At 40.2% G+C, this 54,692-nt stretch overlaps 4 protein-coding genes across 14 annotated transcripts; 1 reads left to right on the top strand and 3 right to left on the bottom strand.

Moving 5' to 3' along the window:
• Nucleotides 1–405: 405 nt before the first annotated feature.
• On the top strand, nucleotides 406–12,258 carry tube1 (tubulin, epsilon 1). Of its 3 annotated transcripts, none has more exons than XR_005072411.1 (12): nucleotides 406–584; nucleotides 834–907; nucleotides 3,478–3,530; nucleotides 3,607–3,664; nucleotides 3,894–4,009; nucleotides 6,653–6,774; nucleotides 6,936–7,123; nucleotides 7,232–7,404; nucleotides 7,824–7,964; nucleotides 9,605–9,745; nucleotides 10,939–11,076; nucleotides 11,906–12,041. XR_005072411.1 is itself a non-coding variant. In XM_037085870.1 (12 exons), the coding sequence occupies exons 1-12, from the start codon at nucleotides 560–562 to the stop codon at nucleotides 12,062–12,064; spliced, it is 1,425 nt and encodes a 474-aa protein (XP_036941765.1). In that variant the 5' UTR covers nucleotides 408–559; the 3' UTR covers nucleotides 12,065–12,258. The 3 variants fall into 3 exon arrangements, 2 of the variants coding, with proteins under 2 accessions (XP_036941765.1, XP_036941766.1); XM_037085870.1 differs by having other exon boundaries at nucleotides 408–584; nucleotides 10,902–11,076; nucleotides 11,906–12,258; XM_037085871.1 differs by lacking the exon at nucleotides 3,478–3,530 and having other exon boundaries at nucleotides 419–584; nucleotides 10,902–11,076; nucleotides 11,906–12,258.
• Nucleotides 12,259–12,450: 192 nt separating this feature from the next.
• ccn6 (cellular communication network factor 6) lies at nucleotides 12,451–26,976 on the bottom strand. 3 transcript variants are annotated; one of them, XM_037085882.1, is made up of 5 exons: nucleotides 23,120–26,976; nucleotides 18,728–19,004; nucleotides 14,458–14,694; nucleotides 12,852–13,045; nucleotides 12,451–12,756 (listed from the first exon to the last, which is right to left on the bottom strand). In XM_037085882.1, the coding sequence occupies exons 1-5, from the start codon at nucleotides 23,165–23,167 to the stop codon at nucleotides 12,475–12,477; spliced, it is 1,038 nt and encodes a 345-aa protein (XP_036941777.1). In that variant the 5' UTR covers nucleotides 23,168–26,976; the 3' UTR covers nucleotides 12,451–12,474. The 3 variants fall into 3 exon arrangements, with proteins under 3 accessions (XP_036941777.1, XP_036941776.1, XP_036941775.1); XM_037085881.1 differs by lacking the exon at nucleotides 23,120–26,976 and having other exon boundaries at nucleotides 12,852–13,024; nucleotides 18,728–19,661; XM_037085880.1 differs by lacking the exon at nucleotides 23,120–26,976 and having other exon boundaries at nucleotides 18,728–19,661.
• Nucleotides 26,977–27,710: 734 nt separating this feature from the next.
• Nucleotides 27,711–46,832, bottom strand: LOC119012243 (E3 ubiquitin ligase TRAF3IP2-like). 7 transcript variants are annotated; one of them, XM_037085873.1, is made up of 10 exons: nucleotides 46,754–46,832; nucleotides 46,185–46,233; nucleotides 45,563–46,066; nucleotides 32,123–32,270; nucleotides 31,849–32,033; nucleotides 31,651–31,739; nucleotides 31,499–31,567; nucleotides 31,308–31,412; nucleotides 30,958–31,032; nucleotides 27,711–28,789 (listed from the first exon to the last, which is right to left on the bottom strand). In XM_037085873.1, the coding sequence occupies exons 2-10, from the start codon at nucleotides 46,198–46,200 to the stop codon at nucleotides 28,643–28,645; spliced, it is 1,338 nt and encodes a 445-aa protein (XP_036941768.1). In that variant the 5' UTR covers nucleotides 46,201–46,233; nucleotides 46,754–46,832; the 3' UTR covers nucleotides 27,711–28,642. The 7 variants fall into 7 exon arrangements, with proteins under 7 accessions (XP_036941768.1, XP_036941767.1, XP_036941772.1 ...); XM_037085872.1 differs by having other exon boundaries at nucleotides 46,672–46,819; XM_037085877.1 differs by having other exon boundaries at nucleotides 46,185–46,230; nucleotides 46,754–46,803.
• A 2,326-nt stretch (nucleotides 46,833–49,158) lies between these two features.
• On the bottom strand, nucleotides 49,159–52,156 carry LOC119012627 (probable G-protein coupled receptor 139). Its single transcript, XM_037086618.1, has 3 exons — nucleotides 52,078–52,156; nucleotides 51,102–51,219; nucleotides 49,159–50,404 (listed from the first exon to the last, which is right to left on the bottom strand). The coding sequence occupies exons 2-3, from the start codon at nucleotides 51,178–51,180 to the stop codon at nucleotides 49,380–49,382; spliced, it is 1,104 nt and encodes a 367-aa protein (XP_036942513.1). The 5' UTR covers nucleotides 51,181–51,219; nucleotides 52,078–52,156; the 3' UTR covers nucleotides 49,159–49,379.
• Nucleotides 52,157–54,692: the final 2,536 nt, after the last annotated feature.

The raw sequence follows: 54,692 nt of genomic DNA on the forward strand, positions 1-54,692 counted from the left end.
GCCTGTCTGACAGACAATGAACAACATAAATCATACTGACAAGTGCCATGCATTCACACTCCCCATGCAAACATTTGACCGATAAAATGGAGTCCAGGGCACATGGGCTGACAGCCCTGAACATTTGTTTATTTATCGCAAGTCTCATCATCATCGCGATTTTGAACAGTGTTTTTGCACATCACAAGTTTTCCTCATATCGTGCAGCCCTAGTCTCCACCAGTGGAGAGCAGCCTCTGCTGCACCATTAGCTCTGGTGAAAGCCTTCACTGTCCAAGATACTGTGCGGACACAGCAGTGAAACAGACAGAGCATAGAGTTATTTTCTTTACTACAGAGTTGGTTTAAGTTGTTTAAATGTTAAAACGGCTTGCCATATGCCGTTACCATCATCGACGTTTCCATGGTTATGCGTCATCAATACTCGACCAAACAGAGTGGAGGCGCGAGTCCAAGGCGCGAGCCTAAAGACGTGATCTGAAGTCCGAATAGACAGCTTTGAGCAAGTATTACGATAAAGTATGCCTCAGGTCCGCATTTTAACTGTATTGTTGCAGCCATGACGCAGTCAGTTGTTGTCCAAGGTGAGTAAAATCCGAGTGCACTGGGTAAGTTTGTGTCCAGAACCAAACTTACAGCCGAGCTAGCTGTCATTTGCTGTGTTGTGGTATTGTAGACATAGTAACGTTAGCTCCACTATAGGTTGACCAGTCAGAATTTAAATATAGCGTATCGACTGGTTGAGTAGGTTTGCTGCTGGTTTAACCAGTTGTTAAAAGATTAGCATTTCAGCTAACCTACGTTAACTAAAGTATAAATATGTTTTTTTTCAGTTGGGCAATGTGGCAACCAAATTGGCTGCAGGTTTTGGGATCTTGCTTTGAGAGAACATGCTCATGTCAATAAAGTAAGTGCTTACTCACACAGTGCAGCAAAGGCAGTCTGTCTGCCTAGCCGTTACAGTCATAAAGTACCTTCAAACAGAAACCCATGGACAGTTTACTTGCAGCCTATACTATTTTTGCCTAAACAGTGTTTGATAATCTGAGTTGTTGGCCAGATCTTTTAACAGCAGACATTTTGATATGTCATAGCAAGAAGGTAAATGATATTAATGATGGCAGAATTCCCTTTTTTCTCATATAGTTTATGTGCATGAGATCAACATGCTCATTAGCCACTCCACTCTGGTGTTTCCTCTTATAGTCCTACGCATTCTTAACCTGGCAGAATTAAAATTAAGTTGGACAGAAATGTGATACATCACAGTGCAAGTTGAAGATGACATGGGCCGCTGGGAAATTAATGAACAGTTTTCTGAATTTGTTGGAGACCAAACAATTAAACAGTAATCCACAGATTGACAAAAATGAAATTGTGTCATTTACATTATTGCACATGTATATAATGAATGTACACTAAAACAGATCTCACTAATAACATGTGATGATGGTGAGCTGATGAGAGAAGCTGCAATTTAAGGGCACCAAACTCTAACCTGACCTACGTCCCAAAAAAGTGTAGTGCCGGCCTTCCTCTCATTGTGCTTGGAGCCCTATGATTTCCGCGATCACGGAATCGCTGAATTGGCCGATTAAAACGGAATCTAAGGCGTGTAACAATATACACTTTTTAAGGCAGAATATCGCGGAATTTGACATAATTTCACTGACATGCTGTTTTCGTGTGGAAGTGGAACGTATGTCTCGGGAAAACTGCACGGAGGAAGCAAATATGGGTGGCACAACAAGTCGCCGTCGCCCCCACTGACAATATAATATACGCCTGATAGACTGACGCTGCCTATTCGAGCTGACGCATCAGCGCGGCCGCCATCTTGGATGGGTCTCCAATGCGACCTCCCTGCATTCATTTCTACTGAGGAAGGTGTTACCCCAACTACAATAATCATCACCTCCCGAAATTTACCGGATTTTTACACGGTTACAAACGGCACGATTTATTTATGATACTAGCCTACAGTGAGGAGCATAGACGTATGTTAGGTCTATGGTGAAGAGACCCAACCAAGATGGCGGCGACGCGGGATTACGTTCCAGCACGCCATGAGGCGTCTACGTATGTTATGTCTATGGCCGCCCCTCTCCCCACACACTGAGCCCCTCCCCCGTCTTGATGGTGGCCCAGTTAGTTTACTCACCAGTACCAAGTCTGTAGCTTTGCTTGTTGAAATATGCGTGTATCAGAGACTAGTCTTGTTGCAGCAGAAAGTAGCATGTCACGATGATTGAGATATTAATACAACATGCACACGGTCTGAAATGGTGACCAGCAGATTTTATTCTGTCTTGATATCGAGTTTCCTTTTATAATTATTTAAATGTGAGGTCTAGAGCTGTGAATTTTCACTGGCGTGACGATTCGATTCAATTACATATTAAAAGCAAAATGATTCTGTGATGCATTGTTATGCATATAAGTGTATGGCATGCTCAATGATGTATATCACTGCTCATGGCTCCTTTTCGTCATTAAAACTCCCTTTTATTCATATAATCCTACCAATAATCAGACTATAGCAGTCTAGAAAATAAAAGCAGCATCTTTTCAATACATAAACATTACAGAATCAAAACATTTATCCATTTGTAGTGGACAAGTTTGTTGGTATCTACAATAATATTGTTTTAACATAGCTTTATAGACAAGGCATGTATAGGATGCGCACACCTTTCTCCGAGTTGGACAGCATAGTTGACAGAACCGCTGCAGATTTTGGCTGATTAGCTGGGCTTGCCATAACAGTTATTATTTATGGCTGCAGATGTTAGCTTCAGGTGGAAATGGTTAACAAGACTCTTGATTATGCTCTGTCCCTCCATCACTACCAGAATCTACCACCTCTGCATCGCATTGCATCTTAGAATCAAGAAATTTCCACACCTCTAACAAGTTCACAGTGTAGCATCCTCAGGGATAAAATCAGGTGTGTTTACTGGAATCACGGAAAGTGAGTTCACTGTAGCCTTTAGGATTTTGATGTGTCAGAGACACAAGACACATCACATAGCAACATCAGTGTAGAATACCGAAACATCAGAGTAAAAACAAAAAATATAGTTGCAAAAGGAGTAAATGCTGACATCAATGTCTGCGAGAATAACAGTATAAAATAAAAAATGATACATTTTGTGAAAAGAAGTAAACTCTGGCAGGCTGCTGCCCTTGATGGTGCCGAAAGATACAAGCATATTACATGATTTAAACTGATGCAGGGTTATTACAAACAGCTTCTTTAGTAGTTTTTGTGGTTGTGTTCTTTGGAATTTGTGTGTGTTAATTAATAATTCTCAAAAGTCAGAATTCTGAGTTGTGAAAAAAAGTAAGAACTCACATAGTGGATATGATGATATTGTACTCAGAATAATTGCTGAGAATTGAGAATACCATCTTTTTAAAATCACCTTCCATGACTTTTAAGGCCACTTCTAATACCCTGTGTCTTCTCCTGTTCAGAGAGGATTGTATGATGAGGCCCTCAGTAGCTTTTTCCAAAATGTGGACTCCAGGTAATCACACCTGCTTTCATCCAATAACTGCTATAAGTGCCTCTGTAGCCCTTTCATATTTGCTGTGCTTTTTCAGGAAAAATGAGGGGGTAACCTGTGGCGTCGGTGGCAGAATCCAACATCTGAAAGCCAGGGTACGTTCACCCCATGACCAGAAAACTGCTTGAATGAAATGTTTATTTTAGAATTGGGGTCAAGATCAGGGTCGGATTCTGCTCAGTGAAATGTTTGGCGTCTGTCCATGGGGTTAGGGTCACAAAAGAGGAGTTATGTAATGATGCCACAGGGTCAAAGTTGTGTGCTCAGTGTATAATAAAACAAAATATATGTGATGTCCTCATACTCACATATTTGAACCCACAGGCGGTGCTTGTGGACATGGAGGAGGGTGTGGTCAACGAGATCCTGCAGGGCCCATTGAGAGAAGTGTTCGACAGTGGTCAGCTCCTCACAGACGTGTCAGGTTCAGGCAACAACTGGTGAGAGACACACTAACCACAGGATGCTGGCACAAAGGTGCCAGAAAATAAAAATGGACTTCTGGTTATGTCAGCATAGGAGAATGATGCAAGGGCTCCCCCATTCCACGGCGATAACTATTTGTTCACATCAATAAACCACTTCAGCCACAGTAAATCAAAACTTTTACTGCTTACATTAAACACTGAAAAAGAAATATGCAACTCTAAACATAAAATCATGGCTGTGTAGCCACCCCACCTCACATGTGCTAGCTCTGTCACTAACAATCCACCAGCCATGGCGTCTGCTCATCCCAGCACCAAATCAGAGCTGACTGATGACAGCAGTCTCCTATCCCTTGACAAGTTGGAGGCTGTGTTGTGTTGAGTTTTGGACACGTGCTCAGTTGGCTCCATCTGAAACAAATAAATTGGAGATGGTAGAATTTACATTCCTAGGAAGGTTTAATTGTACTTTTCATCAAGGCAGACTGCTTTCTAAATACTATAAAGCAACAGTTGTACAGCTAACACAGTAGCATAATTGTAGGGGATCAAATGTATTTACTTAACTGTGATTCTGTTCAATAATCGGGCCTGAGACACATTTTTTGATACTCCCTCTGAGGCCCTCTCTTACATCCCAGTCTGAGCCATGAGGCCCAGGTATGAATGCTGGTCTTGCTGCGATAGCTATACAGGCATGTAACGGTATACACTGTAAAAATATACACATCAGATCTTGATGAAAATTAAATTTAACTTGTCAGATTGCTCGATATTATAAAAACAGATCAGTTTCCATATTGGTATTGATGAAGTGTGAACATAAATTTCATTAAATACTTTATGTTGCAAAAGGTGCCTTTTGTTTACAAAAAGTATGTTTTATCTCTGAAGATATGTAAACTAAGTGAAACATCTGCATGCATTGCATAGTAAACATGACATGTTGGTAGTTGTACAGGACATGAGGTGTGTATTGGCTGTCTTTGTAACACATTTTTGGCCAGGAAGACGAGCCTGTCTACTACCTCTGGCTTGAGACCCCATTGCAGCTTCGTAGCACAAACCTGGGGTCGAACATTTTCAGCATGTAGATGAACCTCTGGCTTTTCCACTGTATATACAGGCACGATATCTTTAGAGATATGCAGCGTGACTGCATCCGTAAAAACTGTCCACCAGGCCCCTTTCTCCTCATACGGAACACAATGATTAAATGATTCTGCTAATATTGGCTGCTTTATAGTGGGTGTTTGTGGGCTGCCGCACTCCTGTACATCTCGTACTGAACGACAAGTGTCTCACTGTGATACATGCGTCTGTTTGAGATGCTGAAATAAATGGTATTTTAAAAAAATCGTCCTAAACCACAAACTCGAATTAATAGATTTTAACAATTTATCTCCCAGCCCTAATTCCAGTTAAAAATCTTGAATGAACCTTCTTGTGACCATATGTATGGATGTGTCATCCCAAAGTAGCTGGACTACCTGTCTAGCCTTACAGGGCTGCAGGTACCACCGCATGCTGCCAGTAGTGACAAGGACACCAGGAGAGAGCAATTGTCTGTAGTCACCACATGCAAAACTATTCCCTTTTTGGTGGTTGTCTTGGTTTTGGTTTCTCTATTCGCCTGTTATCATTTAAATTTGCACTAAAACAGGTGAAATTGATTCACAATAACTTGTGCTTCCTCAATGGACAGATTTATATCCCTAAGTGTAACTGTCTTGGTGTTATACTGTGACAATCAAGTGAACCTCAAATTGCTCCTGATGAGTAGTTGCCATCAATGTATGACTGTGTGGATGTGACAGGTGTTGTAAAGTGCCTTGAGCGGTCAGTAGACTGGCACTATAGAATTGCAAGTCCCTTTACCAATTGCCAGTGCGTTTATTGTATTGACTGGATTGAAGGAGGAACCCTGTTCTGAATTGTTGTAGGAAACATCAAAATGTTTAGCATCATATGGGATGGCTTAATTTGCATGCAATTGGTCAGTGGATTTCTTGATCGGCTAAACTTGTACCGCAAAGACTAGAAAAGCTGCACTGGTGAAATTAGAAGCGCCCCCCCCCCGACAGAGGAGCTTGCTGTGCACGAGCAGGCTTGTAACCATGATAACAGAGAACCTTGTTCTATTTCTGATCAATATAACTGCAGTGATGAGTGCCTCATGCTGAGTCACTGTAATAACCCGAGTAACAAACAATATTCCTCACATCACGCTAGACGAAGTTACCAGCTAATCATTACTCGGTGCAACATTTTTGCCATGCTGCCTTTCTGAAGCATGAGTAACATTATTTCTCTAAATCAGTTCAACAACCTCAGAACGTACTGAACACAAACTAACGTTATAACTGCCCAGTCACTTGAAAGTAGCTATATAGATAGAGCTAAACTCTGGACATAACATACAAACTAAGAAGCTAGATTTACCAACAAGCCATGTAGCTCGACTTCAACATTGTAAGGCAGTATGCGGTGCCATACATACAGGAGCATGTAACTGCCACCACCTTTGCCTTGTGGTTAAAACGTGGAATGAGACATATATCAAGCAGCTTACTTGTCCAGCAGAAAAGCGGCCAACTCTGTGTCACTCTTGGTTTTACATTTTAGCCTTTCATTGATAAGCTTCTTCTCTCGCAGGGCAATTGGACACATGACGTATGGTTCAGCCTACAGGGAACAAATAGTGGATAAGCTGAGGAAGGCAGCAGAACACTGCGACTGTCTGCAGTGCTTCTTCCTCATTCACTCTATGGGAGGAGGTAAGACACAAAGACAGTTGACCCCATACATGTATAGGCTTATTTATAAATAAAGAAGCTTCCTTGTTTGCCTCTGTAAATGACTATTGCACAGATGGGAGTGTGTAGATGCGTTTACTTTCATTCGAGCAGAAAGTTAACACATTGATCTGAAATTTTAGGTACGGGCTCTGGCTTGGGGACCAGAGTGCTGGGCCTACTGGAGGAGGAGTTCCCTGAGGTGTGCCGAATTGTCACCTCCATCTATCCGTCTGCGGAGGATGACGTCATCACATCTCCCTATAACAGTGTCCTGGCCATGAGTGCCCTCACAGAGCACGCTGACTGTGTGTTGCCTGTTGAAAACCAGGTTTGTACATTTTGTAGATTATGTTTTTTCCCCTCTCTCTGCTTACATCTGTGCAGTTTGTGCAGGTCAGTTATAATGATTTTCTGTTCTCCCTCATCTCTCCTCCAGTCGTTGGTCGACATTGTGAACAAGATCAAACGTATGTCTCACTGTGGAAAGCTAGGGTCAGTGATCAAGACAGACAGCACCATCATCTCTGGGCAGGGTGGCTCCAGTGGGTCAGAGAAGCCCTTTGATTCCATGAATAACATTGTGGCTAACCTGTTGCTGAATATTACCAGGTAAAGTATCACTGTCTGGTCGTATACAGTTGACCCCTGTATGGTTAGGGAGAGGGGCCAATGCAGACTTTGTAACAATCTGAATTCCTATCTTTTTTCTTGTTTATTTTTGAATCACTGAAGGGTGTGTGTGTGTGTGTATATGTATATATATGTATGTATGTATGTATATATATATATATATATATATATATATGTATATATATATATATATATATATATATATATATATATATATATATATATATATATATATATATATATATATATATATACTGGGTGCATATTCTCCATGGAGCAGAGCAGAGAGCCAGAGGCATTGTTAAATTGGATTTTTTTTCCGGTACTTATAACTATATAATACTAGCCTTTTCCTGCTAAATTAAAAAAAATGTCTCTATATGTTTCCTTTGTTGTAGCTCAGCTCGTTTTGAGGGATCTCTCAACATGGATCTGAATGAGATCGCCATGAACCTGGTTCCCTTCCCTCGTTTACACTACCTCGTTCCAAGTCTCACCCCTCTATACCCGCTGGCAGACGTCAGTGTTCCAACCAGAAGGTCTGCTCTCTGGCTGTCACCGCAGCTGATTTTGCCTCACAGTTCTTTTGAATAGTGCAGAGGTCAGGGTATAGAGCTCACATGAGCACCGTCCTTCCCTCAACACGTGCCTCATGTTGACTGCAATGATGACTCTGGACACTAGTTAGAAGGATGTATTTACATTGTTACTTCATCTGTTATTTAAAGATAATATGAATGAAACAGCATTGTTCTTGTAGTTGGGGCGGGGGGGGGGACAAAATGTAGATAATGTATATTGTATCTTGTTCTTGCAGTACAATTATTGATTGATGAACTTGAGTTGAGCTTTAAGATGCAGTGTCTGGAGCAAGAGCTTCTTTCTTGCATGGCAGCCTCTCAGCTCATGTTGATGAAAAACACACTTGAGCAGCTTCTAATTCATTGCAGACTTGTTTTTTTGTGGTTTTTCAGTAGACTCTTTTTTTCAGCAGCAGGTGATTTTCTTCCTGATGGTGGCAGTGACACAGCTGGGCAATGCACTTTACAATTACCAACAGTTGATTGTACAGTTGATCTTGGGACTCATAACTGCTTTGAAAAGGCTCCAAGTGACTTTCCTGTCTTCTTCAAATCAATAACGGTCTCTTTCAGATCAGTGCTGAGCTCTTTAAACTTTCACATTGTAGTGTTTATAGCTGAGTCTAGTCGGTGTATCTGCCACGATATACATGTTCTTATATATCTGCAACTGAATCTATCACCCTTAATGTGTTGCAGATGGGGCTTGTTACTTTTTTCGTTTAGAATCATTTATTTAGGTTACTGAATATAGTAAAATGATAACATTATAGAACATGACTGATGTAATATGATCTAATCAAATACTATTTGAAAAATATGTACACTACCCTGATGCTTTAAATAATTACATTACATTACATCACTTTACTGTAAGGCAGCCTTTAAAACTAAGAACAGTTATGCCATAATGTGACATATGGCAAAGTTTAGACAGTAAGTAGTCTCATGTCAGAAAAACAGTATACATCATGTATATTGAACAGCCCTATGGCGTGCCCAGTTTTTCTTTCAGAGATGATAAAAATGATCTGAGGGCTCCATCGAAAAACTCCCAAAACATAAGCTTTTTTCATATTTTCTTTCTTGCCATTTATATAAAACATGGTCATTATTTTTTGTCTAATCTAAACCCTCCTGTTATAAACAAGGGTGGCATCTTCAAGTTTAGGCAGCAGGCTTGTGACAGGAAAAGCACCATTTCACCCTCCCACCTCCCCCCCAAAAACAGCTTCCATAAAAGTGGCCTTGTGTGAGCCATATAGACCTGCCACAGAGAAGGTGCTCATTGGTCAAAAAGAGCAGTGGTTGTATCGGGCAACTCCCAGAGGTGAAAATATGTGACTGTATGAATGCAGAGCAGGGTGTTGCTTAAAAATACCTTGCCCGCTCAGCAGAATGTGCCTGGGTAAACTAATTTTTTTTTAAATTCCAGTAAAGCCAGACATTAGGTGATAAACAAGCAGACAGCAGGCAGTTGTGTGTCATGATGTAAATCTAATATATGGAAAGAAGTTGCTGCACTGAGAATTGTTTTCTGTATTGTGAAGTCTTTGTCATGGTGTGAACATGATCTCTCCTCTGCCTGTGCCCTCCAGACTGGATCAGATGTTCAGTGATGCCTTTAGTAAAGACCACCAGCTCATACGAGGTGATCCAAAGCACAGCCTCTACCTGGCCTGTGCCCTCATGCTTAGGGGCAATGTGCAGATGTCAGACCTCCGCAGGAACATCGAGAGGTCAGAGCACTTTCTTCTCACTCTACCTTCATTCAGCATCAAAACAGCAGAGGAGTCAGTACACCCATCCTAATAGGTGCATAAATGACCTTCACATTCACTCTCCCAAATAGAAGCCCCATTCAGCACTGACAGCAATGATTCATGACTGCGCCATTCAGCACCCAGCTCTCCTCTGAAGAGAAACTGAAAAAGAAGCTGTTGTGAGAGCAGAGTGCGTGATCATGGTGTAATTAATGAATGAAATCACGTTTTGTCCTGTGTTGTTCGGAGTTGCTAGTCCGAGGAAAATGGACAGCAATTTGGTTTTCTTTGCAACAGCGGAATCATCAGTAATATCACTTGGAAAGGAGAGCAAGTTGTCTGTGTCATCATTGAAGGGTAAAGTTTACCCAAAAATGAAGATTCAGTCAGTATTTACTAGATAATGAAACAGTGCGGTATATACGATATATATCATTACCATGTTGTAAGACGATATACCTTTTAAGATTTGGGATATTGTTATGTCATGGCATAACTGTTGGTTTTAAACGCAGCACGTAAGTATGTGATATAATTTTCTGAACTTACCAGACTGTTTTACTGCTGATATGTGTCTTTAGTTCTTTAATCATTATATCCCCTTTACTGATTCTTATTGATCAGAAATTTCATTGTCTTAATATTTCATGAAAATACCAATAGAGTCACCCTGACAATTTTTTGCAACATGATATTGAAGAACGGCCTCTTTAATAAAACATTTTGTGATATTAAATTTTTTTCCCTGTCCTAGTGTTACTACGTTTTTGAGGTGATTTAAAAATATCAAGGTATATATTGTTTATCCCAATATGCCCTTCAAAATATTTTGATATAATTATAGGGTCATATTGTCCATCTACTTCAGTTGTTTAGGACAGGGGTTCCCAAAGTTTTTGGGTATATGGACCAGACATGAGCTATAATTTTCTACATCCCATGGGTTAGAAACCCTGGAATAGGAGAATGCTGCAAAGCTATTATGTGGTAAACTTCACCCAACTTTCAGTCAGCATGGGAGTGAGTAGATAATGACTGAATTGCTACTAAGACTCCTGTAGATAGTGTAAAATATCCTCTTTGCTGCATGATAAACACTGTAATTTGATCTGTAGTCATCTCCCTGCTCTAGACTGAAGCTGTCGCTGCCCTTTGTTTCGTGGAACCAGGAAGGCTGGAAGACAGGCCTGTGCTCAGTGCCTCCTGTGGGTCACTCCCATTTCCTGTTAGCCCTGGCCAACAACACCTGTGTGAAGGCCACATTCATGGAGCTGAGAGAACGCTTCACTAAACTCTACAGGAAGAAGGTGCATTTCAACTCAGTCCATGTTTCTAGAGCATGAGAATATTCAGCAAAGGGACTAATCATTCATTAAGTGAAACCATCATATTCTTTCTGGGAAAATTTGTCAAATGTAAGGATTTACTCTCCACTATCTCCACTATTTCTCCACTATCTAAAATTTCATGCTTTTGGCTTTTGGACAGATAGTTAGAACAAGTAGAAATACAACATAAAGTAGCTCTCTGCTAGAGTCAAACAGTTAGTATGAAATTTTATTAAAATCAGAGTATGGCCAGTGTAACATCTGTTTCACTAGAGCTGCATTTATTTTGAATAATTTAAAATGTGTCACAAAATATTTAATTATTTATTTATTATAAATAAAATTACATCATCATTTTTATGTTATTGTCTGTTGAAATAATACGCAAAAAAGCGTAGTAGTGCTGGTAATTTGTGGAGTACATCTGTAATTTGTAGACGAAAAACAATTAATTGGAAAATAAACAGGCACAGTAATTGGTAGGTCAGTAATGTAATGAATGAAAGGTGTCATTATTTGCAGCCCTAGTGGAAGCATGATTCGCAGTTCTGCATCTGTGTTTATGCCAATTTTTTTCTTATTTGAATAGCTTCCATAAAGTTAGGCTACATCACTGTGCAGCACCTATCCATGACACAACTACAGTCAGCGAACTCCACATTATTGTAACATTGGCCATTTATCTGTAACATTATCACAAGTGTACAGAAATTCTTGTGGGCCAAAATGGATCATTTTTGTAAGTTTGTTTATATTCTGACTGTATAACTAAAAAAAGCACATTTAACTCTTTCTCTGTTTTCTGAAGGCTCACTTACATCACTACCTGCATGTAGAAGGGATGGAGCAGAACATGTTCTCAGAGGCCATTAGCTCTCTCAGCTCTCTGATTGAAGAGTACAACCACCTGGATGGCACAAAGGGAAGACTCATGCCTGATGCACACAGACTCAGCATTGCCAGATGAAGGTCCCCTCTTGTGGTGTCGCTGATGGTCTTCCTCTGTCTGCTGTATAGCGTTGATTATCTTTCAAAAATGACTTCACACAACAAAATCTTTTGTACATACCTTTATAAGTTATATATCACGATTGCCTTATTTGTGACCTGATTGAATTGTGAAAAAATAAGCAGGAAAACAGTTCCTGCACTGGCCACGTTCCTTGTTGTTATTGCACATACATGTCCTTCATAAAAGCTTTTATTATCATAACTAACATATTTCTTCATTTATCCACTTAGCAGTTTTTGAGATTTCTTGAGGCACATCTCCACTGCTGAGAAGATCTTACTAACAATTGTATGTGTCAGTACTTAGACTGCCACAGCAGGGCTTGTGACCTGTGTCCCAGTCGCTGGACTTCTTTGATGGATCCGTTAGAGTAACCTCAGGTCAGAAAACATGTCACCTGGATCATTGCACTTCCTCTGACACACGCATGCTTTTATCCACTGCATCTTCCACTGTGTGTTGGAGCCCCCTTTGCATGTAAAGTTGACCTTGATCATGTGTGACGTGGTAGGGACACAGCAGCGCTTGTCTGAACAAACACCGCAGTATGTGGGCTTAAACTTCTTGGTGCTGGTGCAGCCCGAGAGTGTCAGCTTCTCTGCTTTCTTTGCCTGGAAATTAGGCTGGCACGTCTTTCCTTTTTGCACCTACATATATGAAGGGAAGACAGTGATATAATATATATATTTCTTGATATTATATAAAAATGTGTCACTTGAACAGGATTTGACGAGCTTGTCACCTTAACGCTCTTCATCACGCTCTTCTCACATGGCCGCAGCAGACACAAGCGTCGGTCCTTCCTCATGTCACACTTGCTGTTGTCATTGTTGACACGCACAGAAATGCCCAGGCCGCAGGTTTTGGAGCAGGGGCTCCAGGGAGTGGTCTGGATCAGACAGTTCTTCTTCCAGGCTAAAGGAGGATCCCTGTAAGCTTTCAGTATTACATTTAAAGGGCACTGTGTCAACAACATCCTGCACAATGAGCTAGTCTGTGTGCCAGCATACTGCCAAGCAGACCACCAAAAGACTCCAGGTATCAGTTTCCTTTAACAAGTTAACACTGCAGATCAGGGGTGGGCAACATTTGTTTCCAGTGAGTCATACTGACCAGACAGGGCCATGTACGCAAAGGGCGACAAATTGAGCAATTGTATCCAGGCCAGTATGAACTTTTAATGAACATGTCAGGTCTTGGGGATAATGGCACCTGATTGTCAGCAACTTATGGTGCCAGAAACTCAAAACCAGAGTCAATAGCAACAGCAGAAATAGATGTTTGGTGCTGGCAGAAAAGATTTGGCAAATTTTTCATGGGCACAACCCACATACTCATCGTTCATCTCATAAATGCATGTTCCTTACAAATGTGGCACCATTCAAAAGGGAAATGAACAGGTTTTTCATTGGTATAAGATTTATTGCCAAGCATTGTTACACCAAAAAAAATAGCAAACAAAATTGTCCTTACTTTTTGTGCTAATTTTATATAATACTTGGATAATAAACTTGAAAAATATTTTTGTATATAATGTAATGTTCTGTAATAATTGAATGCTTTTTATAAATAATACTTGGATAGTAAACACTTGAAACATAATCAATGTAATAATATAATGTAATATATATAATAATATATGTTATAATATATAACATAATAATAAATGAATGAACACAAGGTTTATGTTTAAGTCAGCGTTCATTTAATTAAATTTTAGTTATTGAGTTTATATGAAAAACTTTGAAATTATGTGACAAAATGAGATGAAAAAATGTTACTGAACTACTTTCTCAAAGCTTTTGGCTAATAACTGTATAAAATTACTCCAAATTACAATTTGTAAAGAAAAACATTTTTTAATTGCGCCACAGTAGGGCTAGATACAACAATCAACAACACAATATATAGTTATCTATATATCCATAGTTATTTTGGATATCACTATATGGCATATCTGGTCTCTTTTCCTGGTTTTAAAGGTTACATTGCAGTAAGTGTTATAATGTCACCAACTTACCAGATTGTTCTACTTGTTCTGATACTTGTCTTTACCACTTTAGTCATTATATCCACTTTAATGATGATTATTGATTAGAAATGTCATTGTGTTAATATTTCATGAAAGTACCAATAGTCACCCCTACAATATTGGTGCAATTTCAAAGTAGGGCCTATTTAGTAAAAAATATGATGTTTGTTATTTTCCCCAGTACTAACAGTTATTTACATGTATCAAGGAATCCAAATATGCCCTTAAAAATATTGTTTTATTATTTTAAGGTCATATTTGTCAAAACAAAATGAATAGGCTGGACCTTCTCCACGGGTTTACTCTATAAACACACCTGACATGTAGGTAGTGTCCTGCTGGTTCTTCTTTGGGCTCTGGGCACTGTGAAGTCCGGCTGGCATGTTGCCCATCAGCGAGGCAGGGTCTAAGAGTCCAGCAGGTTTCTCGATGAAAGCAGGGATACAACCAATGGCTCCAGCAATACAAGTGCATTTATAGAGGGCGCTGGGCTGGAAAGCTTCTCCGTTCTTATAGTGGACACCATTCAGGTCACAGCCTATGGCCATCATGTCTGAAAGAAGCAGGGAAATATGTCAGGGCTCTGTTGATCACTGATGGAGGCAGTGCTCCTCTATGGATGATCTTATTCTGAGTCTTCATGCATAAAAAAAGTTTGTCTTTTTGCGTTGAAAAGGAAGCAAAGGGGGGCATCAAAGCATTATCATTATCATTATAAATATGATTAATATAATTATAAATAATTGTTGTATTGCAGGCATTAGTTACACAAGTTGAATACAGTATTTGCCCTAAATTTAGCTTGGGATGCTATGTTATTAGCTGAAATCTAATATTTAGTTGCTCATAGTGACAAAATTTTTAGAAAATTTTCCTTTTTCCTTAAATTTAAGACCAGAGCCTTGTGAAGAAAAAGATACTCACAAAGCATTTCAGCCCTAAAAATGCTCCTTAAAGTCTGGACAAACTTTTTTCTGGGGATCCACATTTTTAAAAATGTCATGACTGATTCACAGTGGGCCTTCAAAGTGAATTTGTGCATAAATCTACATTCCTGGTCCCTCATTTATAAAACTGTGCATAGTGTTTTTAAGAAGAGATGGAGCATGCACGTAAAACTTGCTTGCTGTATACAAACAGACAGTAGAAGGAGAAACTGAACACAACAAGAAGAAGAAAATGGCTAGTCGGTTGTCCATAATCCTTTTTGCTCAGCGTAGTGGCAGAGCGCCATAACATTTTGCTCTAGTAACCCTGATAGGCTCAATATCTTCTGCTGCACGATAACAAGCACATAGTCCGCCGTTGTTGTTGTTGTTATGAGATGTCACAGGGTTAAGAGGTTGAAGGCAAGAGGTCGAGGGGTGGGGCGATGGCGTCATCGATTCGCAAAGTATGTGGATTCGCCATCCACATGAGAACGCAAGGGCAGCGTTTTCAGATGTTTTCACCCTGAAACCAGATTTCACAAAAGTGCATGTTTAGTATGCAGCTGTTTTTATCTTAAATAGTTAAGTTTCCTTTTGATCGAAAGTAAAGATAGTTGCTTGCATAAGCCTCTCGTTTACAACTCACAACACAAGCACCACCCGCTCATTGCATCTCACGCAAGCGCAGAACGTACACGCTACTGCGGAGTAGGCAGCACGTCCAAGCAGTGTGTTCAGTGCAACTTTTCTGCAGAGCGGAGTGGTTGGAGAGTGGTCATATAAGGCAGTTGGACGTCTGGGCGGTGTGTGGGGGCCTTAAAACATCACCCACCTACAATGAAGTACTGAGTTTTCTCCCCAGACAGCCTAATAACCATTCACACCTGGGCTCATCTGGCCCTAGCAACCCACATGAATGCCAGTTGGGTCAACGACCCACAAGTGGCCCTAATGACTCTGAAACTCAGAGCTCTCATGTGTCTTTAATGAATCTGTGAGGACACTCCTACACAGAGAATCCGGCAAACTCCTCTCCAGTTAAGGCCCCCACACACCACCCAGACCCCCAACTGCCTTATCCGACCACTCTCTGGCCACTCTGTTGCCTCTTGTCTGATCCGTTCAGCAGAAAAGTTGCATTGAAACACACCGCTTCGACCTGCTGCCTACTCCACAGTAGCGTGTACGTTCTGCGCTTGCGTGAGATGCAATGAGCGGGGGCGCCTGTGTTGTGAGTTGTAAATAAGAGGCTTATGCACGTGACTCTCTTTACTTTCGATCAAAACTAAACTTAACTATTTCAGATAAAAACAGCTGCATACTAAACATGCAGCGAGGCATTACCAAACGAACACAATTAATTCGTCCTGAACGGCCTTAACAACTAATCTCGTGCTAGGACAGCAAAGCATGACAACGGGGAATGATTGAACGGAGTGTGTAGAGAACCAACGCGCACCCAGTATTGCGATCCTCCAACACATCGCGCTGATTCGCTAGCACACCGCCAATCAGAGAATCCAATGGCTCAGACGTCCGACGGCCCTCCTCAGACTTCGCATGCTGAGTCTGAGCAGACAGCGTCCAAACGGCGCCAAAAGCTTCCAGTGTAGCTGAAAACACCGAACATATTTGTTCCCGACCTCGTCCAAGTCTCTCCAAGCGCTTCAGACGTCCAACCGTTGGGCCAGTGTGTTCCTGCCTTTAGTTAGAACTGAAGAAGCCTCTTGGATTAGAGGTGAAACATTTTGAAGAAACTGAAACAAGCCCAGTTGCCTACAATACAGCATTTGAGATCTGTCTAAATCTAACTGGCATGCATGATGTGGCTATCACCCAGTGCATCACGTGACTGTGTAATAACACAGTAAACACACTGCACAACAGGACTGGCTTCAAAACCTGCTGCTTGTCCTGGGGGCCTGCTCAGTGCCTGCCTCCAAAAACCACCTCAATTCTGTGAGATTACCAAGTCGATCACGAATCTAACCAGCATACATTATGCGGCAATCGCCATTGATTGATTCTGTGCAGTCCTGGCTGATCTTGAAGCCATTTGTAGGCTGCACTTAAATCTTCTCAGATAGTCCAAACCCACATATATCCAGTCCACATAGGCTCTCAAGTGGACTTCTTGCAGACTTCGAGAGAGCTTGCTTGGGATTCACTTATTCAGTTATCCACAATTTATTGCAAAATGGTGTGACACTGTAGAACTTTATGAATGTGTAAAAATATTTTTTGATTGATTGATTTTGATTACTTGAATTGTGTAGGCCAGAAATAAAAATGTAACCACACCATGATACAGGTTATAGAGGTAAGCAAATGTATTTAATTTTTGTAGCCTTTGCCTTGCGGTCTCACACCACTCACAGAGTTGATGAAAGTGAACACGTCACAGTATATACGGCTGAAGTTCATGAGCACTCAGTCTGCAAATCTGGAGGGTGGAGATTTGAATGCACCCATATAAATCCCAAACTTTGCTTAAAAAGTGGTGTGCACTACGGAAGCCAAGAACGGCCATGGATTTTTCCTCTTTTTTATGCACTGTTATCCCGTGATAACGACTTATTATCTTGTCATCTCGATATCAGTTTTCTCGTGATAACGGATTACCTACTTACCTACCAGTAACTTGCACTTTACGTTAGTTTGTTTACTTGACCGGGTTTGTTTAGGGGCTACCGGTTACCAGGTGAGAGGCTGACAAACTCCCATCTATCCAGCTGCTTCAGCTAAGGTAACGTAAATGTAGGCCAACGTTAATTTAGTAATGTAACGTGTAACGTAATTAAACGTTTAGTAATTCATTTAATATTACAGAACTCGTTAATTAATTTGTTATCACGATAGAACAATGTTTCTTATATGGGGCTAACAAAATAATTAATTCCTTATCATGAGAAAACAACCTTTGTTATATTGAGATAATAAGTCGTTATCACGAGATAACAGTGCATAAAAAAGAATAAAAACCCATGGCCGTTCTCGGCCTCCGTAGAACACTATATTTTGTGTGTGCACTTTTTTTTTGTGTGTAACATTTATAATTGTCCCACACCATTTTTTTTTTTACTGCAGTCTCCGTATTATCTTATATAGTGTTGAATAGCTAAGTCAGTTTCAATATATGTTAAATACTGTATAAATAAGATCAAATACATGGATTTAGGCAGAGTGAACAAGCTTGTTGTTTTAATTTTCTCTCAGTAAAACAGCAATTTTAAATACCCTAAATCGATTATTTGCCTGTTTGGGATTCATTTAAAATCTGTTTTACTAATAAATAAATGTGTGTGTGGGTAAATTCATTTGGCAACCAAAATATAGTCTTTTGGTTGCGACCAATGTGTGTGTTGTCAGGGACCCAGTCTTTGGGAATGAAAGAAGACAACAAGGATAAGACAATGTTTGAACGTTTGAATTTAAGGCATCTCACCTAAATAAAATCCACCCGGGGCTTTTATTTATGTGGGATGCCTTAAATTCAAACGTTCAACTTTACGTAATGACATTGCTCTCATGGGTGACCAGTCACAGCCTGGATAGGGCAGGACAATGGGCCCAACACATTTAGGTTGAAAGAGAAATTGCTACCTTAATATTACCATATTTGGACATATTCAAAAAAAAAAGAAGACAGGCACTCACATGCGCATACTCCAACCTCGTATCTTGGCTGGTCAGCTGAGAAGTCGCAGTACATTCCCTTGTGTGGGTCACAGATGTCCCTCTCATTGCAGGGCTGTCCAAACTGCCTGGCACAGCTCTTGCAGCAGCCACATCCATCCAGGACAGAGCTCACCCCCGGGGCACAATATGGTCTTTGCTGACATTTGCAGGGCCACTGACAGAACTGCCGCCTTTCAGCCGCAGCCCTCCTGTCTCCAGAAGCTAGCTGCCCATTGTTTTGAGGCTTGCTGAAGCACTGTGTGAGGAGGAGGACAGATATCTGTTTTGAGTGTCCTGGCAAACATTTGACTGGGAAATTAGAATGGAACATTTTGGAAAGCTACTAAGCATGCTAAACGTAACGGTCTGAACTCCACAGCACTTTCTGCAACCTTTGACCAGGTGTACTTAAATGTCAAAATTTGCAGAGTTTCAGGTGGTACTTGTAGTCTGTTATTCTTGACATAGGACTGCTGCTACTGTATTGAATTTCATTACATAACTAGCTTTGAGAAATAGAGATTTGATTGATATTTATCTGGATCGCCTTATGCTCACTGGCTAATCTTACAAGAGTCCATGTTAAACACATGTAAATGTACTTTAAAGAAATATTTTTCAAGTTTTTAATACTCACCGTGGGAGTGGACAAATATGCTTGCTTTATGCAAATGTATGGTTAGAATTATTGCCATTCAATCCAAAACAATGACAAAGACTGTCCAGAATATTCTCCAGAACAACATCAAAGGTACTGCATGCTCAAAAAAATATGCTGAAAGACATGGCAAACTGAAGCCAAGCAATCACCAACAGATGGACATATTGACCTGAATTTAACATTCCTTAGTAATACCAACACAATTAAGTGTCCAACGTTACACTTGTAAATCGGCCAACAATATGTTAATCGGCCTCGCAAGCTGTAGCCACCCATTTACCTATTGCTGTTGAAGGTTTGTCGCATGTAGAGCTGTCCCGGCATCTCCGCTGCAAACTATACAGTGGGGTCTGCCTTTAAGGGGAAGGAGGGCTCTTTATCAGCTGTGCGCTTGGACAACAAGTTGTAGTTGAAACTCGACAAATTCTTGTGGTTACTCAATTTTTATGCGCATTAACTCAGACAGGCTAAAAAAAAAAAGGGAACACTTTAATCACACATCAGATCATATGAATTCAAGTTGAAAATCTTTGCTCATGTGCGTTGTGTAATTTGTTGAGAACAAAATGACAGCCAGTCAATGGCATCAGTCCCTTTGACATCCAAGAACTGCCTATACACTCTGACCACATGAAGCCAGGTCTTGTCCTGCACCAGGAGGAACACGGGCACACCACTCCAGCATAAAGTCTGACAGTCGCTATGACATGAAATTCTGTGCGACCCTCCAAAGATATGTCTCCCCAGACCATCACTGACCCACTGCCTAACTCATGGTGGATGAAAGCAGCATAATCTTCACCACACCACATGTGCTCAGTGCAAATCTGCTCTTATCTGTGAAGAGAATGGTGCACCAAAGAAAGAACAATTCTGACATTCTCACGCGAATGCCAGTCAAGCTGGGCTGTCAGCACAGGTCCCACTAGAGCACGTCTGAGATCATCTGTAGGGCTCTGGCAGGACTCCTGTTCCTCCTTGCACAAAAGAGCAGATACCAGTCCTGCTGTTGGGTTGATGCCCTTCTACGGCTCTTTTTAATTTTAAAATTAGGACACCCTATGAAATCCTCTGTGTTTTTGAACATACTTGGACATATGGATATGTAATATCAATTTTAACAAATACTATATAGATAATACTGATAGATTTAAGTTATATAAACAATTATAGTTGAAGAAAATACTTTTAAAGTATTTTTTTTTGGCCTTTATGGCTTTATTGACAGCACAGCTGAAGATATGATAGGAAACAGGGTGACAGAGGGGGAGTGACATGCAACAAATGGTTCCCAGGCCTTTAATCAAACCCCAGGCTGCTGCAGCGAGGACAAAGCCTCTGCACAGGGGACGTCTGCTCTACCAACTGAGCTAAACGGCACCTCAAGAAAATACTTTTTAAAACTGGGCAAAACATTTTTTTAACCTTTCTTTTCAATGTATTTTTAATAAAATGCAATTTCTGGTGAAGAACAAATGAGGACATCCCCGCATTTATTCCCACTTAAAATGGCACACATCACACACAAGTGTATCACATCAGGTGCACATGATTAGAACATCGTTACTTAGCGTTTGGAAGGAGGCTTACCCTATTTGAAACTCAGACGTTTAGTTTGGTGTACTCCTGACTATTGAAGTGAAAGTGAATGCCATGGAGAGGTAAGAGGTAAGAGATAAGATCAGAAGAGCTGTCTGAGGCCTCCAGAAAGAAAATTGTAGCAGTTTATGAGTCTGGTAAGAGATTTAAAATTATCTCAAAAGAATGCAGCATTCCAAGAAAAGAACCTCATACCAACTATGAAGCGTGGAGGTAGAGGTTTCATGGTTTGGGGATGCTTTGCTGCTGCCTGGCCAGCTCACCATCATAGAATCCACCATGAATTCTACCGTGTATCAGAGGGTGCTTGAGGAACATGTGGAACAATCTAAAAAAAAAAATCAAGCTGAAGCAGAACTGGACCCTGCAACATGACAATGACCCAAAACATACCAGTAAATCTACCAGGGACTGGCTAAAGAAAGAGAAATGGAAAGGCCAACTCAAAGCCCAGATCTTAATCCCAATGAGATCCTGTGGAGTGACTTGAAATGGGCGGTACATGCAAGAAACTCCTCAAACATCTCACAGATGAGAATTCAGCATTGAGGAGTTGAGCAAACTTTCCTCAGACCCTAACCCTAACCCTAACCCTGCAGGAGAATTAAGTGGATAAGTTACATCTGAGGCTTACTCAGCTGCAGGAAGTCAGAGACTGCCGTGCGCATGTATTCACAGAGAGGCGGTTGACACCTAGTGCACTGGATCTAGCTATTGCTCTGGATGGGCAGACCTTGTTCAGAGCTCCTTTAACAAAACAGAGGTGTGCTGCCATAACTGAACAAACAATAAAGTTATTGTTCTACTGACAGGAAATAAGAACAAATAATACACTCCAGTTAAGCATGAAAGTATTCGGTTGTTGGTGTGCCTTAAAGGAAGGATTAAGAAATGTCAATTTGTAAAATACTGTTTCATCATGCGCCTCCTACACTTTGATCCACCCATTAAACTTGGCTACCTATGCCAAGTGCGTTACAGAATGAAAAAATACATAACTGTGAGGTGCCATACAACTTGTACAACGCACACACAAGAAATATTTGGAAGTTTATCTACAAACAAGGCAGCTGCTGCCAGCGTTTCTTTTTTGTAATGACTGGATAATTACGTTTGAGAGACGAACATCAAGCATACTTGAGCCGTTACAATGTAACATTAACAGAGTGGAGAAGCAGTCAGCGGTAACAAACAAGACCAGCTGACAACCACTGATGAGCTAACAAACACACAACGCAGCATTCAGCATGTTAAACAAACCCTGCCTCTGCTCAGAATCTTGTCCAAAGATAGACCCACCTGAGCAAGCAGTGCAGCAGAGAGGCTGCTCTCACTGATGGACTTATAACATTAATAACGCAGCAGAACACACTCCCTTATTTTGTTATTCCCATATATGCATGCATGATTTCAAATCAGTTCAGTCAGGCTTCAGATCATTTATCTTAAATTCCTATTGTGTTTTACATTTTATTTCAGTAGATTAAAGACCCAAATTAAGCAAAAAACAAAACAAAACAAAAAAAACAACAAAAAATGTTTTGTAGGCACTATATTTTTGCTTTTCTTTGCTTGGTATCTGCTATAATACAGTCTCCACATAGTGCTGCCTGAACTCAAATTCCCCTGACTGCTCAGTGCATCCAAGGGTCACTGAAAAAATCTGATGCCTGTCTGCGAGGTTTATTGAATGAGCTCATTTCAGGGTGTGAACATGGGTCCACAGGAGCTTTTCAATAAATGTCCTAAGACTTTGCTCCCCTTTTGCCAGCTTTTACTCTTGAAAGTATGGCTAACCTTGACCCCAATAAATAACACTGCCCCCCCAAAAAACAATCAAGATTCTAATAATATAGTTTAAAGAACTGATTAATGAAAAGACAAATCCTGAGAAATACACAAGTTTCTCCAAAAAACAAGAGAACGAGAGAATTTTTCATTTCGAGAAGATTTTAAATAGCTGGTTCTCTACTTCTGAGAACACCCGAACATCTCAGACATGTGTTTTCCACTTGCCCTATGTATGGCTATGGTTGCGTTCCTTCAAGTGTTGTCCTATCAGAAACCCCAGCTTTCTGTAGTGATAGAATAGAAAACAATAATGCTCTTACCTGTTGAGCAAGGAAAAGCAGGAGGGAATGGCAGAGAAGCGATGGCATCTCTCAAGTAAGAAGGTTTGTGTGAACTCCAGGAGGCGCAGGGGGACGAGGGATATGGAAGGTGGGATTTAGGGAGGAAGCTCCAGAGGGAGAGAGGAATGGGGGGAGAAGATTGGGGGAGCTGACCTGTCAGAGAAGGGGACAAAGCCCCCTCTGTCTCCACTCCAAACTCACCTTTCCCCGCCTTCTGTCTTTCCTTCCCCGCCCAGAGGGGAAATATTTGTCTTCATAACTGCTGGGCTACTCCAAGGCCTTGAAATCCTGCCCACTTGTTTATTCTTGTATGCTGGCTCACATTTATCTGGGTGCAACTAACAGTTAAATCTGTGGCAGGCTGCTACATAGCGCTCAGTAAGGTACATTTCAAGAAATACAGTTAAGTTCATTCATCAATGGACAAAACCTACATTCAGGAGTAGAATTCTACTTTGTCGATGTATTCACTGTGTGTTGTTTGTATAATTTGGTGCCTAAGCTGCATGGCCCCACTTAATGTGGACTGACATGTATTTGAGCTCACATTCCATTATTATTTACACTGAGTAAAGAGGTGCCTCTGAGAGCTAGCCCTCCACCTCCATCCACGTAAAGCCAACACTCCTCTGAGAATTCACATGGACCGACCAGAATGAAAGCTGCATATCTGCAATTATCTTATTGCTGCTATAGATACTATTATGACTGTGTGTATTACTAACAATGTGAGCCGTATGCTTTATTGAGTGAACTAATGGCATTCCAATTATCCCTTCATCGTTTTATCTTATTACACATTTCAATTAGGAGAGTATCATGATTGAAGTACAGTAAATATGTATTACAGCAGATGATATATTTGTGATAAGGACTCTTGTCAGTAGCCAGTCACATAAGCTAGTATTTAGGCTGGCAGAATGAATGACTAAAAATACAGTGTGTGTAATGTAATGTAACATAGTGTGTCATGTATATTCACTCAGTGCATTAAACACCAGTTTAAAACATATCTGTGGATGCCAATGATCACTGTATGACCAACATGCTTTAGCTTAGCTGGGCAGGTTGTTTAGCATGGCTAAATGCCACAGATGCAACACAATAAACATTTCTCTGTGTGGTGCTATGTTTTACCTGTTGTTTACTTATGGTTTGGATTTCTTCCCTATTTAAAATCACATAGTAATGGTCTGCATGGCGTCCTGGTTGCTTACTGTTAGCTTGTAATCCATCAATGTGGCCAAATAATCACAGATGGGACCAGAATGTTTTTGCATAACACCATAGCAGCTTCGCCTCTCGGCAAACTGATCAGCTGAGATTCCCAACACCCCACACACAGACCATGGAGTAACACTCCCACACCGCCAGATGAGCCACAGTGCGGTGTTGCACTGCACCCTTAAAGTGCAAGGAGGGTAGTGGGGCAGATAATCTGGGTGCAAAGTAAGACGCACAGTTCAAAGGGGTTGTGGTTTTTTTTTGTTTTTTTTTTTAACAGATCTCAATACATGCAACAAAAAGATTTTAACTGGTCTCATTAAATGAAAAGAAATATTTTTTAAAAGGTCTCGATACAAAAGCTTTCAGCCATGAAAAAATGTTTTAACAGGTCTCGACAGATGAAAAAAAAATGTTTAACTGGTCTTGATTTGTACAAAACAAGTGTGGGAAGCGTGAATGGGGTCAACACACGATTTTTAGCGGATTGACCTGCTTTTAAAAAACCTGTGTTGACCTGCTAATTTGAGTGGAAAAGCAGTATAACATGCACAGACTATTCCAATGCTTTAAATCATGCTTTTCATGAACTACTCAGTTGTTTGCTGAAATCTCAGATAACCTATACAGTGGGCGCTGATGTATAGGTTTTCTGAGAAGTCTGCAACTGGAAAACATTCTTGTAGTCTTGGTTTTACAACAGATTACAATAAAAGAACACTAAGATTGACTACATTATATTGACCATCAATATATGTCTCATTCTCCTAGGAGTATTTTAATATTTTTCTATCTGTATTTTGATGGGTTGTTTGAATCTTAACATTCTGTAAATTATAAGATATTGACATTGATTTTCTGTTTCTGTTTCATTTTAGATTCGCTGCCTGGCCTCCATCGGTGGTCACAACACTAAATGTGTCACATGGAACATCCTTGCTCACATGTTCCATGGTGATGTCAGTGAGAGAATAAATTGGAAGGGAATCACTTTCAGCCAGATAGCATCCAAGACATTGCTCCTGCATCAGTAAAGTTTCTCAAACTGTCTGTGACGCCAAAGCCTCATAGTGTGTAGAATGGATGTGTTGTTTTTAATATCAAATGATCTCATATGTACATTCAACCATCATTTGAACTGGCTGTTTTGCTCTGTTGTAAGACTTCAGCAATGTAGGTTTGCTGACCGTTTTGTGACTGTTTAAGCAACACTGCGTACATAACTTATGTACGTTGGTATTATGGTTTGTTCCAAAAAGGGTCAGAGCAGTGAGACTAAAATTCTCCTGTTTGGAGCCAGACATTGCTTCCACTGTTGCCAAGTCCTCAGTAAGGAAAGTTGCAGCAATACATTTTAAGGGTAGAAGCTGCTAGACCCTCTCATAGTTTATGTCTGGTCCAAATATCTTTACAGGGGACTTTCATTTAGTACAGAGCTAGAAGACGTAATAGGGGGACTGGGATAGGTACTGCACAGGCCTGTGGACAGATGCTGTGGAAGGCCTGGAAATTGAAACACAGTGTGAATCAGCTAATGTGTTGAAATGACCTAGACCAACTGATGCTTCTCGTGAATAGCATGATATCCTTTGATGCGAAGCACCCCAATGATGATGGTGACCATGGTTTGATTATCACATAAGACTGAGATGTCTTTGTGTTTCCAGTGGTGACCTCACACTATGGCGATGGGATAATTTCCACACAACGCTGAGGACAATTCGAATAGAGAGAAGGGAGGAAGGTGGCCAGTGTCTACAAACCACTGCCCTTGAAAGAACCCTTCAAAACCCATGGATGGACTGGCATCCGTGAAAAACATATTTTAGCAGAGCAGAAAGACTTGGCGATGTGTATGTGCTGTAGTTTTTTAGACTGGAAGGACTCTCTCATTTTGACAGAGTCAAGCGTGATGCTGATAAAGTGCCTGAAACACTGTTTTAATTTAGGGATGAGCCTGCAGTGTTGTGAGTGGGATCTGCGAGGAGGAAACTGTCCAGCAGGCAAAGCAAGGAATGGATCCTAACTCTGATAAACGGATTCCAGCAGAGCACCTACAAAAGTTGAATATGCATAGGCTGCTTCTCACTCTGACAGTCCGGTGCATCAGTGCTGTCCAATTTGGAAAGCGCCGTGCCCTGGCCTGTTTGCTTCATTAATTCAATGGCATGAAGAGAAGGGCTCAAGTGGAATGGGGTTATTAACGCTTGAGAGGGCAGATCAAAAATGTGTCTTTCTTCCTAGTGGCTACACCTATTGGGCTTTTGGGAAATATCTGGAAGGAGACAACTGAAATGGACTGATAACATACCCTTTCTGACCTCTTTCTTTAATAACTGATAAGTGTTTTATTTTGAATGTAAGACTAAAAGTAAAATTTAAGGTCATTACAACGCAGCGTCCTGTGAGGATACTTCAGAGTCCAGTTTTGTTTTCTACAGAGTGGAACTCAATGACAAACATGCTAGCCATCATAATTACCAACTTTTACACATTCCTTGGTTGAACACTTGCTGATATCAGAAAAAAGCTAGAAAGGGAAATTGTCGCCAGATAACTCTTTTTATTATTATCAGATGATCGATGTCACTTTAGCAGGACTAATGCTGGTTGTCTTGGATATACTGTAAATGTAGGAAGAGGTCATAAAATGAGGGAGTGTGGGAGTTAATGTTACAAGTGGTTGATAGATAAGGATAGGACCGGTAGGGGATTCATCTTGTGTGTCGTTGCTTATGACTCGCCATAAAAGGAAGCCACATGTCCTGAACAACAGCAAACACTGGATTTATTGGTTCTGGCACATTCGTGTTTACAGGCAGCAGCATCATTCATAACCAGAGCTCCACTCACACACACTGGTGTGAGCAAATTATTTATGTCAGGTTTGTTTAAAAAGCTTAGAGAGTTGACACAGTCTGTGCACATTGATAGGGCACAAATGCTGATGTTCAGTTCCACACAGCACAGACTTATCAAGGAGCTGGTGTTCAACATTATGAACAGACTTCCTGTGCCCCGTCTACAGATTCCTTATCAAAATGTTGCTCTCATGAAACCTCTTTAACTTTGTTTTTAAGGAACCACAGTCATACTGGAAATCAGATAACCTCGCCAGTTAGTCAAAATAATGGTAAAAGTAACAAAACATCAATAATATGAACTTGTGCTGACTGAAAATTAAAGCCATTTCCAAGAAGTAACCATGGCTGACGGTGTTATCATTATTTGGAATATGCTGCCACCTTCTCGATCATCATAGGCTTCTTCAAGAAATACTAAGATTGTGTACTGGAGCCAGGAGTATGCCACTGGAATAACTACAGTCTGTTATGAAGTTATTAAAATATATTACAAAATTGTTAACAAAGCTCATAAATATTCAACTTGGCAATACAGTTGTCACCTGCTGTAACACTGAAAGTTACTATTTTATGATATCTATGATTCGAAAAAGGTTCTGTTCCATTTTCTTTCTGCTTAATCCATGAGGGTTGCAGGATTTTGCCGCTTTTTCCACCCTAAGGGGTTGCGGGGCTTACTGTGGCCAAATCCAGTTTTACTCAATGGGCGAAAAAGGTTTTATCTTGAATGTTTTATTTTGCTTTCTTTTGATTGTAATAGACACTTTTTTGGGTCTTAATTAAAGTTTGAATTGAATTGAAATAGCTAGCTAGTTTGCAACCAAGACATCAGCAAACTATTGTTTTATGCTTGTAATAAAGAAAAGGAATATAATATATTGAGTGCCCAAGGGGGTCAAGGCGACAAAACAAACAAACAAAAAACACATATAACAGGGCGCTGCTTAGCTCGGACCCATGTGCCAAGGCTCTGCAGTGGACCCGGGTTCAAATCCCGGCCCGGGTCCCTTTGCTGCGTGTCACTCTCCCTCTCTTACCCTGTTTCCTGTCACACTCTTCAGCTGTTCTATCAATAAAGCCAGAAAAGGCCAAAAAAAAAAAAACTAAAAAAAAAAAAAAAGAAAAACCCACATATAACAGCTCCACTTGTAATAAAGTGTAAGTGTAATTATTCAAGTAAGAGGTCTGAACAATATCTCAAAGTATGTTGTGAGATTAGAAACAAGGTAAAAAAAAAAAAAATCATAAATCAATAGAACAAACAGCAGATATGTATCTAAAAACAGGCAATAGAAGAAAAACCTTTCTCATGCTTCAAGGCATATGAAACATGTAAATATGGTGAGGTTTGGACAAAACAAACCATTTTCTTTAAACAGATTAATTCCCCAGTCTCTGTCCTTTTCAGTTTTCCTCAGAGGGGACGGACAGTGAGGGTGAGGTCAGCCGCTCGCTGTGGGATGATGTAACGCTCCTCCCTGAGCAGGCGCAGCAGCAAGTCCTGGGTGTCCTGGGGCCAGCGGTAGATCCTGGTGCTCTGGAGCCAGTTTGGGACATGTCTCTGTAGTGCAGACAAAGAAGCAGTGGACATTTATGGAGTCCCTCTGAATATGAGCTTAAAGATCAATATGGATGGCATTCAGAAAGATGTAGACTACACTGTAAAAAATATCAGCAGATTTTACGGTGAAGGCTGAAAAACTACAACAGTAAATAAAACGTTAACTCTAAAAAGGTTGAATACAATTTTTAGCACAGTAAAATACAGTAACTTTATATATCAGTCAAAACTGATCTTTTTTCTGGAAAGAAATACATTTCTACACTGTTAAACTGCAATGTGTCTATATCTATAACCTTGTGTTGATAACAGATATATGCCCTAACTATGGAGTACCAGTTGTAAAGTTGCACATGCTAAAATAAAGAGCAAATTTTTGCTACATTTAGCAACAAACCACATTTAAATAACATAGGTGATTAAATGTTACTTTTGACCTGTTCTACTGTTATTATTCCCACGCTGTCTTCAGATGAGTGCTAAACCAAAGAGAACAAAAGAACTCAAAGTAAAGAGTATTCTTCATTGGCATCAAATCTGAGAAAAAAAGGGGGTAAACAGAGAGGTGAAGTGCGCCATAAAAAAATGGCAAGTTGAATAAGAACAAGGAGGAGGAAAATTTCCCACAACAGAGCCTCTGCCCAGCATGGCAGGAGATTAAGAACATGGCTTCTGTGAACTCTGCTCCCTCATCCCACAGGACAATCCAGGTGGCCGGCAGCAGCCCAGCATCCCTCCTGAACAACCTCAATTTTCTTTTCTTTTCTTTTTTTTCAAGATTTGAGACAAACACCCTCTGGCTAGAAGCAATCATCTCTCTCATCCCTAAAGCCTGCAGCAACTGAACTCTCCTTCAACACAGAGGAGGTGGACAGAGCCCTGAGAAGGACCACGGAGAACAGAGCAGCAACGGGGTGTATCTCAGCTCTGGTTTCAACAATCTATGGAGAGTGGCACAGTTTCCCAGCTATGGAAGAATTCCACATGGTCCCCATCCCCAAGAAGAAGCTCAATCAAAGCTCTATGAGGCCTGTGGCTCTCACCTCTCTTGTGATGAAGGCTATGGAGAGGGTCAGAAACAGCCACAGAAACAAAAACAAGTTAGTTTTCGCCTATCTTTGTTTGATCAAGGCACTCCCCCTTGTTCTGCATGACTTTGATGAAGAGGTGAGAAGTGACTATATATATTATGAGTATGACCAAGAACTCACTCTCTGTCCACCTGGTCAGGTCATGGTATGAGCTTCATAAAATTATTGGAGTGAGTAATGAATTGTCACCTAAAAAGCAGGAGAGAAGAGCATTCCTGAAAAAAGCTCGGGAAATCAAATGACACTCCCTGTCCAGACAAAGGTGGAGGAATTCATAGTAACAAAGGTTCACAACAATTTACTAGGAAGGTGTATTCAATGATGGAGGACTCCCCATAACAAAACATACACCAATCAAGAGAGAGGTGTGAATCTGACCTCGGCATTACTATAGATGAGAACCTATGGTGTGACTTATGTCAGAATAGCTTATTTGCTACTCTTAATGCAAGACTGGTCATTTATAATTTTCTTCAACAACTTTACCTCACCCCTGAATGTGAGTGCACCATGTTACACTGCACATGGTGTGTACTAAAGTTCCTGCATTTTGGTATGATTTATGTGACACCCTAACTAAAATCATGGATACACCAATTCCATAAGACCCAGAACTTTGTCTTCTAGGAAATGTAACAAACTTGAGACTCATTCAAAGTCAGAGTTCCAGAAAACTCACTGATACAGCCCTTGCTGTTTCTACAAAAATGTATGCATGTACTGCATAGATATCAGAAATGTAGATATGTTTTCCCTTAGAGAAGTAGCCTTTTTAAAGATCTGGCCGCCTTATATTGAATACCTTCTTTTCAATTGTACAAGTGCTGTAATCTTTAAACTGTCTCCAAATGTGCCAGATTGTAAATTAATAATAGCATCTAGGCATCATGGTTGAGTTATTTTGGTGCCAAATGTGTCACAATGTGATAAATGTATACTTGTATTTAAAAAAATGATGTTTTGTCTTGTCTTATTACCATTATTTGTTCCATTTTTTTAAAAACACTTTCGAGTAAAGTATTAAAAAAGATTTGCTGTTTCCTGAGTTGACAGGAAACAGACAAGTGTTGTATTTACCTTGGTTGCATTAGGAAACAGCACAGGTACCAGTCTGAAGTTCAGGCAGCCTTGTTGGATGAACTCATTTTGGATCTAGCAACAGGATGAGTTGATAATTAATAAGCAATACACGTACACAAGTGCTTTATAAAAAGCATTGCACTGCTCCTTCTTTCTTTGGTCACAATTGTTAGCATTTGTCTATGTGTTTTCAAGTCACAGGTCCCATTTCCTCACCCTTTTGTTCCTAAAGGCATGTGGGAGGAGGAAAATTAATGACATAAGCATGCCACAAGAGGGTGATATTTCACACAGATATTCCTGACTCAATTGTTGACAGCTGCCTTGATAGTAATGTAAGTTCCCACCTGATTGTGAATGTACTTGGTGTGCAGGCCATGTTCATCATCTCCATCTCCCTCAACATCCTCCTTGTACTTGGGGCTGATGACCACAATGATGAGCACTGATTTCTGCAGAATGATCTCATTGTCAGCTGCTGCAGGAGACCAAGATTGCAAGTTAAATCATATTCTGCTCAGACTCAATCATCACTTACGTCATTAAGATATCTGTCCATCCATTTGGTGATGCCCATTCTTCGGAGTGGGTTATCAAATATGTCAATCTGTAAGGAAAAAGACAGAGTGAAAGGTGGTTGTCTGGAGAGTCACTCAGAAACAAAGGTGGTGGAGACATGAAAGAACTCACTGCTGGTTCAAATCCCTGATCAGTCAGAAATTTGGCAAAAGGAAGCATTTCTCCAGCTATGTCCACAGAATATGTGATGAAAACATTGCCTGTCAACAAAAAGTCAGTATAACAACTTTGACCAAACCTATTCCATTCTGTAAGAATATGAAAAGATCTTTATGTACACATTTTCATGAAGGACCCCATAAGACTTACGACACTCATCGGGTAGACTGACAGTCTTCCGGATCTCCCTTGTCGCTGGTCCTGGATCAGCCTGGAAGGAGCGTTGCACACTGACCTCATGTATAACATCACCAAGAGGGGCCACACACTGATGGACAGATCCATGGGTGGAATTTGGACCATCCTTAATTTGCAACCTACTACGGGGAGGATTCCTGTAGGGAGAAAAATAATCAGCGACAATCTGAGGTTTACATACCCGGTGAATCAATGGCAATCAACAGGACAGGACTTGTTCTCATACCTTGACTGCTGATAGTGTCGAGGCCCCTGGTGTGGATACATGGGGTTATCATTTTTATAATAATGATAATTATTAGTGAGACGGGGCAGATTTGCTGGAGGGCAGCACGCACACTGTCCAGGAAAAATCTCCTGAATGGGTCTGGGGCCTGCAGAGAGATATGTTGCAGCAAAATTAAAATTCCTAGTTAACTGTTATCTATAACCTCCTACACATGACACTAGCTATTAGGCTACATAAGTGTCATGGGACACTAAAAGTCTCTTGAAACCCACAAAAATAACATTATTTTATGGTGAACAGCTTGTTAGATGTAACAAATGAGGACCCATCAATTCAACAGTGGGGACAGATTAGAAATTAATAAACAAAACTAAAAGAGTCTTGCAAGATTAAACTTAGTTTAGGGAACATGTTAAAATGAACCACTAAAGTCCAAGCACAGCTTATCACAGTTTCTTTTGTGTGGAAAATGAATGAAAATGTCACGGCAGTCCATCCAAATTTAGCCTAATTATTTCAGTCCAGTGATGGAGGGACTGACCAAAGTTCTTTAAATCCTGCTGCTAGCATAGCTAAACAAGCAAGTTCATAATTGTGAACAATTGTGCGGATATTAACAAGTACTATCGAAGACAAGCATGCCATATCTAATAAAAGACTAATATCTTAACTTACTAAAGCAATGTGACTGTAATTAGATAATAGAGTCTATAGATAACATGGGAGTGCCACGAGTCAATGGGGCTCAGTTCGTCCTGCTTAGTTGCCTTCCATTGAACATGACTGGAACGCAGACTACAAGCAGGCGCGTTTTGGGAATAGCCCCGGATCTCTGTGCCTTGAAAGAAAAAATAAATAAATAAATGATTGCCTAGAACGGCAAGCAGCCAATGCAACATTGTCACCAGCGCAGCCACTGTGGCAGGTTCATTCCAGTCAGATCTGGTCCAATTAATCTTAATGATCGATATCTTGGTTAGGGCATAACAGTGCGCTTTCCACAACCCTGGAGTTAGATCCGGTTAAATTATATGTTTCTGAATAGACCAAATTGTCAGGACTCAGAAGGGCCGGAATCTGACATAAGTAAGTAAGTAAGTAAGTGTCATTTGGACCGCTGGATTTAAAACTCTATAATCTCTCATGTAAATAGCCAGTTGAGTGGATGAATGCATTCATTGTGTCATTATATATATATATATATATATATATATGTATATATATATATATATATATATATATATATATATATATATATATATATATACACTTCGTACTTCGTGTTGTTGTACTATATCACAGACTCTGGTTTTGCCTTCGCCCCACTAAAGTTGCCCTGTGTGCACGGTGCTCAGGATGCAGACATTGTTCCTTGGCTTTCCCTTGTACAGTCAGAGTCACGTCACTTCAGCACTTTGAACACCTCCGCTTGCTGTTTCACGGAGGTGGGAACTCCAGTTTGTGTTTGTCCATGGTGCCAACCAGGCTATATAATGCAACTACATAATAATTAACTCACAAGTAAATTCACAAATAAGCACAAAAAATCTAACAATAAAACCCTGCGAAATGATGTGCAGTCAATATGACCCCCCCCCCTTTGGCATCTCACTGGCTCCTCGCACCTTCACCGGGTGTATGGACTCAGTCTTGGGGCCTCTGCGGCGGCAGGGTCTCAGGGTAATGAATTACCTGGACAACTGGCTAATATGCGCTCAGACAGAGCAGCAGTGTTGTCGCCATGTACAAATGTTGTTGTCACACATCCAGGACCTAGGGTTGTGTATCAACAACAAAAAGTGCAATCTGCAGCCAGCTTAGACCACCCAGTTCTTCGGTATGTGGCTGGATGTCAGGACAGGATTGGTGAGATTGACACAGGACAGGCAGGACTCCCCCAGCGACTTTCGTCAGGGACCAGAGTCACTTGGAGGCTGTGTCTCTGTCACTTGGGCCTCATGGCTGCTGCTGTGCAGGTGGTTCCGCTAGCTCTTCTGCACATGCGGCCAGTACAGAGGTGTCTCTTCAGTCTGGGCCTGTGCCAACAGAGAGACCTACGGGCTATGGTGCTGGTTACCAGGAGGTTGTGGGTGGCCCTCAGATGGTGGAAGGTGCCAGGGAACGTCTCAAGAGGCAGCAGGCTGGGTCCAGTCCTGCGTCGGCTGTTTATGAATCCGCTTTCCTCAAAGGCAGGGGCACCAGCGGGCCTCAGGCAGGGCCAGCATATCAATGCCAGGCAATATGGGAGTCGTCAGAATCCGGCGTTCCTATTGAAAGTGGTCACCGACTCTCATCTGAATCAGTCGGTAGAGCTGCGCTCCCTTAGGCCCTCCCAGGAGTCAGGAGGAGTCAACACTATGTCCGGTCAGGGCACTCAAGATCTATATTCAGCGCACAGCGGCGTTCAGGAAAATGGATCAGCTATTTATCTATTTTGGGCCCCAGTGCCTGGGTGAACCAATGTCTAAGGCTAGGCTGTCTCATTGGGTCGTGGAGGCAATTCAGCAGGCATACAGAGAAACAGGCGAACCGGTGCCAGTGGGGGTAAAAGCGCACTCCACGAGGGGCTTGTCAACCTCCTGGGCCTTATGGCGTGGCGCCACCCTCTCAGAACCACTACTTGGTGGACTCCGACCATGTTTACATGGTTTTATTGTTTGAATGTCGCTGCCAGCACCTCCTTTAGTGAGCATGTGCTGAGGGCCACTACAAAATAGAAATGTTAGACTCACCATGCCCCTGTGCTGGTTGGACTGGCCAGGGTGAAGTCAAGAATCTTTGTCAGTGGTCTAGCAGGATGCTGGCCATCTGAGGGACCTTTTCCTCACACCCAGCCCTTGCGTCTTGCAGGGCTTGTTTTGCTCAGTAGGGCTGAACGATATGGACAAAATTTCCTATCTCGATATTCATGCCAGATATCTTGATATCGATATGATACAATATGACTATGGGTTCAGTGAAAACCAAGCATTTTTCAGAAAAATAAAGGGATTATTTTAAGCCATATACAAATAGTTAATAGAGAAATCATTTCCAAATTATCTCAAACTCACTACAGAGACAAATATGTTTGAAGTAACAACAGTAAAGGGAGGGAGAAGATCAAATTAACTATGTGCTCCGAGGGTCTGAAAAGTCACTAAATCTAGCGAGAAAGTTGCCAAGTTGGCAACACTCTGTGTGTGTGTGTGTGTGTGTGTGTGTGTGCGTCTCCGTCTCCCTCACTCCCGCCCTCATGTTTGTCATTGGTTGGCTTCAGCTGTCGATCCACAGCAAGCATGAAATGAGGTTTGTAGTTGGCTGGCCTTAGTGGTGCATTCAAGGGCAATCGTAAAAATGATGTTTGTTGTGACTGCCAGAGCTGTACATGCAGGGCGAGCAGGGAAATCTATATCGTTTATATTGTTTCTTTTTCGATATTAATATCTTGAATGTTCATATCTAGATATAGATACGATAACGATATATCGTTCAGCCCTATTGCTCAGGTTGCGTCGTGGCTTGGATGATTTGCACACACTGTGTTTTTGTTTGTTTGTACACCTTGTGGTGGTGACATCTCATTCGAAAATACCAGAGGGAGTTGCTATTGGAGTGGCATCTGCTCTGTCTCCTTGGTACCCTCACGGTGTGTCTTACAGAGTCCCATAACAAATATATGTAATGGAGAGATATTCTCATAAGAAAGAGAACGTTGGGTTACAGGGTAACCCTGGTTCTCTGAGTATAGAGAATATCTCTCCACATCGAGGCAGCTTGGGACCAGTTCAACTCAGAATAATCAACGGTACTCTGCTCAGGGTCTATTGATAGATGGCGCAAGGGAAGCCACGATAGGCATGGTTTGTCTTAAATGATGATTCACGTCAGCTGCCAGGATGTCAGCAATCCCATAACATATATTCTATATGTAATGGAGAGATATTCTCTACACTCAGAGAACCAGGGTTACCTTGTAACCGAATGTTACAAAGTCAGCAAAGTGACTCTGTAATACATCACTATACTTGTTAGTATCTTAGTGTGCCAGCATTAGCTAACATTAGACACAACAGGCTGGTCAGACCAGTCCAACCAGTAGTGGCAGTAGTAGGTGTGCTGCATTGAGCAAGGGTGCGTTTATTGCTTATGAATTCACTCTTTCATTTTTTAAAGGGAAAGAGGGAGAGATTATTCTTCTTTAAAAAGTTATGTTGCGGACGCAACAGGAACAGGAAATACATGATAATACTTAATTCTTTTACAAATATTTTGATGGTTTAATGGAAAGGCTCTTTAAGGCTCTAGTTTCAAAATCTGCTAATTTACAGAATACAACTGTGCTATCTGACGAGATTTGGTAATAACTTTTAACAAAATAATATGAGGAAATGCCAGTAACACATGAGTGTATTTGATGTTTTCTATGACTTACTTATGATTTGAATTCTATTGTAATAATTATTTTTAGATGTGCTTCGCTATTATATAATGCTAAACTACGGATATGAACATATTTATTGGTTATGCTACTTTGTGTTATTTGATAAAAACTTACAAGCTCTTAGTGGCTCCATTGTATCTTATGATATGTTGATTAAATTGATGACATAACGAGTAGGTTTCCAATTTGCCAGCACATATAATTCAAATGTTATCTCTCTATAAAGCAAGGAATCTCTGTCTGTCTGTGTGTCTGTGTATGTCTGAATTCCACTAGCATTGTGAACCGTAGCCACCATAGTCACTTGCGCACCAGAGCCAATCACTGCAGAGCTCACTTCCACGACATACCTTATAAAACAAGCAGAGTTATACTTGCAGCGGCGTGAGCTGGACCAGGAATTTGCCAGCGGTTCGGTCCCCTTCTGTGCATCTAAACTGGCTGTTGTGGATTAATGAGACTAAACAAGTCCGGACCGAGTCTGTTCCAGTCTGAAGAGATCCAGATACGCAAGGACAACAAAGTGGAATCTGAATCTGTGGATGTTCGTGTGTAGCTAGCAGCTAGCCCAACCCCACAGCCCACCTCCCGAGTCAACGGACACACTGGCAGGTCCAAAACTAGACTTAGGGTAAATAATGTCCGCCATGCTTTTTTTTTTCCGCAAACATTGCCATCCAATTGCTTTGTGTCTGGTGCAGGAAGAAATGTTACGAAAGTGTCCACAAGCACCAAGTTTGGTTGCTGAGGAACAGGGGAAGTTGTGTGAGGGACGCCGGCGGTGATACAGACAGCAACAGAGATGGCGAGTTTTGAGAGTTGAGAGATTTGTGACATATAGCATGTTTGGAGTGTATAGTTAGTATGTTATATAGTGTTTAGTGTAGTGTGTTTAATGGGTAGTTGTTTTTTTGTGTTGTGAGTCAAAACAAGGAGGAGACTTAATGCTTAATGTGGAACAGGCAGGAATGAGCTGAGGAGACATAGCCTGCATTTAAATGTAAATAGTTACATAAAACTTTGCTAAATTTTGGCATAAGTTTTTGAAATTTACAAACAACAATTTATATTTGCATTATAACTAATGCAGTTGGTTACTTAAACATATTTGTGGTTTTCATAGTAAAAAATCTAACTCTGATTTTATGTTATTTTGTGATTTTAGGTCCATAGTGTTAATATAGCTTGTCAAAATGAAAAAATAAATTCACAGTCACACATGTGAGGTTGTGCTGAAAATAACTGACACGAAACAAGGCAAGGTAAATAGTTTTTTTTTTCAAAATATTTTTGTTGTAAATTTTCCTAGAAATTGAAGCAACAGACAAACACATACATATATTAATAATAAAATAAATTAATTTAAAAAATAAGAAATTTGACACAGACTATAATGTGTAAAAACAAAAAAACACACAAAGAGGGTTAACATAGTGTCAGGGTTGAATGTCCACTTAATACATCAATTATGTCAAGATAGATACTCTTTAGGGGGATTAACGACAGTTTCAAGGACTCCAAGATAGGTCCCCACACACCACTACTGTACTAACATTCCGACCCATCTTGTCCAAAGTATTAGAAGTGCTAAGTAAAACAGTTTCAGGGTCAGGTTTACTTTAAGTACATGAGAATACCATCTAAAAATCGAACACCTGAAATCTTGAATTTCAGGGCATAGCCAAAATTGGTGTGCAAGTGTGCCATCTGATTTCTTTTTTTTTTTTTAAAGTATTTTTTTGGCCTTTTTCGGCTTTATTGACAGAGTAGCTGAAGAGTTTGGACAGGAAGCAGGGTAAGAGATGGGGAGTGACATGCAGCAAAGGGACCCGGGCCGGGAGTCGAACCCGGTGAATGTCATTTAAAGCTTGTTTCCATATTTCATCTTGAATGGTGAAGTTTGTTTAAATTTAACATCAGGCTGTGCAAGTTTGTAGGAGAAAATACAAACCAATTTTGAAATCAAACCTTTTGCTTCTGGTGGACCAAGTAGGAGCTTAAAAAAAGAATTTTCTTCTGGGAGAGAGTCAGATGATGAAATATTTTGTCTTATATAATGACGTAACTGTAAATACCTAAAGAAGTTTGATTTTGGCAGGTCATATTTTTTTTGCAATAATTCAAAAGAACAGAGATGCTTATCAACATCAAGATCTTTTATGGACCCAATTCCTTTCCTACTCCACTCTTTAAAGACTGTGTCCGTGCTTGAAGGGAGAAAGGCATGGTTATGCCATATAGGGGCCTGCACTGATGTCTTTGGAAGTTCACAAAATTTTCTAATCTGTGTCCAAATTTTTTGAGCATTAATTATTGTATAATGCTCTCCCTTACAAGAGGCTCTTGGCCTTGGGGATGAAAAAAGATTTTCCCTGAAGGAGGTTTTTTGAGGTAGACTTTGTTCTATTGCTAACCAGGACAGTATCTCAGTCTGTGGATCAGGGTCTCTATGAATAAGGGACTCAATACAGTGATTTAGTCTGTTAGCTAATATTTTAGTAAAGATCTTAAAATCCATGTTAAGCATAGAAATTGGATGATAAGAGGCAGGATTTGTGTCGTCTCTATCCGGTTTAAGTATTAGAGCAATATCCGCAATATATAATGCTGATGGAAATTTTTCTATCTCAGTGGAGTGGGACAGCATCCTAAGTAGGAGTGGAGATATCTGTCGAGAATTTTTTTTTATAGAACTAAGTTTTTGAAATTTACAAACAACAATTTATATTTGCATTATAACTAATGCAGTTGGTTACTTAAACATATTTGTGGTTTTCATAGTAAAAAATCTAACTCTGATTTTATGTTATTTTGTGATTTTAGGTCCATAGTGTTAATATAGCTTGTCAAAATGAAAAAATAAATTCACAGTCACACATGTGAGGTTGTGCTGAAAATAACTGAAACAGAACATCATACATCATAACATCATATCTCCAGAATTTTTTTTTTTTTTTCCGCAAACATTGCCATCCAATTGCTTTGTGTCTGGTGCAGGAAGAAATGTTACGAAAGTGTCCACAAGCACCAAGTTTGGTTGCTGAGGAACAGGGGAAGTTGTGTGAGGGACGCCGGCGGTGATACAGACAGCAACAGAGATGGCGAGTTTTGAGAGTTGAGAGATTTGTGACATATAGCATGTTTGGAGTGTATAGTTTGTGTCTATAGAACTCCGGTCCAAAACCGTCTGGCCCGGGGGGCCTTTCCACTAGCAAAAGATCCGATAGAATCTGTCACTTCATTTGTAGTTACTGTCGCATTCAGAGCCTCACATGAAGCCTCATCTAGCTTAGAAATGGGAACATTTTTAAGCCAAGAATCTACATCACCTTTTGCTTTTGACTTGTATAATTCTTGATAAAATTCCCTGAAACGCCTATTTATTGATTTCGGGTGTGTGAGCATATCTCCAGCACCTGATCTAAGTATAGCCCTACTATTTTGCTGCCCCCTAAGTTGACGGGCTAGTAGCGTGTGTGGCTTGTCTCCAAGTTCAAAGTAATGTGTGCATAGATGGGACAATTGATCGCTGACTTGTTTTGTTAAAATTGTATTGTACTCATATTTAAGGTTAATAATTTCCTGCAGTGTTTGATTGTTATTGCTTTGTTTATGTTGTGTCTCTAGTTGAGGTAACTTGCTATCAATTTCAATCAATCTTGAATTTCTTGATTTTTTTTTAAGGATGCCTCATAAGAGATAATATGACCCCTCATAACTGCTTTCAACATTTCCCACAAGTTTGAGTCTGAGGTATCAGAGGTGTCATTCGTGACTAAAAAATCATCAAATTTACCTGAAAGTATTTACAGAAATCTGCATTGTTAATTAAATAAGGATGGAGCTTCCAAGTCATTTGCTGCTTTTGCTGGTTGAGATCTAAGTTTACACTAACTGGAGCGTGATCTGAGATGATAATATTGTGATATTTGATATCCAGCACATTCGATAGGAGCTTAGAATCTAGTAAAAAAAAAAAAAAAAATCAATTTGTGAATATGAGTTATGCAGTTTGGAAAAAAAAATAATACTCTCTGTCTGTTGGATGCTGCAATTGCCAAATGTCTACAACGTTGGTTGAAGAGATTAGGCTATTTAAAGTGACTGATGCATTTAAGGGGTTTGATTGGTTTTTTGAAGATCTGTCCGGATGCCAATCTAAGATCACATTAAAATCCCCAGCGATAATCAAATTTGTATTTGACAGGCCTAGCAGTTTATCAAATGTTTTACGAAAGAAGCCTGCAACGTTAACATTTGGTTTGATATTAACCAGTGTGACATGTATAGAATACAACTGTCCAATTACAATCAAGAATCTGCCACTGTCATCACTGATAGTTTTATATGCTGAAAAGGTATATTCTTTTTAATTACAATGGCTACTCCTTGTGCCTTGCTAGATTGAAATATATGTCCCACCCAGGTGCATCTTAAGTGACACTGCTCGGACGGTCTAATATGAGTTTCCTGTAAAAACACGAAGTCAGAAGTTAGCGATCTTAAATGAGTAAAAACCTTCGCCCGTTTAATAGGGTGTCCCAATCCTTTTACATTCCAGCTGACCATAGCAACCCCCTTACTTCCACTACTACTTACTGGCATCATGGCATATTGTGACAGCTATTGCTTGGGTAGTGGACACATTAAAGGCCTCAGACAAAAACAAAGGACAACAAAAACACATAGGAGTGAAGAACGTGTACCCACCCTCCCCCCTATCCCACTTTCCCAAACAAAGCAGGAAAAAACCCTTGTTAAACATACTGTTGAAGGGGGAAATCCAACTGGGCTTAGCCTGGACCTAAGCTGTGAAAACGCTAATAGCAACCTAACAACTCACTTCCCCTTCGATATGAAATTCCGGTAAATGAAACACCCAAACTGAAACAATTTAAGTAAATAGTAAGGCACTTATTGTGAAATAAACAGCCAAATGTTTACAGGATCTATTGTATTAATGTTTCTGACTTAGTAAACATAATTCACATATTATATTATGTCCAAAATTTGACCTGATCTGTACATGAATTACACTTTGAAGGTGGCCACGAGAGCAGCCTCGCGGCTATATGAATACACAATCTGTCCATGGTGACCAGCACTCACAGTCTCTCTTGGGACATCCTTACTTGGCAAAATTGTTTGCGAAAATCTCCGCCTCCTCTGGATCGTTGAACGTTGAGGTGACGTTGCCATGAGTGACTCTCAGGCGAGCAGGGTAATTGAATCTTGTGCAAAGGCCAGCAGACTTGAGCCTTTTCATGATGTCTTCAAAGAGTTGACGCTGTTTCATAATGTCGACTGGAAAGTCCGGAAAGATACGAATGCGTTGGCCTTGATACATGAGAAGGGATTGTTGTGCTGCAAGCCTCATGATGAGCTCCTTGACGCGGTAGTTGTGTATCCTGGCTATTAGAATACGGGGTCGGTTAGCGCCGTTAGCAGCCTGTCCACCCAGACTGTGTGCATGGTCAACTTCTATGTGCTTTGGAAAATGTTCTTTCCCCAACAGATTTTCAATTAAGCTGGCCACAAATTCAACCGGGCGACTACACTCAGTATTCACAGGCAGGCCTATTATCTTGATGTTTTGGCGTCTGGAGCGTGCCTCGAAGTCCACAACTTTGTCTTGCAAGGCCGTATTAGCATCCCCCAGGTGTTGAGCCTGTAGCTTGAGTGCGGCTAACCTGCCGTCATGATCACTGGCCATTACCCCCACTGCAGAGAGACGAGAGGCGTGTTCTGCCAGTGTAGTTTTACTGGCTTGCAAAGACGCTTCTAGTGACTTGAATCTCTCGACCATTTTGTTACTCATCCCGTCTATAGCAGAGAGAATAGCTGCACTTTCTAACGATGGGCCAGCTGTTAGCTCCATTAGCAGGTCACCCTCATTAGATTCTGAAGTTTCTTCTTCGGGTTTATTAGTGATTTGCTTCTTTGGTGGCATCGTTCGTCAACAATCCATGCGATTTTTACCAGCTTGCTCATACACTGTCTTTGGTCAGAAAGTGGTATTTTTTTTGAAAGACTCGATTTATCAGAGTGGAGCTTCACCTAAACACGTCTAGTCTGCCATGCGCGCTCCAGCACACCCCCAGGTAAACAGTTATTAAGGTGAAATATAATGGTATAATCAAAAACAGCCAATTATATCCCTGATATATCCCACCTTCAAACACAACCTCATTTGGCTATCCATGAAAAAGCTCCCACTTTTCTGTAGGAATACATGCTTCCTATGGGCAATGAACTAGATTAGTCAAATTAAATTACTCCCCTTTAGTCTTTCCACACAAAGGAATTGATTAGTAATCAGTAAAAGAGTGCCAAGGACCCTCTTTCTTCCACAACATGCCTTTAGACTACAAAACTTTACAACACATGCTGGCTGTCTCTCTTACTGCCTCTTGTCTGGACACTTGGCTTTTGCTCATCACTCTTAATCAATTAATTGATTAATTAATGGAGGCAGTGCCCCTTCTAGCAAGTGCTCAATAACTTTAAAATATAATCACATATATTTGTCACGTAATTTGGTTTTAAAGGTAAGTCATCAAAAAAGACAGGTCTCTACACTTCCTCCCCTGGTCTCTCGCGATGAAAACAATTTTGTTTTTATATGTTTGAGGTCTTGAGATATCGGTCTCTGATTTCTGATTCCCTATCAAGACAGTGGATATTAATAAAATTAAATATGTGTTCAATGCTGCATTGACAGATTAAGCAGTAGTGTCTGTCAAAAAGAAGTGTTTGATTTATATACTATTTATTTTGGTATTTGAACAGTGTTCAGTGGAGGTACCTATAGGTACTGCTGTTGATTTTTTAAATATTACAGCGCAAAGGTGTAAATACCTCCAACAAAATTTCTACCACCTGTATTGCAGTGGAACATAGTTAGATACGACTATAGTTGAGAGAGAAAATATGTCTTGTGTTATCAGGAAGTACACCTTTGGAATACAGCTGACTATGTGCACACGATCTATTTCTTGTACACTGATTATATTTGTAAGCTATTTCCTGTATGCTAAGTTTTTATGGTTGTTGTTGCATCACACCAACATACCAAGTGTTTTTCTTCCCTATTATCTAACCAAGTTTTTTTGCTGCTGAAACCTAACCTAACATTTTTCTTGCCTAGACCTTACCAAGTATGTCTGTTGCTGTAAACTGTAACAGAAAACTGAAAAGAAACAGAAAATTAAAGGGAACTTCCGTATTCAGTCTATTCAGCCACAACAACGTGCTTAAAACACAGCTTTTATCCATATTTCACAAGTTGAAATGATAGTTCTGGAGCCACATATATAATGTTCTAACACCAACCCTGCACTATCAGATAAACAAAATATGGAGTCAAATAAGGGTCATACACTGCTCAAAATGATTAAGGGACAACCTTAATCACACATCAGATCTTGATGAACAAATCATTTAAGTTGAAAACATTTACTGATGTACATTATATAATTTGTTGAGAACAAAATGACATAACAACAGTAAATGGAAACCAAAATCATCATCCCATTGGGGGCTAGAATCAAATAATAAATAAATAAATCACAGTCTGATCCAACTTACGTGAATTTTATCATGGCAACTCATAGTGAGACTCAGTAGTGTGTATGGCCTATATGCACTCCTGACAAAAAGATTTTCTGTGAAGGCTGCTCTTGTGTGTCCCCACCATAGACATATGTATATATGTGTGCATCAGTCCCATTCACACTGCCCTTTGACTGCGGGAATCATGCACTGATTCTCCACATCGCCCTCTATGTAAAAGTTTAACATGCAGAGAGGGGGGACAGTTTTGCTACCGCTCTGATGATCTGGAGGTAGTAGAGTTGCAACAGAGGCGAGCTGTGGTCTGTGTAAATGGATAAGCCAGAGGCAAAGAGTAGGGTCATGTCGATCTGATAGTATGTGCAGTCTGACAGCTAAACAGATCCTTCAATAATCAGATCAGAGAAGAACCACCCACAAAGCAACGTTACAGGACCGGACAACATTAATGTGGTGAATAAAATGCCGCAGTTATACATGGAAAAGCCGCTGTCATCCTGTATGTCCTACTGACTCTTTGTCGCATATCTGCACAACGTGTTTGTCTCCGTCCACTATTGTGTTGTTATAGTAACTGTCTTGAAAAAAATCACTGAGATGATCAGCCCTCCCATCCAAGACGTAAGTGAACGTTTCCCCAGAAAATAGCATCCCTCCCCGTGAGTGAGAGAGTTGGACAGGGTCCGCTGTTTACTGATGGTGATCACGTCATCATGTCATTTAGAACAAAAAAAGTAACTTTGACACCTTCCAGGATGCATTGTCAGGATCCTAATCACAACACATCATATCAGCATCCATATGATTATAAACTGTCAGCAGGTACATGTTGGGAGATGGACATCAGGGATTAAAATCAGTTACATGTAAATGTATTTGTTTACATTTAACATCCAATATGGTAGACACACTCATGTATGGCTGCAGCTGGCCAACACACAGTCTATATCTATCTATCTATCTATCTATCTATCTATCTATCTATCTATCTATCTATCTATCTATCTATCTATCTATCTATCTATCTATCTATCTATCTATCTATCCATCTCTCTCTCTCTCTCTCTCTCTCTCTCTCTCTCTCTATATATATATATATATATATATATATATATATATATATATATATATATATATCCCCACTCATCGCTGCTCAGAGATGAACTAGGACAGCCTTCAAGATGGTGGACAGAACAAACTTCTGGTCCAGCCAAGGATCAAGAGGATCAATGGAATGGCCTTAAAAATCGAAATTCCAAGTCAGAAACTTGGCAAAATCCGCATAGCCTGAGTTTGCCATCGTCACAGATGCACAAATTATTTCTACCGCTACAAAACATTTTCACAGATGTGCAAATTCAGATACATCCATGCACATTTTACATACAAAAACACCTCTGATGTTTTTTTGATTGGAATGTTAATAGAGTGCCAACACTGACCTGTCATACGTCCTGCAGAATATGGTGATCGGACATAGTGGGTGTAGTTACTGTCAGAGACAAGTGGAAGGGGAGGTTCCAAGCTTTCTGCCTCTTCCAGTGAATTATGTTGGAGATACTTTGAAGCGCTTGCAAAGTCTTTGCTGTGGTGCGCCATGGAGTCCCGTTCATATCTCAGGAATTGCTCATTGAGACCATTAGGCCAAAAGTCTGCAGGGTCGGGGTGTCTCATCTGTCCTGAATGTGTCGGGGGGATCAAGCAAGGTTGGGGAGCAGCATGAAAGGCTTCTTTGGGTTCATGGTGGTACTGGCTTTCTGGGATTCTCCGTCGGCCAGCATTGTGCGATTCCCCCCTGATTTGCTCATTGCCATGTTCTTGCGGCATTTTGCTGGTTTCTGTATGTCTGCCACACTGTAGGCAAGGAGGAGGCCAGGCCAAGTCCAGGTTGGAGGATGTCATGCTCTCATCCATCTCAACAGGAGCACTCCGATGGCAGCAAGGTCCTGAGAACAGAATTCAACAGATGAACAAGTTTGCACAATATCTGAAGATACATTTAGATTTCATTTCATTTAGATTCAAATTCATATCTGAGGCATGTCTGACTAAGTTATTTCATACCTTTAAAAGAATCCATTTTGTCATTGAAGTTAGGTGTCTGTTACCTCTGCTGAAGTGAGAATGAAAATAATGTGAAAAGAATTTAATGGAGTACGACAACTTGAAGAGGCACACAGTGTACCACATTACATAAGCACACCCAGCCAGAAAACCACTGGTTTCAACTAAGAGATTCAAAGTTCTCTTTTGACAAGACAGCCACTACCAACAAGTAAAAACAACTCAAGAAATTATTATTGCTTATTTTACAAAAAAATAGCAGTAGTAGTAGAAGAGCAATAGAGAATTAACTTACTTATACACTGTCATTGAGAATAGAGTTACTCACTCTTGTATCTCCCTCACTGCGTAGGTAGTAAACTGCATGTATCTTTAGAGGTGTGTTGATTGTTACACATGAGAACACAAACACCTCAAACTAGTACAAAGGTCAAAATCACTGTAAGGTATGTCAGGCATGCCTTCTAAAACAACAATTAAAACTTACTCTCAAAAGTTTTCACGATGTTTTGTCCTCTAAATCCACACACGCAGAATAAAGCAGAACTTCAGTGTAATCCCACACCTACCTTTTCTAAGGTGTGCTTATCCGTCAACCACAGCACAAACCTGTTCTGAGGCAAACAGGAAATGTTCCCACTATGACTCATGACCCATTTATGCAAATAATGCGGGGCTTAAGACTGCAGCTGCCAGGTTATAGGTTGATATTCTGTTGCCAGTTGGGTTTAACTGTCTCTTTAATTTGAAAGTTGGCAGCTCATATTTTCATCCAAAGACGAAAAGAAGACATGTGCTTCCTCAAGCAGAACACTATTTTCAGTCATAAAATAAGCAATTGTCTTGACATGTACATGAATATCATCCAAAGCATAGGTTATTCAAATTTTATTTTTGGGATGGTTCCACTTTAGTATTGAGTGCCACGTAGTGATGACTTCTATTGTAACAATAGTCCATACACAGGTTGGGCAGTAACAGAAAACATGTTACAGGATTACATAATTGTGATACAAGCAAACATAAATGTATACTGTTAAAGTTAAGGAAAATGTGTATATCATGATTACGAATACATTTAAGAAAAAAAGGGATTACAAACAGGATTTAATTTGTATGACAAAGAATGATGTATTTAACCACTAAGTCTTTAACCATAGACATGACAACACTAGGATATGATACGAGATATACCAAAATATCACGGAAAGTAATCAAGTTACTGTTCTTTAATATTGTGATACTTACACATTATTACGTTATTAATTACATTTTGAATAGGAAATTATTAACTGTATCAGAATACACTTTTATAGTAACCCTCCCAACTTGGTCCATCAATATATATTCATTCAGTATTTGATCTGTATGTAGACTTTAATCGGTAAAATGAGTGAAGAACCAAGTTAGTAGCGCTAGAAAGGTTGCAGTAGTTTTTTAGTATCAGGCTAAATGCTAATATTATAATGCTAACATGGTTATAATGCTAATGCTTACATGCGTGTATTTACCATATTCACCAACACTAAACACAAAGCACAGCTGACACTAATGATGAATGTCAGGCATTTGATCATGAACCTAAGTATTGGATTGATTACATTTTCAACCTAATGGTGGCGCGAGAAGAAGACAGAAGGTTAATTCAAGTTAATACAGTTCATCCTCAGTGGAACATAAATGTCTGAACCATATAGGATATCCATCCATCCCATAGTTGTTAAGATATTTTACTAAGAACAATGAGTCAACCTCACTGTGGCACTAGAGAAAAAGTCAGGGGATTGTTAAGGAACATCGTCTGGGAACCATGGATGTCTGTACCAAAACGTGTGCCAGTTCATCTAATTCATATTAAGATATTTTGCTGGATAAGAGAACATTTTGACGTTGGACACCATCTGGAGCATCAACGTCATTTGAATTAATCCTCAATACATAATAAGTGTTTTAATAAATTTCAGTCTGGACCAACATGATGCACTGACCAGTGTTGTGATTTCTAGATTTCTAGAGCTATGAAGCTGGGTGGATATAATAAACAAAAAAACAAAACAAAAACAAAAAGCATAAAACAAAAATGTTTTGTTATTTAAAAAAAACAATTGCTTTTTTTCCCCCCCTAATCATGGCGATGGCATGGTGGTGATGAGTATGTTTATTATATTATTATTATTTATAAATCTCAACATGTGTCGATAGTCCTTAAAAGAATGCCAGTTATTGGGACTAGGGATGTAACAATTACCGGTGTCACGGTAAACCACAGTAGAATTCCCGACGGTGAAGGTTACTGTTTAAGTTTTAATTACCATGGTAACCGCCGCGGTCGGTAACCACGGTGTGGAAAACTCGCGGCGCATGCGCAGCGTGCAACGTGCGCCTGTTACATAGTGAAGAAGACATGGAGGGGGGAGGACGTGATAGTAGCGGTCATCACGGCATTTTTCCGCCTTCGACTCTGAAGTCTGGGCGTATTGTGGTTGTTATAAGAATACTCCGGGACAGCTGGTCGAGGATGGCAGCCCTATCTGCAGGAGCTGCGAGAAGAAAGTTGGTGCGAAGGGCGGCAACACATCCAATTTACTTAGCTGCTTTCACTTTACGACCATCACCATCATCACCATTAAGTAACAATGACAGTAATAATCAATAATGACATTTTCTTTTCATTTTTTTTTTCACAGAGAGGGTCTGCTGGCCAATCAAGTGCTGCTGCCACTACATCTCATTCTACCACTGTAACGCAGACATTAAAGAACTCGTTTCAAAAATAGGCTGCTTATGTGCCCTCATCACAAAAAGCCAATGACCTATTCTGCACAGTTTTGATACATTCTTTTATAATTATTTAATGTTGATTTTGCAGTGTTTTGTTAAGGTTTTGGATTTGGACAATTTTAATATATAATTATAATATGATTTATATAATTTTAATATATTTAAATAGAAATCTTGATGAAATTATTTCAATTCATCAGTGTTTTTTCAACATTTTGAAGACATTTTATAAAAATACCACGGTATACTGATAACCGTGATAATTTTGGTCACTATTACCGCGGTGTGAAATTTTCATACTGTTACATCCCTAATTGGTACTCAAGTTAAAATCACTTTGTCAAAATAGAAGTTCCAAGGCCAGGAAGTTTTCTTATGGTTAAAGGATAATTACATTTAAAATGTGACCTTTATCTATTCTTCCAGATCCTTTCTACACTGTCTGTGATTGGTTAGGACTACTGTCACAGGGTCAGTGGATGGTGAAGCTTTATGATCCACAACTGAGAAAACCTTCATGGTGGCATGTGTGAGGACAGAGCCTAGCTCACATGCTTTCACCTTACAAGTCACCACCTGGACAAGCTCCCTCCGGAAGCGCCGACTGACCATACAGTAGAGCAGGAAGTTGGTGGTGGAGTTGAGGTTTTGCAGCATGTTGGCCAAGTCTCCAGCCACATTGATGGGAATGTTGTAGTTGTTCCTGTCAAAGTTCTCCTTATTGTACTTTGTCCTTAGGATGCAGTATGTGACAAAGCGGGGCAGGCTGAGCACAACAAAAGCCACAGAGACAGTGCCCAGTAGCAGGATGGTCCTCCTCAACATCCCCCTGGTGCTCCTCCCATGCATGAAGCGACGTTCCTCCTTGGTAAAGAGGTTGCTGGCGCGACACAGATAGTGCCCAATGAGGTAGTTAAAGATGATGACCAACACAATTGGTATCCCCCCTGAGAGGAAGGTGGTTATCCACACTGTAATAGTAGAGTAGGCTGCATTACGGTAAAGACACCTGGGAAGCGTAACATTCTGTCCATCCAGCGTAAAGTTGATCGATGTAACAATGTTAATCCAGCCCAGTGGCACAGAGACAAGATGTGACACTAGGATGATAGCCACACATGTCAGCTTAGTGACCCATGCATGGGAGAAGTGCTGCTTAACCACTGTGCTACGGAGGACGAGGTAGCGCTCAATGGTGAACACTACCACTATCCAGGACGAACTATAGAGCGATCCATACTGCAGGATTCCCAAGATGCCACACCAAGGGTAGGAGTGCCAGAAGGGCTGCTGTAGCCAGAAGGTGAGGGTCAGATCAATAAGGATCACCCACACCAGGTAGAAGGTGTCTACGATGGCCAGACAGCTCAGGTATATGATGGTCGTATTTGACATCCCACATTTACGAAAGCAGATCATATAGAACGTAAAGATGTTAGCTGGAAGACAGGAACACAAACGCCCAGATGGCCACATTAAATGATTACCAATGACTCTATAAATACTTCTGTTGACTTTGTTTTGGCCACTTTTTGTTTTGGGGGGTGTTTGTTTGTTTGTTTGTTTGAATATTCCTGCTTGCTAAAGGCGAACAGTAAAGCAACATCTTATCTTATATGTTTAAAAATACACACATAAGAAATTATCCTTTTAAATATGTAATGAACAATTGTTTGTTAACAACAACTATTTTAACCTAACCCTAACCTAACCCTATTTTTTTTTTAACCTTTTTTTTCAATCTTGAATCTTATTTGAATATGGGTTTTTTCCTGCCAGTGTATATTCAAAATTGCATGACAATTCCTTTAACAGCAGACTAACTGTATGCTTGCAGTAATGTTCGTAGTTGAATAAATACAGTTACTGATGTAGATATCTGGGGGCAGCAGTGGGTCATAGTGAGCAGGAAAGATACAAGATGAGCTACAATTGATTGATTAACAATAATAATGTCAGTAATCTATGAACATATGCCTGATCATGTGCCTGTGTATAACTAATCCACAAGCCTTAAATTGTCTCCCGGGCACAAATAAAATATTTTGAATTGAATTGAATTGAATGGATAGGTACCTGATAAAGCCTATTTGAGCATGGACACTCAAAGATCAGTCAAGATGACAAGATACTTACCTGGAATACCTATGACGCAAAGGAGTGGGTAGTAGATCTTCTGAACAGTAACAAGGATGGTGGCACAAGCTCCCCCCATGGTTCACTGATCACCAGGAGGTTGCTCACATGCTAATACCTGCAATAAAGCCATTAAGGAGAAGGAGGAAAAGATGAGTACAAAAAACAGATACTGGAGCTACTTTGCACATTTTGTACTATGATATTAGTACTAGTGGAGAAATACTGGGATCAACTCAAACACTAAAATGTAAAATGTGAAGTCAGGGACAACCAGAGCACATGAGGCCAATTAATTATACAGCTTTGCATGTGGATCTATTACTTATTGAGTTGACTTTGAAATGATTTCAGAGAGGTCACTCTTTGGTCAGTCTTTCTCAAAATGATTATTATTTTGTTGTATTATGTTGAGTTTAAACAGCTAATTAAACATTAGAGAGCTTTATATATGTTGCAGAAGACATATTAATCAGCTCAAATGTTAAACTCAACCAGCTGACTACTCACAATCAATGCAGGATGGAAGCAGTTGCTTTTCAATGTAATTTTACAATTGTCTTAATGTCTTATTATTTTAATTAACATATTTCTATTGTATTTAAACACCCCTGTAAAGCAGCTTGTATTGTTTTGTGTCTGAATGGTGCAATATAAAATTTGATCAATCTCTAATTGCCTGGGAAACTGCTGCCTGATGTTACATAATAACAGTACATAAAGATCCACTGTTATCTTGATCACACAAATGTGATTCCCATAGCTTTCTGTCTAGTAGTTGTTTTATTCAGACTTACATTAACACATAAAAAAAACCTTTGCACAGAAAGCTAAACATATTTTCTTCATCATTTTGTTTAATCACAGTGCCTAATCAATAATCTGTTTTAATGTCTGGACTGGGTAAATATCTAGGATAAATATCTGTATCTGGGTTAAAATCTCAGTTGTTGATATCAAAATGGATCAGACGTACCTGGTGTCTATAGGACCTCTGTGCTGTGTTCATAGCTATGAAGGTGCCAAACAGAGGAGGCTGCTTTCACAGTGCTGCTACCAGATGGTTGTCTCTACAAGGATAAGAGCATCAGTGATATGAGGAGGGATAGGTGGGGTGGTTCCAGCTGCTAAAGCTTCAGCAGGAGGGAGTCACATCACCTGACCAGCTGATATGAGTGCTCAGTTGTTCCTGAATAATAAGTCTGATGCTGATAAAATGAAACCTTAACCCAGAGTGGTTAGATACTGTTTTTTGAATGACTGAATCACTTTGAATACTGCTTGTGTGTCTTGTGTCTAAGTTGGTTAGTTTCTTTTCTTTTTTATTGTCTTTTTTTTTATATAAGTATCCTGATGCAAATGTTTGCCTTTCAAATACCAAAGTGGATTCTGTGTTGAAACTTACCCTTTATGCTTCAGTACATTTTTTGTTATATTGTGAAGATAGTCACGGACACTGGTCTCGTTTTTGTCAGAGCCCAGACCCTGAGAGAAGTCACACCACGAGCCTCAGTCACTCTTCCTCTTACATTCAGCCTGTCCACAGTACAAGAGTAATTTAACTAACACTAAAGTGTGATGTTTTACCAAAGAGGCCCAGTGTACAATTAGCCTTTGGCATGCTGACAGTTGTATTTCTATGCAAATCAACCCACTTTAGATCAGAGTCTGCCAGATGCCCACCCCAGTGCTGCGAAGCCCAAACCCATTCTTTCTTAACTTTGCAGCCCTGTTATGAACTTATGTCTTCACTGATCATTGAATAAAACTCACCCGAACCAGCCACAGAATTAAACCTGCTGTTTTGGAACATTGGTAATTTTTTTTTCTATTCTTCTTTTATTCTACATCTTTACTTTATTTATTTACTTCCTCATAATTTTATTGCTGTTTATTTTCATTTGATGTTTTCTCCAAAAATGGTCTTTTTGTTCATCCTTTTTCTCAAGCTTTTGTTTTGTTTTGATTTGTCTTGTTCTTTTTAGTTGTTTATTTTTTACTTTGTAGGTTTTTTTTTTTCAAGTTGGAGGAGGTTTAAAGACAAAACAATGCCACCAAGTTAGCCAGTATAAAGGACACAGTTGAAAAACAGCAATACAGGGACACTAATACTGGAATAATTACAGAGACTGAGAAGAAAGTTGATTAAAAGAACTAAAAAGACCAACATAAGACACACATTTATCAGCACCACACTGCAAGAGTGATGATGAAGAGTTTTTTTCTGCCCCCCATGCACCTTCCGCTAATGCAGATGATCAGCCAGTTCAAACAGTCGAAGTCTAGAGATCGATCGAGCCCATTGCTCCCTAGCAGCTTAACCAACCAGGGGACAGAGATCACGCCTGGTCATCATCTGTCTGCACCACTACAAGATAAAAGATCTTCTGACCTGGGAGGCTAGATGGAGAGGGAAGCTGGATTACCTCGGCCAACAGATTCATGACGAGGCTAAAAGCTGCAGGGGCTCCAACTTAAAGGGAGCATATCCCGGTAATGTGATTTTCCTCAGTTTGCCTTATGTTTTCCTTTTTTTTTTTTCAATTTGAAAGTTTCCAATTTATTGTCTATTTGGTTTAATTGGGTTTGGGCCAAGCTGATCAAAATTGTAAATAGGCTGCACAGTACTGCTGAAAAGGAAAATAAAAGAAACTGCTGAACAGTTAAAGAGCCTCATTGTTGCCTCCAACCCTCAACCAAATTACACACAAATTAATTCAAAAACTTTAACAAATTGTGACCTGTTAGAAGCCCACAGCAGCTGAAGTCAACTGCTCTCTGCCATACTAGATAATCAGTGGTCCCCCATCAAGACCAATACAAACCGGCCACAGACTCTCCGACTGACCAAACTAAGACTGATGCTGTATTTGATCATCTGTATCAAACACTACACGAGTTTGCCCCTTTGTTAGTACACTGTAAGAAAAAAATTATTGGTGTGAACAAAACGAGAATAAGCCTCAAGAATACCAGTTAAGGTTGACTAATGAGTTCAAAGGACACTCAGGGTTAAAACCAGATCAGAGGAGTAAACTTTTTGTTAGTTACTATGTGAATGGATTGTTGCGGAGCATATTTCAGTCTTTTAAAGAGTTGTGTGTGTCATGGAAAATAAAAGACATGTCAGAGCGTAGCATAACACCTTAACATTTACAGATGAAAGAGAAAGAAACCAAAACAGCCTAAAAGTTGTTAGATGTTCAGACCAAAGCATATGAAAAAAATGGGAGAAAAAACATCTTAGACTGGCGCACAATAGAGGAGATAGATGGGACCAACAGCCATTTAAACAGTACTCAAATCCTGGCCAAAACAGACCACCAGGTAAAATGTCTTCAATAAACTGAAACAAGCCCAGTTGGATAACTGAGAACTTAAAAGATGTGCTATGTAAGAATTGGCCACCTGTCATATTCATACAGAAAGCAAAAAGTGGGCAGCATATCACTAGTGTAATTGTTACCTGCTTTTACCTGTGGCTGCTGTCAGCTTGTTAGCTCTCCTAGCCATTCTGCTAGTACTCTGGACTAGGAGTCTGGAGAACCATGGAATTGATGGTCAGTGTTTATGCAGGAGCTTTGGTATGGG

Source organism: Acanthopagrus latus, chromosome 22, assembly GCF_904848185.1.
Source record: "Acanthopagrus latus isolate v.2019 chromosome 22, fAcaLat1.1, whole genome shotgun sequence".
In the NCBI taxonomy this organism is placed as follows: domain Eukaryota; kingdom Metazoa; phylum Chordata; class Actinopteri; order Spariformes; family Sparidae; genus Acanthopagrus; species Acanthopagrus latus.

Coding starts and splice junctions, on each gene's coding strand:
- LOC119012627 (XM_037086618.1), bottom strand. CDS start 51,180: ATGGGGGGAGCTTGTGCCACCATCCTTGTTACTGTTCAGAAGATCTAC. Junction 50,405..51,101: donor TTGCGTCATAGGTATTCCAG/GTAAGTATCTTG, acceptor CCTGTCTTCCAG/CTAACATCTTTACGTTCTAT.
- ccn6 (XM_037085880.1), bottom strand. CDS start 19,079: ATGTTCCATTCTAATTTCCCAGTCAAATGTTTGCCAGGACACTCAAAA. Junction 14,695..18,727: donor CGAGGTTGGAGTATGCGCAT/GTGAGTGCCTGT, acceptor TGCTTCTTTCAG/ACATGATGGCCATAGGCTGT. Junction 13,046..14,457: donor GGACACTACCTACATGTCAG/GTGTGTTTATAG, acceptor TAATACTGAAAG/CTTACAGGGATCCTCCTTTA.
- LOC119012243 (XM_037085873.1), bottom strand. Junction 32,271..45,562: donor TTCTGCAGGACGTATGACAG/GTCAGTGTTGGC, acceptor ATCTCTCTGCAG/GCCCCAGACCCATTCAGGAG. Junction 28,790..30,957: donor TGTTTCCTAATGCAACCAAG/GTAAATACAACA, acceptor TCTGCACTACAG/AGACATGTCCCAAACTGGCT.
- tube1 (XM_037085870.1), top strand. CDS start 560: ATGACGCAGTCAGTTGTTGTCCAAG. Junction 585..833: donor GCAGTCAGTTGTTGTCCAAG/GTGAGTAAAATC, acceptor GTTTTTTTTCAG/TTGGGCAATGTGGCAACCAA. Junction 4,010..6,652: donor TCAGGTTCAGGCAACAACTG/GTGAGAGACACA, acceptor CTTCTCTCGCAG/GGCAATTGGACACATGACGT.